Source organism: Pteropus medius, unplaced genomic scaffold (genome assembly GCF_902729225.1).
Source record: "Pteropus medius unplaced genomic scaffold, Ma_sr-lr_union100, whole genome shotgun sequence".
In the NCBI taxonomy this organism is placed as follows: Eukaryota; Metazoa; Chordata; class Mammalia; order Chiroptera; family Pteropodidae; genus Pteropus; species Pteropus medius.
The window spans coordinates 5,590,905-5,660,006 of NW_024342471.1; the positions used below are offsets into that span (position 1 = coordinate 5,590,905).

The 69,102-nt window shown below is 46.6% G+C and overlaps 3 protein-coding genes and 1 non-coding gene across 7 annotated transcripts; 1 reads left to right on the forward strand and 3 right to left on the reverse strand.

Moving 5' to 3' along the window:
• Nucleotides 1-5,032: 5,032 nt before the first annotated feature.
• TRIB3 (tribbles pseudokinase 3) lies at nt 5,033-16,579 on the reverse strand. Of its 2 annotated transcripts, none has more exons than XM_039863978.1 (4): nt 16,439-16,579; nt 11,760-12,050; nt 9,109-9,401; nt 5,033-6,339 (listed from the first exon to the last, which is right to left on the reverse strand). In XM_039863978.1, the coding sequence occupies exons 2-4, from the start codon at nt 12,048-12,050 to the stop codon at nt 5,847-5,849; spliced, it is 1,077 nt and encodes a 358-aa protein (XP_039719912.1). In that variant the 5' UTR covers nt 16,439-16,579; the 3' UTR covers nt 5,033-5,846. The 2 variants fall into 2 exon arrangements, with proteins under 2 accessions (XP_039719912.1, XP_039719911.1); XM_039863977.1 differs by having other exon boundaries at nt 16,396-16,577.
• Nucleotides 16,580-19,017: 2,438 nt separating this feature from the next.
• Nucleotides 19,018-19,121, forward strand: LOC120604273 (small nucleolar RNA U13). The gene has a single exon (XR_005653302.1). It is a non-coding gene; the product is annotated as a small nucleolar RNA U13 (small nucleolar RNA).
• A 14,305-nt stretch (nt 19,122-33,426) lies between these two features.
• On the reverse strand, nt 33,427-40,215 carry NRSN2 (neurensin 2). 3 transcript variants are annotated; one of them, XM_039863980.1, is made up of 3 exons: nt 39,502-40,215; nt 36,706-36,900; nt 33,427-35,042 (listed from the first exon to the last, which is right to left on the reverse strand). In XM_039863980.1, the coding sequence occupies exons 2-3, from the start codon at nt 36,889-36,891 to the stop codon at nt 34,617-34,619; spliced, it is 612 nt and encodes a 203-aa protein (XP_039719914.1). In that variant the 5' UTR covers nt 36,892-36,900; nt 39,502-40,215; the 3' UTR covers nt 33,427-34,616. The 3 variants fall into 3 exon arrangements, with proteins under 3 accessions (XP_039719914.1, XP_039719913.1, XP_039719915.1); XM_039863979.1 differs by lacking the exon at nt 39,502-40,215 and adding an exon at nt 37,363-38,444; XM_039863981.1 differs by lacking the exon at nt 39,502-40,215 and adding an exon at nt 37,028-37,332.
• A 12,466-nt stretch (nt 40,216-52,681) lies between these two features.
• On the reverse strand, nt 52,682-55,866 carry SOX12 (SRY-box transcription factor 12). The gene has a single exon (XM_039863994.1). It carries the CDS (start codon nt 55,513-55,515, stop codon nt 54,574-54,576), a length of 942 nt encoding a protein of 313 aa, XP_039719928.1. The 5' UTR covers nt 55,516-55,866; the 3' UTR covers nt 52,682-54,573.
• Nucleotides 55,867-69,102: the final 13,236 nt, after the last annotated feature.

Here is a 69,102-nt window from a genome sequence, read left to right on the forward strand (position 1 = left end):
TTAGGACTTTTTTTTATCACTCCTAAAAAAACCCTGTGCCCATTAACAGACATCCTTATCTCCTACTCTCTGACTCCCAGCACAAATCTGCTTTTCCTCTCTACAGATTTTCTTATTCTGGACATTTTATATTAATTAGATCTTAAAATACATGGTCCTTTGTGACTGGCTTCTTTTATTTAGCATGTGTTTGAGATTTATCCATGTTGTACTGCTGTTCTTTTGAAAGTAATCTATTTTATCCCCTCTGAGTGCTTTTAAGATTTTATCTTTGTCTTTGGTTTTTTGCACTTTCACTATGAGGTGAAAATATATGGAGTCTCTTGAACCTGTGATTGATGTCTGAGTTCTATCTCACTAATTCCCTCTTTAGCCACATTTAATTTGCTGTTTAACTCATCTTTTGATTTTTTATTTTGGTTATGATATTTTTTATTATAGACGTTCTGTTACGTTTTCAAATCTGTCGTGTCACTTGCTGATAATTTCTTACACTTTGGCGATAGTTTCAAGCTTGTTATTTATTTAAGCCCAGTAGACATTTTTGTTTTATAAACCATGTCTGATGATAATGTTGATATGAGTGTCTGTTTCTTCTGGTTTTCACTCTTGTTGCCTTGTTCTCTCCTATTGCCCCTGCCAGTTTATAATGCTCATGTTCTCTTCAGCCCTGAAGTCATCTGCACAAGTTTGTATTGGGGGCAGATAGATTCTTTCAAGTGTTCTGGTCTTAGCCTTGGCCCTTCAAGGGAAGAGCTGGCATTCACGTTGGACATCCTTCATTCCAGTGGGTAGACTGTAGTCATTGAAACCTGGGTTTACACTACCTGTGTGACCATGGCCAAGAGATTCCCATTCTCTGGGCCTCGGTTTTCCCTTCTGTACAATGGTGATCATTATGGTCCCTCCCCCATAGGGTTGCTGTGAGGATCTGTATCAGTTATTGTTTATTAATATGTAAGAAATTACCCCAAAACTTAGCAGCTTAAAATGACAGTTTCTATGGGTTAAGAATTCGGGAGAAGCTTCTTACATTATTTGGCTCAAGGTCTCTCATGAAATTGTAGTTAAAATTTCAGCTGGGTTTTCAGTCATCCAATGGCTCGATGGGGCTGAAGGATCAATTTTCAAGAAAAACCATTCATATGACCGATTAGTGCTGGTTATCTGCAACATGCCTAAGTCCCTCACCACGTGTACCTCTCCATAGGCCTACTTGAGTGTCCTAGCCACATAGCAGCTGGCATTACCCAGAGCAGACGATCCAGAGGAGCAAGACAGAAGCCACAATGTATGTTATAGCCTACTCTTAAAAGTCATACTCCATCATTTTCACACTCTCCTATTAGTTACACTGGTCAGCCTAGCTCCGAGTGGGAAGGAACCACACAAGGGCATGGATATCAAGTGTCAAGGATCATGTAAAGCACTTAAAACCATGCTCAGCATGTAGTGAGTGCTCAGTAAACATTAACCATCCCTAGTAAGTGTCCTGGCTTTGTTCTAGGCTCTGCATAACAACTATTTTTATTCAGTCATTCAACAAATCTTTATTGAGCAGCTCTGTGTGCTAGCCACTGTTCTAGGAGCTGGGGAGACAGTCGTAAATAAAACATAGTCCCTGGCCTTACGAAATTAATGCAGACAAATCTAGAATGTTATGCCAGGTAGTGCTAAGTGCTATAAAGAACCACAAAGCCAGATAAGAGGAAAGAAGATGATGAGGGATGAGGACTATATGTCTTTTCCCATGAAGTTGGTACAGCGGAAGTGGTAGCTCAGATTTCGATCTCTGATAAAGCTCTCTCACACCTGTGAGCCTATCCTAGCTTCACAGGCAAATAGAATTTATACTCATTTTACACCTGGGCTGGAGGTCAAACAGGCACAGAAAGGAGCTGAAATGAGTTCTGAGTCCCCAGGAGTCCGGATTTCTCCCAACGCAAAGGTTCTCCAACTTGGGCACACAGCAACATCACCAGGAGGCTTGTCAGGAGTCAGAACTCCAGGCATTCTCTGGGGAGAGTCCAAGGACCTGCATTTTACAGAAGCACCGTCTGGGGACTGATGCAGAGGGCCGCCCAACCACATCTGAGAAACCCTATTCTGCCCAATGTCAGTGGTGCTTGGGCAGGAGGCCTGCGCTGACAAATGTCAACCTCAAGGGATGGGCAGGGCTTAGCCACAGAGGAGGGAAACAGGCTGAGGCCCAGAGATACCAAGCAGCCTGACTCCAGAATACTGAGTTCTCAAGTACTACAATGCCACCTGCCATCTTCCTCAGGTCATGGATCTCTCTAATGTGACACCAGGGACAACAGAGCAAAGAGGGGGAGTCAGGTTCTTACTACCAGTTCTGAGAGCTGATTCAACAGCCTTGAAGCTCAGCGTACCTATTGACTTCTTGCTTTGTGTAAAATATACTTCCTCTTTTTTTTTGACTTTTTAAAAAATTTATTTATTTTAATTAGTTTCAAGTATACAGTACATTGGTTAGACATCTATATAGTTCATAAAACGATCCCCGCAGTTGCTCCCTCCCTCCCCTGACCCTCTACCTCGCCAAAGTATTAATGCTAACTGCATTCCCTATGCCGTGCTCCCCATCCCCGTGACCATCCATCAGCTACTAATTTGTACTTCTTTAACCCTTCACCCCATTCTCCCGGCCCGCTAAATCCCCTCCCCTCTGTCTGTCACCAAATTGTCCACCATATTTGTGAGTCTGTTTTTGATTAGTCCGTTCTTTTACTTACTTAGATTCCACATATAAGTGAAATAATATAGTGTTTATCTTTCTCTGTCTGACTTAAATACCTTCTAGGTCCATCAAAGCAATATCTTTTTCCATCTCCTTCTTTTAATCTGAAGTGAATCTCTTGTAGGCAGCATACATAGGGGTCTTGATTTCTTATCCATTCAGCCACTCTATCTTTTGGTTGGAGCACTTAATTCTTTTCCATTTAAGGTACTTATTGATAAAAATGTAGTTGTTACCATTCTTTATTCTTGTTTTTGATACATGTTTTTTCTTCTTAAAGATGTCCCTCCAACATTTTCCTGTAATACTGAGTTGGTGGTGATAAATTCCTTTAGCTTATTTTTGTCTGGGAAGCTCTTTATCTGTCCTTCAGCTCTAAATGATAAAGTATCCTTGATTGCAGATCCTGGGTCTTCATCACATCGAACATTTTGTGCCAAACCCTTCTGTCCTGCATAGTTTCTTTTGAGAAATCAACTGCCAGTCTTATGGGTGTTCCCTTATAGGTAACTATCTGTTTTTCTCTTCTGCTTTTAATATTCTTTCTTTATATTTAACCTTCAGCATTTTAACTGTGATGTGTCTTGGTGTGGGCCTCTTTGGATCCCTGTTTTTTGGGATTCTCTGAGCTTCCCGGGGTTTTATGTCCATTTCTTTGACCAGGTTAGGGAAGTTTTCCATCATTATTTCTTCAAACAGCTGTTCAACATCTTGATTTTCTTCAGATACGCTGATCAGACAGATATTTGGACTCTTAATAGTGTCCCATATGCTTCTTAAATTATTTTTATAGTCTTGGCATCTTTTTTCTTGCCATTCTGATTGAGCATCCTTGGCTTTCCCGTCCTCTAAATGGGTCATTTGATCCTTTTCTTTATTCACTTTGTTTATTCATTTATTCCATTTAATATGCTTCTCATCTCAGATAATGTGTTCTTCATTTCATACTGGTTCCCTTTTATAATTTCCATTTCCATTTTTATGCTTTTTCTCTCTTTGTTGAAGTTCTCTACACTTCCCAAAAGTTCATTGAGCATCTTTATAACCAGTGTTTTGAACTCTGCATCTGTTAGATTACCTGACTCCGTTATATCTGGATCTCTGTTCTGTTCTCTTATATGGCTTCTGCTTCTTTGTCTTCCCATTTTGGCTGCCTTTCTGTGTCTATGTACTAAGCAAAGCTCCTAAGTCTCCCAGTCTTACTAGTATGGATTTGTGAAGTAGGTGTCCTGTGGCACAGTCCTGAGAGGGGTTCAGTTGCAGGCCAAATTTAGCCCAAGCCTCTACCCCTCTGGGGCCACCTGTTAAAATTTAGCAAGCAATTCACAGATGCTGTGCTTATAGTTGCCTCAAAAGGCCACACCAGAAACTGAGGCCAGCTGCCTCTAGTGTGAGTCTAGGCACTGCTCAGCAAGGAGCACTTGACTCGCTGAGGATATACCTGGATGTGGCTTGGGTGGGATTGCGAGTTGGGGGAGGTGGGGTTTCAGTGAATACTCTGGGCATAGCGACCTCTGTTATCCAGTTTGATGACATCAGGGCTATGGCGGCGCTGTGTCCGTGCACTGGTGGTGGGAGGGCTCAACAGGGAACAATGGATACTGCGGGCACTTCTGTACCCAGCAAGTCTTGCCTTGGCCCTCACTCTGACAATGTCTCCCTGTAAGTCTCTGGTGCCCCGTGCACGCAGCTGAATTGGCACTGGTGCTCAGAGTGAGCAGGTCTGTCACTGCAAAATCCCCTCGCGGTCACAGCTCCTTTAAGTGGCCTCTGCCGCTGCTGCAGCCTCCATCTCACCTAAGCCTCTGGAAACTGGGCAGCCCCACGTCCTCACCGCATCCTATCTTCTGCCGTTGCAGGGTGATTTCTTGGATTTCTCCCTAGTTGTATGGCTTATTCATCAAGATCCCAGGTGATTTTCCCTTGCTGCTTGCTCCTTGTTTCTGTCACAACTTTGATTTGGTCGCCAGAGGGATGAACAGAGCCTCCATTATCTTCGCCACTTTTTTTCCCCACCTACACTTCCTTCTTTTTTAAGCCACTGGCTTGGGGTTTCCATTAATTGCAGCCAAAAATTACCCCAGTGGAAACACCATTGCCTCTAGAAGGAAGAGAGCGAGTCTAGAGGACTCACTGGACTGTAGGGAGTCTGTCCTCACAAACCACTCCAATGAGGCTGAGACATGGGCCCGCTGGCCTTTCACTCCGGGGCTGGTTTGGAAAGTGGGGGAAAAAAATGAGAGGATAGAAAAAATGTCCAGGAAAATAAAAGTATTTCGTAACTTCTTTATTAGGCACAAGGTAAAATTATATACTCATGGCATCCCAAATCTATAGTGCTGATATGGGGTCCTGGACCCCAAGTGTCCCTAGAACTGGGCTTAGGACTTTCTAGGAGGCCAGGGGGCAGACCCCACCTAATATGTCCCCCCACTTTGGTGCTCAGCTCAGGTGTGGACCCTCATTCCAAACCACTCCTGGAGTTAGATGAGGACCCATCTCACAGTTTGCATTCCTAATCTTCCAGCCCAAACCCTTGGCTCAGGCCTGACCAAGAGGTACAGAATTCCCAGCATAGCCTGGGCTCTGGAGTCCTAAGTTGAAGGGGAGAGGCCTGGAGCCTTTGGCACAAGATGCTTCCCTTTCTCTGAAAGGAACAAGGTACAAAGGCATCTGGGTTGTTTGTGAAAGGGACTGTCCTAGGACAGAGGTGCTGGGGCACTAGCACAAGTGGACAGTGACACCTGCACTAACTGTGCTCAGCCCAGAGCAGACACTGGCCTATGAGTGTGGAAAAGTACTGTCAGCTCTGTGAGCAGGAGTTTTGTCTTTTTTGTTCTCGGCTGTGTTCCCAGAACCAAGAACAGGTTGTGGCACACAATGAGCTCCCAGGAAGGACTTGTTGAATGCACAAGCCCACGTGCACAGGCGTGTAGATCCACATGAGCGTGCAAACACACTCCGCACATGCCTCCTCTTTTCTCTTTACTAAGAAGGCACTTAAGGTTTGTCAGTTCCAAGAGGCAGAAGAGAGCTTGGAGACACCCCAAACTCACTGTTTGCAACTGAGTCTGGTAGGGTAGCCTTAGCCATATAGACCCACTTCTCTTTCTCCCTCCTCTTCCTCAGCCTCCTCCAGTCCCGGTCCTTCGGGGACTACCTGGTCAGCCTCCCAGAGGTGGGATCTGGATGGGACTGAGGGGATTGGGTTCTCTCGCAGCCAGGGGTGCAGCAGGATGCCTGAAGCTGTGAGCCGTTCAGCTGGCTCTCGTCGAAGGAGGCAGCGGATTAGGCAGTGGGCAGGGGCTGAGAGGCCCTGGGGCAGGGTGAAGGCTCCACGGCGGATCTTGCCAAAGAGCAGGGCAGGCTCTGAGTCCTGGAAGGGGTAGTGGCCAGCCAGCATGGTGAAGAGCGCCACACCCAGGCTCCAGACATCTGCTGCCTTGCCCGAGTAGGATGCCCGAGAACTGAGGATCTCAGGTCCCACATAGGCCGGGCATGCATGCTTGTCCCAAAGGGAGTCATCCGGCCCAGTCAGCACACAGGCATCCTCCAAGTTCTCCAGCACCAGCTTTGTCCTGTGGCAAGGGGAGAGACAGAGAGTCAACTCCTTCTGGGAGCCCCAAGCCACCAGCCCACACTATCACCCTGAATGGCACCCACTTCTCAAGTCCTGTGAGCCTGGATGATTGAGCCCATTTTACAGATAAGGATGCCCAGGCTCAGAGAGGTTACGTCATTTCTCAAGGTCACAGAACAATTAAATTTGAACTAGGACTCTGAGAGGAATACATCTCCCACAGTCTCTTGGGGAGGGGGCTGAGGGGGGTGTGGGCATTAAGCCTCTTATAAACCTGATCCAAGTTTAGAATCCAGGCAGGTAAAAAAATGAGAGAAATAAGAAGTGGGGACTGTGCCAAACATCTCAGCACAAACTCTGTCTAAAAAAGGCACCACTAACAACAGTCAATATTTATGGATTGTCCACTGAGTACCCGGCCCTGAGCTAAGCTGCGTACCTGGCATGTCTCATTTCATCCTCATACAACTTGTGAGGAAGATACCATTTCACAGCCACAGGGTGTGGGGCTGGGATGTGAACCCCAGTTCTCACCCATCAGAGACAGCACTATGAACCACTCATGTAGTTCCCAAAGGGGCCCCACGTTCCCATTTAAGAGAAGCCAGAAATCATATTTTAATGAAAAAGTCCAAGTTTTTGAAATATTGGCAACCAATTTCAATTGAAAACAAATGAACATGTACATGGGGCCAAAAAGAAAAAAGAAAATGCATGTGTGGCCCACCGTTTGAAACTTCTGCTTTAAACAACTCCCATGGAGCACTCTAAGTTACTTTAATAATAACCATCTATTTCCACTGCTATTCATTTAATTCCTCTGGTACCACTTCCTGGGTGCCTGATAGCATTTCACAAACATTGACTAACTCAGTGAATCATAGCACAGGAGTGTGTGTGTGTTGTGTGTGCATGCGCACCCATTACTGGCCCATTTTACAGATGCAGAAGTCAAGACTCAAGCAGGTGAAGCCATTGCTCAAAGAGCAGATAAAAAGTAGAACCAGGATTCGAACCCAGCTCTGTCTAACTCCACTGTCCCTTTTCTACCAACAGTGCTTCTCAAACTATTGCCTTGAAAAGAGAAGGAAGCACTTTCTCACCTTTGGGAGGTCTGGGGATATTTTACCCACTCCTAAGCTCAAAGTTGTGCATTAGCCTAAAAAATCATTAGAAATCTTAGGCTCCACTTCTTACTGAAGGCATGTTCATCTTAGTATAAAACGTAGAAGGAAAGGAGGAAATAGAGAATCACCTTTAGATAAACATCACAGTAATAACTGCTACAGGGGAAGATGGATGGCTGCTAAAATTCGTGGGTGAAAGTTTAAGGAGAAACAGTATTTATATGCATAGCCTCAAAGTACCTCAAGGTACTTATTAATTACAAGACATTACCCAAGGTGTTTATTAATTACAAAGGGTAAATTGGGAACCTGACAGTGTAGACACTTGGCAGTACCACACTCACCAATGATTGAGGTTGACATCAGAGTAATACATATTATCGGCATGTATCCCCTGATATGAAGTGCTAAGAAGGGCCTATCACTTCTGTGATATTCTTGCCCAAGCTGCATAACCTCAGCCTAACTGTGAGAAAAACATCAGCAAAATCCAAATTGTGGAGCATTTTACAAAATAACTGACAGATACTCTTCAAAAGTCCAGAAAGGTCCAGAAAGACAAGGAAAGACTGAGGACCTGTCTCAGATTGGAGGAGACTAAGGTGACATGACGACAGAGTGTGGGGTGGGGCCCTGGATTGGACCCCAGACAGAAAAAAGACATAGTGGGAAACTAATGAAATCTGAACCAATCTGTGGTTTAGTTAACAGTACTAGACCAATTTCTTGGTTTTGGTCATTGTACTATGGTCATGTAAGATGCTAACATTAGGGGAAACTTGGTGAAGAAAATACGGGAACTCTTTGGATTATTTTTTGCAACTTTTCTTAAAGTCTAAAAGTATTTCAAAATAAACAGTTAAAAATGTTCTATGGGGTCACCCTCCTCCCCCCCCTAAAAAAAAATCTTGAAATGAAATCAGTGCTCTCAATGGATGTTCATGGGGACCTGATGCTTTGGAGAGTTCTCTGACATACCCTGCATACTCCTGGGAGTCCCTTTCTGTCCCCTCTCCAAAAATCACTGAGTTTCAGTTTCATAGGAAAGGTTCCTGTGTGGGGACTCAGGGCCCATTTTAGCTGTTGTCTGTAGCCTTGAAATCCTGGAAACATCTTGATAATCCAGCCTTTTCTCTATGAATGGGAAAACTGAGGTCCAGAGACACGGGGTCACCCAGAGTCAGGAGGTAAGCCCAGCCAGGCCTCCCACCTCTCCAGCTCAGAGGCAATTAAGACCCTGGCTCTGGAGTCACATCTGGGTTCAAACCTCAGTTTTACTATTTATTTAGCTGTGGGATCTTAGGCATTACTGACCTCTCTAGGTCTCAGTTTCCTCACCTGCCGTATGGGGACAGTAGCCAGTGGGGAAGATTCTATTTGTAAGGATCCATGCCAAGTCAGTCAGTGCAGCTATACAATTCATCCTGTGACTATTATCACAAAGGCAATGCTCCACCCCAAGGGGCTTCCAACAGGACTGAGCTAGCTTCTCCCCCGCCCCACCCAGAACCAAGCAGTAGTGCTAGTCTCGGCTTCTCCACTTTTTGCATAGGTTACTTTGCCTTCCTGAGCCTCAGTTCTCCCATTATGGCCCACTTCTTGGGTGTGTCTGTGGATGAGTTCTCTGTGGCCACACTCACCTCTCACAGTTGGTGAAGACAAAGCGACCCAGCTTGAGATCTCGCAGGACTAAACCGTGCTGGTGGCAGTGAGCCACAGCGGCAGCCATTTGGCGGAAGAGGGTGGCAGCCTCGGGCTCCGGGAGGCGGCGACGCCGGCGCACCAGACTGTGCATGTCCCCATGCGGCCGCAGGAAAAAGGTATAAAGGTGTTGTGTGCCCGCCAGGACCTCTGCAGGCCGTGCCACGTGCCTGTGGATGGGCAGCCGCGAGTAAGGCTCCAGCACAGCAAGAGCATCACGGACCTGGTATACCTGTGGGCGGAGCACGGCGTGAGCACAGGTAGAAACCGCATGGAGCCCAGGCTGACCTTGAAAACAGTCACAGCCAACCCTTTGGACACTACTGGGTGCTAGGCACTGTGCCAAATGCTTCCGCAGCAAGCCACTCAACCCTGACAAAGCTGAAAGGCCACATAGCCAGCAAGTACTCTTAAATAGCTACCTTACATGGACTTAAGATAATTGAAAAATGATAGGCAACTCAAACAAAAGAACTCTGAAAGCAGGGGAAATCCAGAAGAGCAGATGATGCAGAAGTAACTTTAAGTCCATCATCATCATCATTACCATTCTCTAGAATTCACTGCTCATTCATCTTTTCATTCATTTATACCTGTGCCAGCCACTGAGGATCTAACTTGACTGACGGCCATGGTCCCTGCCCTTCTGGTGCCCACAATTCAATGCAGGAAACAGTTAACAGGCCAAAAAATGAAATATTTACCAATTCTGATAAGCATTGCAAAGGAACTAAGAAGGATGCTGTGATGCAGCATATTTTGGAAGGAGGCACCTATTTTGAAAAGTGTGGTCCAGAAGGGACTCTGGAGAAGTGATCTGAGTGATTCAGAAGTGCCCATGGCATGAGCTTTCCAGGAGTCACAGACAGTGCAAAGTCCCTGAGACAAGAAAGAGCTTGATCAGCTCCAGAGACCCAACTAAAGATCGACATGGCTGGAACTGGGTGGGGGAAGGAAGGGGGGCACATGGTAAGAGTGGCTGAGTTTGTCAGGAAATGTGCTGGAGGCTTTATGGACATTAGATGGAAGCCTCACCACAGTCCTGAAAAGATGTTCAGAGGAGGAAGGGGACTTGTTGGATGGAAGCCACACAGCCAATCGGCAGCCAACCTGGTATACTCATTTTGGTTCATCTGACTTTGAACTCTTTGCTTGTTATTTTAGCTATGTCACACAGAAAATAAAAATAAAGCATGTACATATTTAATTCATCAGGAAAAAAAATGTAAGCCTGTGTCCTAAAAAATAAAGTTGGGTGGCATGAAGGAAATAATCCAAAAACAGACATTATTTTTACAGTTATAGCAAGCATATCCCTGCCTCTGTGCATCTGCACTTGACTTTCCTGCTGCCTGGATGCTCTTCACAGGGCTGGCTCCTCCGATTCACACAAGTCACTATTCAAATGTCACCTACTCAGAGAGGTCTTCCCGGACCTCCCCAGCTAAAATCACCTGCACCCCCTCTCCTATCTTCCTTACTCCTGTCCACCAGGAGCAAACCTGCCCTGGTTGTGTCTGAACCACCTGTTCCAGCAAGGGGCACATGGCTCTGGGTTCAGCCTGCCCAGGCCCAGTCTCAGCTCTGACACCTCCTGGCTCTATAATGTGGCAAGTAACTACATCTTTCTGAGCCTCAGTGTCCTCTATCTATAAAATGGGCCCAATAACAGTAACTACTTCATAGATTATGCAAAGATTAGAAGAATTTTGCACACTAAGCAATCAATACAGTACCCGGTATACAGTAAATACCTGTTATTATACTTTCTCAGCTCTGTCCTTTTGGGCTGTTACTTGCCGATGTCCTGTGTGGGCCTGACCCTCAGGGAGCCTTAGCCCTGTCTATGTCCCAATTTCTGCCAAGAACCCTGATTTGGGCCAGGAACACTGGACCTTGCCCTAGAAAGCCAGGCCCGATTCTATGTGGCTTCATGCATGGCCCTTCTCTTGACCTCAATCTTCCTATCTGTAAAATGGCCACATGGTAGGCACCACAACCTCCAGGGTCCCAGGATTTTCGATGCCTCCCATATCCTTCTCTTGTGCAAATATCTTCAGTGGCTCCCCACAGCCCAGTGGGAGCTCCTTCCCAATGTTTTCATGCCCGGTGGATGCCAGCCCTCATCTCCCGTCCCTGACTGCACACCCTCTCCACTTGGCCATAGTGAAGTCCTGTTGATTCTCTGAAGCGCCATGCTCTCACTCCTCTAGCCCTCTGTTTCCCTGCCTGGACCTCCCGTCCCCCACTTCTCTCTGGCTAACTCTTACTCAGCCTTTTCTAACACCACCCTTGAATACCTTGGAGGCTTCTCCTCTGTACTCCTGTCGTGGCCCCTAAGCTCCACCTCTGTGACATGTATCACACTATGAGGCCCTAAGTTGTGATTTCCCCATGGCTGAGGTCATCTGGTTTGCCTCTCTAGTCTCAGCCCAGCCAGGGGGCTTGACAGAGTATTGGGGGCTCACTGGCTGTTTCTCCAATAAACATAGGACTAAATGAATATAAAGATCCCCCAGTCTTATTAATCCTCTAAAGCGAAAACCCTTTAAAGTTCCCCTGTGATGCTGGTGACGAGCAGCCCCCATACCTTGCAGGTATATTCAGTGCCTGAGGGACAGTGCAGGGCCCGGTAGGCTCGACCACCCTCCTCAGGCTCCAGGAGGATATAGGGCCCAAGTCGGGAGGCAGTGGTCACAGCAGAGACATGGACTGGAGCAGGAGGTGGGCTCAGAGGCAGTGGGCAGTGGGGAAGCCTGGGCTGGGGTCCACTTCGAGCTTGTTTCCGTATGGGATACTCAATGTCTAGGTCATCGTCCGACTTCAACTGCTTCTTCCTGGAGGGGACACCCATAGGAGCTGCCAGAGGGGTGACTCGCATCTAGAATGAAAGGGAGAAAGGTGCTAAAGTGAAGCTGTTTGGTGGCCCCTTTCTTCCCCTGCTGGTGGGAGGGTACATTGACACAGCCTTTATGGGGGGTGATTTGGCAATGTGCATTAAACTGACGACTGCACGCATCCTTAACTGTGTGTCTCGCTTCTGGGAATTTATTCTCTAATTAAAATGCTTGCCAAATATGTGAAAAGCTGTTCATCAGAGCCTTATGTCTTATAGCAAAGGGCAAGAAACACCTAAATGTGCAGTAGTAGGAGGCTGGTTAAAACATCATGGTATAGTCATATAGTGGAATACTATACAGTTCTGAAAGAGACCAGGAAGCTCTCTACATACTGATGTAATAATGCAAGTATAAGGTCATTCCTGCAGCCCATGTGATAGAAACAATTGAACATCCATCATTAGCGGTCTGGTTAATTAAGTTTCATCCATACATGGAACAACTGTAGCCATTTAAAAGATTGAGGGAACTCTTTATATGCTAATTGAAAAGATCTCCAGAGTAAACTATTAAGTGAAAAAAAAGTAAAGGGGAGAGATGGACTGGTGGTTGGTTACAGGAAGGGAGACCTTGCACTGTATGTGTTGAGTGTTATAGTGTAGGCAGCTAGTACCTATGAAACGGAGGGAGGGATGGAAGGAGAAGGAAAGGAGGGAGGAAGGATGATGAAGGATGATAAATGAATGAGGTGTGTACATGTGAATGTATATTCTGGAACGGATATATTGTCAAATGAACAAAGTGAGCTGCTGAACAATATACTCAAGATGGTCTCATTCATGTTAAAAACCCCAGCAGCATATAATATGTTGTATCTCTCTATATATTATACATATATAATATGTATGTATATGGAAGTGCACAGGAAAGACCCAGACTAAATTGACCACAGGAGCCCCTGGCCTCCTGGAGACCTCCGGGAGAGGAAGGGATTTGGATTTGGACAGGAGGCAAGGGAATTTTCTATTTCGATATTTGAGTATTTCAAAACAGATAGAGTGGATTTCTTTTTTTCAGCTGTGAATTTTATCTACAATTGCCTGATGGCCCTAGAACTACCGGAATTACAGGGTCCATATGCAGAATTAGTCCACCAGCCAACTCAGTTTCATCCTCAGGTGAGAAGTGAGGCAGGGAGGGGAGGTCTCTCAAAGTTCCCAAGACTTATTCATTCAACGGTGGAAGAAGCCACCACCCTCGCAGCTGTGTATCCGTGTGTTGAGTGGAGGAGATGGCAATGGCATGTCAGGGCAGAACTGTTTTCTGCAGGATCCATCTGCCTACTCATTTAGACTCCAGATGAGGGACAAGGAGGCCCAAGTATGAGGTGTTAGAGGGAGACAGACTTCAGCCCAGTTAAAACCTTTCCAATACTCTGAGACAGGATTAATATCGCTCAGAGTCAATTCTTAGACTGAGGCCCAACTCGCCAATTATGCTGCTCCCAAATGCATAGACTGCCTTGGGAGCAAGGGAGGGAGCCCCCAACCTTGAGTGAAAGGCCATAATCTTGCCTTGGCAATAGCGGGTTGCTGCTGTCAGATATTCCCAGGATCTAATCCTGGCTCACACTCTTTCTGTGCCAATGTACCTGGCTCACACTCTTTCTAGCCCTGGGCAAGGTCTGCAACCTTTCTGAGTCTCAGTTCCCTCATAAGCTCATAGAATTTTTTAAAATTATTTTAAAATTTTCAATTACAGTTGACATTCAATATTATATCAGTTTCTTGTGTACAATGCAATGATTAGACATATATACATATCTCGTGAAATGATCCCCCAATAAGGCTAGTACCCACTTGGAATCATATATAGTTCTTAGAATATTATTGACTATATTACCTATGCTGTACTTTATATCTCTATGACTAATTTGTAACTGCCAATTTGTACATCTTAATCCCTTCACCTTTTTCACCCAGCCCCAATATCTCTCATCTGACAACCTCAGTTTGTTCTCTATCTATGAGTTTGTTTCTGTTTTGTTTGTTTTGAATTTTGGATTCCACATATAAGTGGTATTTGTCTTTCTCTGTCTGACTTATTTCACTTAGCATAATATCCTCTAGGTCCATTCATGTTGTAGCAAGTGGTAAGAGGTCGTTCTTTTTTACGGCTGAGTACTATTCCATTTTTCCATTTTGTGTGTGTATGTGTATGTATATACATACACACCACTTCTTCTTTATCCAATTGTCTATTGACGGGCACTTAGGTTGCCTCCATATCTTGGCTATTGTAAGTAATGCTGCAATAAACATAGGGATGCACATATCTTTTTGTATTGGTTATTTGGAATTCTTCAGATAAATACCCATAAGCGGAATTGCTAGGTCATAAGGTAGTTCTATTTTTAATTTTTTGAAGAACCTCTATACTATTTTCCATAGTGGCCGCACCAATTTGCAATCCCACCAACAGTGCATGAGGGTTCCGTTTTCTCTACATCCTCGCCAACACTTGTTGTTTATTGATTTATTGATGATAGCCATTCTCACAGGTGTGAGGTGATGTTTCATTGTGGTTTTAATTTGCATTTCTCCGATAATTAGTGATGTTGAGCATCTTTTCATATGTCTATTAAAGCCCATAGGATTTTTGCAGTAAAGAAATTAAAACACAAATAAAGTAGCATGGACCCGTTACAAGAAATGGTCATTATTGTTCATTTATATTATTATTATTATTATTATTATTATTATTATTATTCATAGCTGAAGATGTTTAAGTGCTACCCTTGGGAGTCTCAGAACTCTCCCCAGGGATGAGATTAAGCTGACACTCCTTGCCTCATGGGCTGTTCTGAGTCAAGCAAGATGATCCCTAGCTGTGTAGATGCTTTGTGCCCTGCAAAGCAGAGGCTCCCTGGAGTGGCTCTTAGGTAGTTGTATCAGCACTCCAGGCTGCTTTAGCTCTATCCATACCCCAGAGCTTGGTGGGGCCTGGGATACCTCATTCCATTGGACAGGGGGTATCCGAGTCTATAGTTGAATGAAGGACTTTGCAGGCCACACTGCTGGATCACTACTGTAGGATGGAGGAAGCTCCTATATACATACCTCTTGCTGTTCCCTGACACCCTCCTCCCGCCACTCTCACCACCCCCCCATAAGGGCAAGTCGTACCAAACATACACTCACTCAACAGGGCAGACAGGTGTACACGCCCCTCCAAAACACACTTTGTCCAAGCCAGCCAGCACTCATTCAGGCACTCATCCAGGGCAAAGAGGGGCACACACATAATTAAGCGACACACACCTCTCCTTTCGCAGGCAAGCGTGCACGCACACACACAACTCTCCCACTGTCACACGACTGCAGGACTGATACCAGCAAGGCCGCACACACAGTCTGACACGCCCCGCTCCCCGCCCCCTACACATACACCAGGCCTCCGGCAGCCAGGCTCCGCCCTTGGGAGCGGAAGCGGCGGCCGCCGGTGTTTCGGAACAGAAAGTTCAGTGGAAACCGTGGAGCAGCGAGGGGACCAGGAGTGCGTGAGGCACGGGAAGAAGGCTGGGCCCGAGGGCCAGGGGAAGGGGCGGACGTGCGCCCCCCACCCCCGCCACACCCCGGTCTTCAGGTACAGCACAAACCGTCTGCAGGCGCGAAACAAGGAGCGCACAGTGCAACGTGCAAACCCGTAGCCGCACCATTAGGTGCACACCTGCGGCCGAGATCTAGCACGTACCGGGGTCCTGCATCCGCGCTCCCACTGCACCGGTCCCCCTCCCTCAGGGCACCCAGCCCTGTCCGGACCACGTCGCCCATGCAACCAGCACTTGCCACCAGGTGCTCCCCGCAACTCGCACAGTCCACGGAGACTAAGAACCCCGAGACACATTCCCACTCACACCGCACAGGCTTACGTGGACCCCCGCAGACACACGTCCACAATGACAAAGACACTACAAAGAGTCCCCCAGTTCCCCAGTGCCTCTTACAGTCCCTCACACACAGACCTCCCCGCACCAAACCACAGGACTCCCCCGCCCCACCCAAAACACAGACAACCACACACCTCTCTTGGGGCGACACCCGGACACCTCCGTCCCCGGCTCCCTCCGCCCCCAGGACCCAGCTACCACGCCCGGGGTGTGCACCCTCGCCCCAGCCGGAATCCGCCACACTTGGGGGGAGGGGGCGCGTCACCTGAGGCCCGGCAGGAACACCTCCCAGATCGACCCCCTGACGGCGGGTCTGTTAAAAGTTGTTTTGTGTCTGTAACACGCAGCAGCTCGGAGCGGCTGCGAGACTCCCGGGCCACCCTCCGCAGGACCGCCTTTGCAACCTACCAGCCTCTGGCCCCCCGCGGGTACCTTACCCTCATGCGGCGGGGTCCTGCCGCAGCCCGAATACAGACTTGCCTGGGCACCTCTGGTGGACAGGGGCCGTCTCTGCTGCGGCTGAGATTAGGATCCCGTGGAGCTCTGGTCTCGACCCCTTGCAGCCCAACGCGTGAGAAGCCGCTGCCGCTGCCGCTGCCGCTGCCGCTGCGAGTGTCTCGTGGACGCTCGGCGCCAGGCTCTGTCTCTGGCCGGGATGATGTAAACCTGAGCTAATCAGCCGCTGCCTGGTGCGCTCGGGCCGGGGATTGCACCATCTCTCCGCGCTCCGCCCCTCGGGGTCACGCCCGAGGGCGCCCGGCCCCCGCCCCTCCCATCGGGTCCCCGCTCCGGGCCAGGGCACCCCTCACCACTCTGGCCCTCTAGAGATGTCTCGTCTCCACCTCCTTCCCTTTCCGCCCAGTGCCCGAGGTTTGAGTGTAGGCACCAAACCTCGATCATCTTGGAAAAAAGCATTTTGCTTTTCTGAGCTTCAGTTTCCCCATCTGTGAAATGGGAAGAACGTCCTCAGGATGGTACTGAAGAGAAAAAGAGCAAACGATGAGTCTCCCGGGTACTTTCCGTTTATAAAAGCACGTTTCCACGATTGCTTTATTAAACTTTAGAGAACTCTTGACAGGTAGGAAGCTCCAGTCTCCCCATTCTACTAAGGGGCAGCCCGAGAACCAGCTATGGGAAAACAGCCTAGGAGCTTTGCAAAAACCACAGATTTATAGGAGCTGACTCAGGGATCCAAAAGGGCCAGTGTGGTGCCCTGGGCAGGCTTGAGGTCGGGTGGGCTTCATAGCATTCATTTGACAAAGGCAGTGCAGCCTAGGGTAAGAGCAAGTACTCTAGAGCCAGCCTGCCTGAATGCATCCCATTTCTGCCCCGACCCACTGCGGATGTACCTCAGGAAAGCTACTTAAAACCCCGCTTCACTTTCCTCCAATATAAAATGGGCTTATAATAGTATGGCACTCACGTCATAGAGTTGTTGTTTGGATTGAAGAAGTCAGTAAAATGCTTAGAACAGTGTGTGGCACATCGTAGGTGTTCAATGAAAAGAGTGGACACAAAGGAGGCTCAGAGAGGGGAAGGCGCCTATAACAGGACTTGCATCCCAGGCCTGGCAGGCCCCGGTGGCACTTGTCATTTGGTAAAGCATCCCTACGCAGCTCCAGGGGTCCAGCACCTTTCAGTGGAAATATTCTAAGGTCTTCCTGTCAGAATTTACCAGTGCCAAAAAATAACTCCTCAGGCAGAGGTTGAATGGGAGGTGGGCGGAGTCACCTTTGTTTCTTTAGTTCCAGAACCTCAAGGACCAGCTCTCCTGTGTCTCAGAGTCTTTAGGGCACACCAAGGAATTCTGGGATCTCATTTAGCTCTGGAAATTCCCCTGCCTGGAAGGAATAAATGAACTCATTTTCTACACCAGGACACCTAGACTCAAGTCCGAAGATCCCACAGCTGTAAGGGATAAAGAAAGGCAGGGATGATTGTTTTCTGAGCACTTCTATGAAGCCAACACTGAGCTGGGTTTACTCACACATTCCTAACTTTATTTTATGCTGGGTCAGACCCATGCTTGTCACGACTCATTGACTCATTGGTGTCCTCACTGATCTATAAATCAGTGGGGAGACAGATCATTATCAATAATATAAAATCAATAAACCAAAATCATTTAAAATAGAGTATGTGTTTTCTTGAATAAAACAGAATAGATTTGTTCTCTATAGATACGACTGAAGAGTGGCTATTTTCAGTAGGGCTCATCAGGAAGGTGATGCTTAAAGTAGGATCTTTAAGAAGAAAAGGGGTGATGATGCAAAGATGTGAGGGGGAGACATAGAGAAAAGTAAGTGCAAAGACTCTGAGGCATTTAAGGCACTGTGAGATGGCAGGGCACCAGCATCTAAGTTCTACAGATGAGTCAAGGGGAGGGGCTTACCCAAGACCACCCAGCTCAGTAGATCTGGATTTGAACCTGGAGCCACTGACCCCAGAGCCCACACTGGCCAGTGACATTTCACAATCTTTGCAAACCAGCAGCCTCAGCTCGCCCTTGTGAGTATGTTCTCTGGAACCACACCCTGGGCCTAACCCCCAAGTTTGAGGCCCTTGTCACAGTTGGGGGTGTCAAATCCCAGTCCTCTAGACCAGCACTTTCCAAAAGGACATAACGTGAGCCACATATGTAGTTTCAAATTTTCTAGTACTACGTCAAAGAAGAATAAAAAGAAACAGGTGGAATTATTTTGTTAATATATTCTATTTAATCCAATATATCTAGCATGTTATAGCAACAATTACAAATTATTAATGAGATCATCTAAATTTTTTTCATACTAATGTCTTCAAAATCCAGTGTGTATTTTACATTTAGTTTGGACATAAATCAGCATGGAAGCTAAATTGTCAATGGTTAAAGTGAAATGTTGTCCTACCAAAACAATTAAGCTATATAATGGAAATTTTTTTTACCTGTTTTAAAATTTAAAATTCGATGAAATGAAAAAATTCAGTTCCCTGGTCACACTAACCACCTTTTAAATGCTTAATAGCCACATGTGACCAGATGGAGTAGCACAACCCTAGACCAAGAATTCCTGACACAGATCCTTCTGTAGTTCGTAAGAGTGATGATTGGCTGTTCATTCTGTTGTGTGAGATGTGCCTTCCTCAGACCTTGTTATGACATCAGCACATTACCCATCTGATGCAAGAAAAAGAAAAAAAAAAGAATTTCTGACACATTGTCCAGGGAGTATAGCAAAGAAATGGAGTCTGCCGGGTCTACGACACAGATGCCAAGTAGCTTTGAGCCTCAGTTTCTGCATCTATAAAATGTGATTAATTATACTCTCCTCGCATTGTGGTCCTAAGGGTTAAATACACTGAGACAGTCTTGTGTCATAATCAAACCACCTTTCCTGGGCTCAAATTTTACAATTCCAAGTGGTGAGATTTTGAGTAAATTACTAAAGCTCTCCATGCCTCTGTTTCCTTTTCTGTAAAATGGGGATAATAATAGTACTTACTTCACTGATTTGTCAATAAATGACAATATTTGTGTAGTACCTGGCAAATAAATACTATATAAGCATTTGTTAAAAAGCAAGAAAATAAATGGTGACCAACTCCCCAAAATTAAATGCAACAATGTGCACTTTCCCAGAGAGACAGTTCCACTTTCATGAATTCCCTTCTTTCTAGGCTCAGAATATCCTTACCCAGGTGTCTGAGCCAAGCAGCCTACATTTCTATTTGCTGTAGTTCTCATGAGCCCGGTATCTGACCCTCAGTGCTGGGGGGAAGAATTTGGAGGGCTGTGCTCCAAGGGTGGAGAGAAGGACGGGGGATGAGGGTGTACTGTGGACTGCTATGATAGGAGCCACACCTGATGCCGTCCATTGCACCCAGGTGACACTAGTGATTGTGGTATGCTTGAAATTTCACCCTTAGTGTCCTTAAAACTTTCATCGTTATAAGTTCTTCCCATAAAAGTGAAACGATGCCTTGGAAAGAGTTCTGGTTAGATTCTAGGTCTGGCTGAAGCCACTGACCCTGTGAGATCATGGGCAAGTCACCTTCTCTTTGGGGGCCTTAGTTTTCTTATCCGTAAAATAAGAAGAGAAAGTTGGATTAGGTCAGTGTTTTCCAAAATATGGTATGTACAGCAATGGTAGGTGCCAGATGGTTTTAGGGTCTCCAGACTGTATTACATAAATTGAATCATTTCATAATATGCATATTTCCTTTTGATTTTCTTCCTGTTCCTCCAATAACTGGGGGAGAAAATCTCATTTAACAGCTTCTGTGTCTTTAACACCTCACTTGTTAAGAAAGAGAGAGCAGGGCTCAGCTCAGAGCCTCCAGCAAGAAACAAGATTTAACTAGAATTTAAGAATCTTGTTTTGCTTTTCTGGTATTTAATTTTATAGTTACTTCACCTCTACGGCAAATGATAGTGGCTTTCCATCTGAGGTCAGTAGTTTAAATTTTCCACTTCAAATACATTTGACTAAGTTTTTAAAAATGAGCCGATTGAAAGAAAAAAGTTATAGAACTAATAATACAATTGGGTGAATGGATTTGGGCCAATTGATTTGGGAAATACAGTGGATGATTCAAGAGTTGCAGCTCAAGCCTGTGCTCCTCTTGGGGAGCACTTAATAGGAGTCTGGGCACTGCCCCCTTCTCTGGGAGCTTTGCAGAAATCCTTCATTATCTGAATCTGGCTCAGGCCCCAGAAAAGGAAGCAGGCCAGTGCCAGCGGTGGCCCAGTGGCAGCCACAGCCCTGCTGAGTGATCTGGCTCTGCCCTGTGGCCTGAGTTTTCTTCGTGAAGAATGTGATTCTCTTGCCCATGGATCGAGCATGGTCCTGTGTGGGTGCTTCCCTTACATCATCTCACTGCATCCTCCAACCTCTCCACCAAGTTGCTGATTTCATCCCTGGAGGGGGCTGAGGAAATCGGGGCTCAGAGAAGTGACATCACCAGCCAAAGGAGTGAGGGGACAGTGGGATTAGAAGTAGATAGTCTGGCTCTAATCCTAGTATTTGTCCACTTCCTTGGCCTATACTAGTTGTATGACACTGAGCAAGTCACTTAGATACTCTGAGATCCAGAGCCCTCATTTATAAAATGGAATTGATAATAGTATGCTCTTGATAGAGTTATCAAACTACTTATTATTGGGAACTGTTATTGGATTAAGTGGAGGTTAAATGAGTTAATACAAGTAAAGTGTTTATTTCTTTTTTCTTCTTGAGGTCACTCACCCCCACCACTCCTCCACCCCCCGGTTCCAAGGGATGTTGGCTGCCTCCCCTTAAGAACTGGATCTCTAAAGGCAGGGCGTCTCCTCCCACACGCTCGTGGCATGCACCCGGGGCCTGGCGCACCCTGGGTCTGGTCCGTGTCTCTACGTGGGGTGCAAACCCAGGACCTTCTACATGTAAAGCAGCCGTGCTAACCACTACACTAGGGAGCGACCCTGCAGGTAAATTGTTTAGAAGAGTTCCTGGCACAAGGTAAGCACTTGATGATAAGTAGTTAATATTATTTCCACAGAGCCCAGGATTCCACCTTGCCCCCGGGCCCCCAAACACACACCCCTTGAGAGCTGAAGGTAAAGGGAAAGAAAGGAACACATTTCCTGAGAATCCCCCATGCAGCAGGCTTGGGCTGTGTCCTTCATCTGCTTTCTCATGTAATCCTGACTGCAACCCTGTGAGCTAAGGATGAATGTATGTCTTTTTCACAAGTGAGAAAACCAGGCATCAAAGAGAAGTAACCTGCCTAGGATCACAGGGCAAACCAGAGGGGTGTGAACCCAGGTCGGTGCTGTTCCAAAGCCCACATTGGCTCACTGTTTCAGAAACTGACCTGAGATTGCTCAAAAGTTCCTGAGGAGGTCCCATGCTCTCCTCAAGGATGAGGGTCCTCTCCCCAACCTGTGATGGAAGGAGCTAGAAACCACAGGAGGAAAGCTTGCTTCTGGTTCTGACCTTGTCTCTGACAGTTGGATGACCTTGGGCAGCTGCCAGTGCCTCTCTGCCTCAGCCACATAATTACTGCTCTGTGTGTCAGGGGTGGGGCTCTCTGAACTTCCAGGGGTCCTAATGCTCTCAGTTACTTTCCAGCTGGGAAGGGGAGGGGGCCCCAGATTGATTCCCTCCTAATACAGGAGTTGGTGCTGAATTGCTGTCATCTGATCTCCCTGGGCCTTCCTGCCTGCCTGATTGCCTCCTGCAAGCATTTAGGCTAGGGAAGGAAAGAGATTTTATGTATGTTCCATCCAGGTCATTGCCCAGCCCCTCCCATTCTGAGAAAAGCTTGTGGGGTGGGGTAGGAAATAGGAGGGGTGCCAAAGTGTTCAGCCAACAGCCAGTTACATCAGAAGACCTTGCGTAAGGCTCCCTCTTGGGTCAGGCACGGAGCCCTGCCCCATAGCCCCTACTCCTATCCTGGTCCCCTGGGGTGCCAGAGTGAGAACTGTCAGGTAGGGGACATCAACCCAAGACTGGCCTTCAGGGCGTGGCCTGGGGGAAGGCCAGGGGATAGGGGGAAGGGTTTGAAGAAGGTGCTGCTCATCTGTCTGGGAGATGGGACTTAGGCTGGAAGATGCTCCTCAAAGCAGTCCAGAGCCAACTTGCCTACTCGGTCCCTCAGCGGAGAAAAAGGAGACTAGGCCAGTGCCCTGGGAACTGACTGAGCCCTGATCCTTGACTCTGGTCACAGTCTGAGTTCTATTTTCTGACTTTGGACTCCAACTGAACTCTGACCTGGAACCTTGAACATAGCCTGATCTCTGAGCTCTGATCACTGTCCCTGGCCATGGCTAAATCCTGACCCAGGCCCCAAACTGAGCACTGACTTGGTCGTTGACTGGGCACCCACTTTTCCCATGCTGACCCCTGACCAGCTCCTGACTGAGTTACAATCCTGCAGATAGTCTTAGCTCTAATTCATTACCCTTGACCCCAGCCCCCAGGTAAACCTCAACTCTAGTTTCAAGCCTCGTTAGAGATATTCTTTCGAGAATCAGGAGAGCTGTGCTTAGGCACAGGCATCAAGAGCTTGACACCCGCTGGTCACCCTTCTGGTTGTTTTATCACCTCTCAGACTGAGGATGGTTAAAGGGCTGGGTTAAACTGTGGGTCCCATGGAGCTGTCCTCTGACCAGCCCGACACTGTGAGTCAGCAGGGTCAGGGCAGGGCCACTGGGGATGGGCAAAGGCAGTGCTGAGTCAGGCCAGGGAGAGAGTGGAGAGTCTCTCTGAAATTAGAGCTGCAGGGTGCAGGCAGGTCTACAAATGAATGCTGCATGCTGCTGGCCAGGACCATTAAGGTAAAGCAGCCCAGTCTAAGTCCTACCCACTTCCATCTACCCATTTATTACCCATTTTCCATCCTTCATCTAAATGATTCTCTCTTAGAGCATCCTGTTCTTTTCCTTCATAGTATATCTTTCACATATTATAATTTGGAATTATATATGTATTAAATTATATGTAATTATTATATATTAATGCTATGTAATTACATATATTATATATCTGTTATAGTATATATTTTATATTTTATGTATATCTATCTTCTCCACTAAACTGTATGCTCCCTTAGGGCAGGTACCAGCTGGACTGGCTCATGAGTATATCTCCATTGCATGGTATAGTGCCAGGCACATAGTAAGTGCTCAGTAAATAGTAGCTGAATGGATTCAATCCCTCTACCTATTTATTCATCCCCCATCCATCCATTTACTATTCACCTATAACCCATTCCCCATTATCTATCCATTCAACTTTCTACTACTATCTTTCCATTCTTTATCTACTCTCCATTCAACCATCATCCATCCACCGCCTATATACCTTTTCAGCATCAATCAAACCATTTATATTTCATTCATTCATTCAACAAGTATTCATTCAATACCTACTACTTGCCAGGCACTGTTCTATAGGCTGGGGAGACTGCAGTGAAAATAACAGACAAAAACTGTGCCTACACCCCAGTAGAAAGAAAATATGCAGGAAATAACATAATAAATACTTAACTATAGGGCATGTTAGAAAGTGATAGGTATTAGGGGGGGAAAGTTTTTTAAAAAGTAGAAGGGTGGGTAAAGAGGATCCACAAGGGAAGGAGGGGGCAGGCAGTGGCCATAATGACTAAGGTGTTCCAGTGGATACCATGAGACTCTCTGGAAGGTAAAATGTTTAGGAAGGGGGACTGGCTTATGCAAAGGCCCAGAGGAAGCCTGACTAGTGTGCTGGCCAACGAGGTCAGTGTGGCTGGAGTGGAGCAAGCAAGGGAGGTGGTCGTGGGTGAGGTCAAAGAGGTAAAGGAAGTTCAGACCATCTGGAACTTTGGGAGCCTTTGAAAGGACTCTGGGGAGAATAGAACAGATATTGCAATAATTCTATTGAGAAATTCCAGTGGCTCGGCAGGGCAGTGGCCATGCAGGTGGCGAGATGTGAATGGATTCTGGGTATAGTTAAAAGGTGGAGATAACAGAATTGTTGATGTTTCAGATATGGAGTGTGAGGGAATGGGAGGTGTCAAGGATGCCTCTAAGGTGTCTTGGCTCAAACAGCTGTGAGTGTGAAGGTACCACCAGATGAGATGAGCAAGGTGTTTTGGGGAAAACCAGAGGCTGGGCTTTGGTGGTGTTGAGGTATCTTTTAGACATGCTAGAGGAGATGTTGAGTGGACAGCTGGATGTATGTACTGAAGTTCAGGGAAGAGGTCTTACTGAAGATACAGGACTGGAATCATGGACGTGAGACTGGATGAGAGCACCAAGGGACTGAGTCCTGGACCACTCCAACAGGAAGAGTTCCGAGAGGCAGAGGAATGACCATGATGTAGGAGGAGAGCCTGGAGAGTGTGGAGGCCTGGACGCCCAGTGAAAACAGAGGGTGTATTAGGGAGCAGGGAGTGGTCAATGGTGTCAAAACTGTTGATCAGTCAGTCTGAAGCTGAAGACTGAGAATTGAGTGTTATGCCATGGTGACTTTGACAAGAGTGCTTTCGCTAGGGGTAGGGCAGGCAGGTAGAATAGTGATTGGAATGGATTTAAGAGAGGAGAGGAATTAAAGACAATATAAACAAGACCCTTGTTGCAAAGGGAAGCAAAATAAATGGGCAGTGGCTGTGGGGAGGGCTGTAGGATCAAATGAAGGCTGTTGTATTAAAATTTATCCATCTACCATTCATCCATGAATCCGTTTAACCACCATCTACCTGTCCTTTCACCACTCACCATGCATCTACCCAAATAGCCATTCCTCATCTATAACTAAGCAATCTGTCCTGAACTCCTACAGGTCACCAATTCCCTGCCAGGTACTAGGGTGGGAGGTAGAGGACGAGAAATGGAGAAGCAAGAATCTGGCCCATACTAGATACTCAGTTTAAGTAGATTGAATGAATTAAAGAGCAAGAAGACGTGGTGCCTTTCCTCCAGATGCTTGGTCTAGCAGAAGGACGCAGAATGCCAGAGCTGGAGAATTGTCTGGGTGTTATCTAGTACTAACCAGATAAAGGGAAATGTCTTGCCTGGGTGTTATCTAGTACTAACCAGATAAAGGGAAATGTCTTCCCTGAACTTCAGTACATACATCCAGCTGTCCAATCACATGATAGGTTAGCAATGAAGCCAGGATTCATACATGGGCCTCCAGAATTGACAGACAGGTTTTTTCTCTTCCAGGATGTTCTGTCCAGTGAGATAGAATTTAGCTGGGGGCAGGGAATGCGTAGGCATATGGCAGTCTCAAGAAAACAGATTTTAAAATATTTTCATTTACTTATATTTTGGTTCAAAATTCAAAAGGTACAGGGATAGAATCTGGAAAACCTCCCTTCCAATCCTGTCTCTAGCCCCCTACTTCCTCCTTCTTTGGGCAACCAATTTTTTTATGTTGTCTTCAAGACATAAGTTATGACTATTTATTTTTCCCTTTCACACAGATGGGATCATACAAATAATCTTTCAGATCTTTTTTTTTTCTTCCTATTTAATAATTTGTCTTTGAAATTATTCCACATCAGTTCAGTAAGACCTTCCTGAGTTTTTTACAGCTCTGTAGTATTCTATTGTCGGAGGCAGTGGTTTATTGAAACCATCTCTTGTTAATGAACATTTCATTATGTCCAGTCTTTTGCTGTAACAAACAATGCTGCAGTGTTCATACATGGGGCGTAGAGAGAAGCTGTGAGCTAATTCCCTAGAAGCAGAATTACTGAGTTAAAAGTTTGTGCATTTGCCCTTTCGATGGGAATTTCTGGCTGATCCTCCACCCAGATTGTGCCAATCTACCTCCTACCAGCATAGCATGTGAGTGCCACAACTTTGACAACAGAGAGCATTATTGAGGTTTTCAATCTCTGCTAATCTGATTCAGAAAAATGAAAGTGTCTTCACACAGCTTTTATGTTTCTCTTGCTCTGACTGACGACTCTTTTCATTTTTTACAGCCACAAAGGCAGATCGAGAAGAGGAACTTCTCAAGGTCAGTGCCGCCCAGGCTACCTTAGTGAGCAGCAAGTGTCCCATCTTGGGAGGGGATCTAGTGGAGGTAAGAGGAGGACAGGTGGTTGGCCTGGCAGGGGCTATGCTTCTGAGAAGAGTCTCAATTCCCTCTGCTTCTTCTGTTCTCAGCTTGCACTCCTCTCAGATGTGCCCACAGACTGTCATCTCCCCCATCTCTGCAGCCCCACAGGCCACCCCAGAGTTCCCACCTCTTCCTCAGGAAACTATTTCCCTCTTCTTGCCATATAAAGTTTTCTTGGCCCAGAGCTTCTAGAAGGCTGGGCTAAGGTGAGATCCAGCCCTCATATCTGGCCTTTCAAGACACTAGGGCAGATGTTAGTATCTTAGGCTGTCTCCACTAGTCTGATGCTTAGTGATGGTCAAGCCTACACTCCTCCCACCCATTATAGGTCAGCATGCAGAGCGTGTATGCCGAAGTGCATATGTTGGTGTGTATCACTCAGATGTGCGTCTCTGTGGCAGCCTGGAGTGGAAAAAAAAAAAGCCTGGTTCTGGATCCAAGGCAGACCTGGGCTTGAACCTCTGCTAATTCTCTAATCAGAGGTGTGACATTAGGCCAGTCACTCACCTTCTGTGAGCATCGGTTCTCTTGTTTATAAAGTTGGAATGATAACCAAGGAGCTGAGTCATCTCCTTCCGCTTCAATCTCCCTCCCTCTCTTCCAGCTGTGCTCCCATTTTTCGAGTCCTTGAACAAGCCAAACTCTTCCTGCCTCAGGGCTTTTGCCCTTGCTGTTCCATTTGCCTGGAATTTTTCCTACACCTGTCCAGGCTCCTCTTCCTCCTCAGGTCTCAGGTCAAATGTCGCCTCCTCTAAGAGGCCCTCCCTAAAGAGTCACACCCCCTCCCCAGTTCCTGAAGTCTGTCTCTAAATCCATAACTCTGTCTTATTTTATTCACAGCTCTTGTGAATGTTTGAAATGATCTCATTTATGTACTAAATTGCTTATTGTCTGTCTCTCCTGCCCCCACTAGAAAGTAGGAACAGGGTTGCTGTATCCCTATGTCTAGCGCAGAGCCCAGCACCTATTAGGTGTTTGATTAATTGTTGAATGAATGAATGGAAAGTGCTCAGCACAATGCCCAACATGTAATAAGGCTCAAAGTTGCTGGTTATTCTTATTATATAAATGCTAGTGTCTATCATTATTCATTAGGAATGAACAACTTTGCTCAGCAACTCTTACAGCAAGTATTTATTTGAGTCCTGTGTGATGAAGTGTCATGGGAGAAACAGGGTATGAGACCCAGTGGATGCTGTTGAGAAATAGACACTCCAGCTGGGAAGACGAAGACCATGAGAAAATAAACATGACTTAGTGAGGTCATGATGCATTGAGTTGTTCTCACAACAGGACTGGAAGTGGATATTATTGCCCTGTTTTTCAGATTAGAAACTGGGGCTCAGAGAGTTTGACATGCCCAGGGTCACCCAGCTCATCAATATGGCTCCAAAGCACTTAGCATAGTGCCTATGCCAAGAGTGGGGACTCAGTGAACAAGGTGCCATTTGCACATCTGTCTGAACCTTCTTGGTGCCCTTCCAGGCCTTAGAATGCAGGGCATATATCTGGGGACACCTCACACACCTGAGCACCAGAGAGGTGCTACATGCTTTCCTCACAAGTCCAGGGCTCCCGGTAGAGACGTCTATGGCGAAGGCCACCAGGACTCTCTCTGCTGGGAGGTTTTTACCCCTGGAGTAAAACCTCTGCACCTCTTTGTACCTCTGCTGGGGTCCAGAGTCCGGGCCGATGAGACTATTGTCCTGTGACTGGATGGAGCAGCCTGATATCGGGCAGGACTGGGGCAAGTGGAGGCCTGTGACAGGAAAGAAGGAGCCTGAGCTTGAGCTCCCAGGGACACACCCATTGGCAGGCACTAGGCTGTTCAGGTGAGCGTGAACACACATTCACTTCTCTTGCACACTCTTGCTCCCCCAAGCACACTGGCGACTGCTCACTTTGAGTCACTTTGCACCCAGCCTGACTGGTGTCACTTGAGCTCTCAGCCTTGTGAAGGCAGGGTTATGTTCTGTTCACCAAGCTTCCACAGTGCCCAGGGCCAGCCCAGAGCAGACACTCAAGATTTGTGGAGAAGACAAATTCACACCCTTCCTCTTTCAATCATTATTACCCTTTCCTTTCTTCACGCACGCACTTACTCACTCACTCACTCACTCACTCACTCACTCACAGCCTCCAGGATCAGGATGGGGCAATGGTGTAATCAATCCTGCTCCCTACCGCGCCCCACCCCCCATCACACAGAATGCATCTCCCATAAGATGCCAAGTTTTGGTAGCTCTTTCCCTGCCAAACCTGGTCTGTAAACCCTGCCTGGATGCACACCCCAGTAGACATCCTGTTTTCCTCTCTTCTTCTCTCTGCCCTGATCACATGTTCTGGGCCAGATGCTTATGAAATCTTATGAGTTCTTCCATCACCAGGCTCCTGATGGCCTGGGCTTGGCTTTGAGTCATGTGCTCTGGGGCTTGGCAAGGCTGGGACAGGAAGCTCACAGGCCTCAGTGACACTAACCCAGGCTGACTTGGAACCAGGCCAGAGTCACTAGTCTTATCACCACACACCCACAGAGCACACCTGTGAACTGACGTGTGAGGATGTGGTCCAGAACAGCACGTGATGTGTTCAAGGTCACAGGGAATGCTAACATCTCATGACCGCAATTGCACAGCAGTGGAAACAGACTCCACTTTCTATCATCACAGGACGAGGATTTGAAGCCCAGCTATTTACTAGCTGTGTGACCTTGGCAAGCCGCTTCACTTCTCTGAGCCCATCTTTACTTATACGCAGTAGATGCTCAATATATGTAGCTTCTAAAAAAATCAAAAGCAGACTAAGTAAAATACACACTGAGTCAGTATGTCTACAGACATACAGCATTATGATTTACATGGCTGTTGACATGTACGTAAACGTATGTTAATATGTACCACATGTGTAACATGCTTATTCAAGGACTCGTGTATGAGTCCATCAATTTATATATGGATGCATGTGTCTGTAGGTTGTTTGTGTTAATTACTTTTTTCAATAATGCATGCCATTTTTAGGGTGGTTTTCCAGAGGATTTTCTGAGCACTCATCATGGGCAAGAATTGGCATTTATCTGGGTAGCTATGCATATGCTTGTCTGTGTCTGTGTGGGTCTGTGTGAGGGGTTATTAGTATGACCTCATACATTATCATATTGGTTAGTTGGTAGAATCTGTGGGATTTAGCTCACTTCTGCACCTATGGATGCCAGAGGTATAGGGCATTCTGGACCTAGACTGTTTGGTTTCAAATCTTATCTGTGCAACCTTGGACAGGATGCTTAAACACTCTATGCTCAATTTTCTTTTCTATAAACTGGAAGATAATGGTAACTGCCTTATGGTGTAGGAGGACTAACAGAGTTAGTTTATGTGAAGTACCGAGGACAGAGCCCAGCACAGGCAAGCGCTGCATATGTCACTCTCAGAATCTCCCTGTGTCTGTCCTCTGTGACATGACATTATCTTGTCCTTTCATGGCAGCACTCACTCTATAAGGTCGGCACTGTCTGTCTGCAGGGCTGTCCTTTCCACTAGACTGTGAGTCCCTGGAGGGCAAGACCATATCCAAGCCATTTTTAATTATAACTGGCACTCTGCTTGCTAATTCTGAACCTTAGATGTCTCCTCTTTCATAGCAATAGATAGCATTTATTGGGCACTTCTGTGTGCCAAGCACTGTGTTAGGCTCATTAGACCTTCAAACAATCTCAAGAGTTGGATATCCTTGTTGGCATTATTTTAGAGACAAAGAAAATGAGACTCAGAGAGGTTAAGAAATTGCCCAGGCTCACACACTGACAGACTGCCTCACTCTCGGCCTGCTCTCGACGTAAGATTTGGAACGATTATCTTGGGACATGAATGTTGCAGAACGTCTGTCTCTTGGATTCCTCACAGCTGGCTCTCCATCTCCCACTAATACCTGTCCCATCTATATGAGCACCCCTTTGTTTCTCTTTCTCACCCTAGGGCATCTCTGCTCCCCGCCCTGACATAGCACCCCCCAGAGGTCATGTAGTGTCCCAAGATCACCTTTCTTTGGTCCAGATGAGGGTGAGGTAGAGGAGCTACTCTGAGTCTCGGTTTGAGAAATAACCTAGGCCCTTGGATCAGCAGGGATGAGGGAGGTATGTAAGACTCAGCAGGAGGGAGGGGAAGCCTCTGGGTAGTGTGGGTGATGCTCAGGCTCTGGGATTAAAAGGGATGGACAGAAGGTGAACACTACCCTCTGTCACCCTCTCTCCCTCTCTCAGGCCTCCCCGCCTCAGAGAGGAAAGAGAATGCAGGCTAGAGGAAAAATAGCTTCCCTCTAAGACAGGGCCAAACTGTCAAACTGCTGAGCTGCCACCACTTTGAAGGAACACCAGAGGGAGCCCATGGGCTCTGTTTAGAGCTCCCATGTCCCCCTTGGGTCTCCAGGAGCAACCAAGGCCGCCCGAGGTCTTGTGCATTCTGCTGTCATTGGGTAGAGCACTCTATTAATGTCAATTAAGTCAAGTTGGGTGATAGTGTTGTTCAAATCTTCCCTACCTTTACTGATGTTCTGTCTACTTGTTTCATCATTTATTGAGAAAGAGTATTGAATTCTATGCCACGGCCCGGAAGCGCAGGGAAGTCATTTGGGGCGATTGTAGGGCTCTTCTCATTCATTTATTCTCTGGTCCGTTCTTTGGTTCTTTCAGATGGAAGAGTAAACCTGATTCCTGTTATTCCATCTTGACCAGACAAATATATTTTTTTAAACGTTTTTTCTTTTGGAAATAATTTTAGATTTATAGGAGAGTTGCAAAGACAGTACAGAGTTCCTATAAACTCTTCAGCCTTGTATCTTTACTCTCCTCCAATCGGTGACAGTTTCTTGGCCTTTTCTTGTCTTTCATGACCTTGACACTGTTGAAGAGCAGTGGTCAGATATTTTGTAGCATGTCTTTCATTGGGTCTTCCCATGGTTAGGCGGAAGTTATGGATTTGGGGGCTGGGGGAAGAACACCACGCAGGTGAAGTGCATTTCTCATCACATCATTTCAGGGGTCCATGATATCAAGCAGGCTTGTTACTACCGGCAACACTAACCTTTATCATTGGTTAAGGTAGACAGAGTTGTCCACTGTGAATTCTCTTGTTCCTGTTCTACATTCGATTTGTTGGGAACAAGTTGCTAAGTCCAGCTTACACTCAAGGAGACAGGATCCAAGCCTCACCTCCTGGAGGGCAGAGCATCCAATAACTCGTGGACGTGCGTTAAAGCCACCACAAATTAATAAATATTTGAGACTATGCAAATACCCTCTTTCACCTGAAAGTTTCACTCACTCATTTTAGCGTTCACAGGTGACTTTAACAGCAATTATTACTGTGGCGTGCTAAGGACAATTTTTCTATTTCTCTCAATCTTTCCGTATTTATTCATTGAAGTTCTTCCGTAAGGAAGAGCTGTCCCTTCTCCTCCATTTATTAAATGTATTCAATCAATTATATTATCTTTAAAATTAATTATGTTTTAAAATATAACACATTCACATGGTTCAAAATTCAAAACAGATGAAAGAACATGTGGTACAAGTCTCCCTCCCATCCCTTCCCCAGGCCCAGTCCCTAGTCCCCTTCCCCGAGGCCGCCAAAGGCAATAGACATTTTATGCACGTATAAGCAAGGTGCATAAATCTTCTTATAACATAAATGGCTTTAAAGTATTCATAGTGTTCTGCGCCTTGCACCTTTTCACCTAACAATATAACCTGGAGATTGGTCTAGCCCGCACATAAAGAGCTTTCTCATTCTCTTAACATTGTTTCCAAATGTTTTCTGTTATGAACAATGCTGCCATGTTCCAATATGTAGAATTTAACCTACAGATACACCTGAGCAAGAGAGAGGGATCAAAGGGTCTGTATGTTTTCCATTTTGATATTGCCACTTTGCCTCTCTCGTAAGTGGCACCAGTTTACAGCCTGTTTCCTCGGGCTGCTGTGCAAAGCAAATTATGTGGCTACAAACTATGTGGCTTAAAACAATAAAAATATATTCTCTCACAGTTCCAGAGGCTAGAAGTCTGGAAGATTTTGGCTTTTACTCTGAGCGAAGTGGGAGCCATGGGAGCCTTGGGAGCGGTTCTGAGCAGAAGAGAGACACAACGTAACATGTTATAACAGGATCTGTCTGACTGCTCTGTAAAGATTAGTCTTAGGGGTTGGAGGAGCCGGAAGCAAGACCAGGGAGAAGTTGGTGCAACAATACAGATGAGAAGTGATGATGGCTCAGGCCAGGGAGCTAGCCTGAGCTATCAGTGAGGTTGGCGAGAAGTGTTTGGGCACAGCATGTACTTCCAAGGTTGAATCGACAGAACTTGCTGATGGATTGGATTCAAGCTGTGAGGAAAAGAGGAGTGAGGATAATCCAAGGTTTTGACTAGAGCAACCAGGCGGCTGGAGCTGCCATTCTCTAAGATGTGGACAGCAAGACATGGGGTCTGTAAAGCAATGGGAACAGGGTCTGGGCCCTGGTGAGTGCCAGTAAGGGTTAGCTGTTCTTATCACCCTGGAAGATTCCACCTTTGGCTCCAACTCCTTCCCCAAACTGCCCCTGTCTTCTGTTCTTCTGTTTCTCTCAGGGATGTACCACATTTATGTTATAATGGTCTGCAGCAGTTTGTCAAGATGGCTGAGAAATTTCCTTCCCATGAGGCTAGCATTTAAATTCACCCCCAGGAAGCCTAGGCAAGTGGTTTCACGCCTCTGACCATTGGTGTCTCATCTGTAAAATAAAGATAATAATATCCTTTCTCATGAGGAGCAAATGAGAAATGATGGATTAAGTGCCCAGCACAAAGTAGGTACCCACAGCAGTCTCTTCCCTTCCCCTGCACTCCCAGTGGTCAGGAAAAAAAGAAGCAAAGTCAGTATCCATCCCAGCTGTTTATTGAAAGGGAAGTTGGGATGGAAGCGGTGCAGGTTAAGGAGGTGGCCTGGGGCACAAGGGTAGTAGGGCCTGCCTGGTGGGGGAAGACTGAGGACTCCCCCTCAGGATGCCCCTCAAGCTGGTGGTGAGACAGTAGGAGGGTAGGGGCAGGGTCTTAAATGTCTCTCTCCAGCTGCCTTGGAGCTCCCCCTAGTGGCAAAGAACAGAGATGCTGTGTCACCTGTGAGTGACAGTATCTAAGGTGGGGTACTTTGACAGACGAAAGACATCCCAGTTCTTAAGTGCTCTTAGAGACCACTTAAATGCATGTCCAAAGTATTTTCTGAGTAACCAGAAACCATTGCTTTCAACTACTCTCTCTGGGTCAAGCCTGTCTCCAACCCCTGGGGGTCCCCTGGAAGCCAGGAAGATACAGTGGCCCTGCTCCAGCTGTAGAACAAGAGCTGGCCTAAAAGTCTGCAAATGTGAGTCTGAGTTCCTGCAGACTGCCAGTTTCCCTCAGCCACCTCATCTGCACACTGGGGCTAGTAATAGTCTGGGATAGAGTGGATGGAGGGGCTCTGATGCCAAAATATATGTAGGAAATGAACTCTAGGGGGTAAATGTTTTCATACCATCCCGGACAGGAAGTCCAGTGAGCATCTTTGACCCATCCTGAGGTATCCTGGTGCAGATGACAGAAGGAGGGATGAGAATGACCCCGCTACCTCACCGCCCCCATCTTTGCCTATAGGGAGAAATACTTACATCCTAGAGAGAATAGGGAAGTCATGGAACTCGAGAATCTTGTCCCAATCCCTTATAGTACAGAGACAGGAACTGGTTGTCTGAAAGATAAGGGGCTGGGCCAGAGTCACACAGAGGAAAGAATGGGGGCAGGTTGAGGGAGATGCTTTCTGCCCCCGAAGGGCCTGGGGGAGGAGGGGTGGGTAGGAAGTTTTGGGCGAACTTGGAGAAGATTGGCATCTTGGATGAGCTGGGGCCCTACCCCCTGAGAATGAGCATGGGGATGTAAGCTCCAGACTGTCTGACCTGGAGTTGAGCCATCTCGGGGTTTAGACAGAAGGGTCTCTGCTGAAAGGGAGAAGTTATGGAGACAATGAGAGAGCGTGGTGTGGTGGGGAGGAGGAAATCCTGTCTGGTGACTCCTCTGGCCATGAGGGCAGCTCAAGAGTCCCGCTTGGGTTGGATGGTCTGCACAGAAGATCGCCCAAAGGGGCTGGCAGGTGGTGAGAACCAAGACTGGCCACTGGCATCACGGAAGATGGGGGACAGTTGCTGCTCTGACTCGTCCCCAAAGACCTCCAGATGACCATCAGCTTCAGTGTCCAAGCGTTTTGCCTTGGTGTCATGGCTCAGCCAGCTGGTCATGGCCCAGAACAGGCAGATGGCCAGCAGGACCCCAGCTGCCACACAGAGCGCCGTGCCTGCCAGGCGGCAGGTGCCTAGGGCCTGGTTGTAGTCGGCTGCCCGCTGATCCAACACCAGGAACTCGCCCTCTCCAATGCCCTCCAGCTTGGGGGGCACCGCATAGCCAGTGGTCAGGGCTGCCACACCCAGCAGCAGAAGCAGGGTCCCTGAGGACAGGCTGATCTGGAAAGAGGCAGACAGATTGGTAAGCAGTCAAGAGTCAGCTGGGGGCCCCAAGCCAAAGGATCACATTAGATCCAAACTGGACTCAAAGGTAACCCCTTAATCCAACTTTAAGAGATATGAATCACAGAACACACCTGCTAGGATCTGACAAGCGGCACACACTGTTTGCTGCTTAGAATCTTGAGGCCTCTTGATTAATTTTCTTCCCAGCCCCCACCTAACAGTAGGTTTCTCCTGTCAACCTCGAGTCCCCCTCCATCATTATTTGGGTCCCATCTTATCCCCTTGTGCCATCTACCCTCTACAGCAATCTCTCTGTTGAGTTAACTCCTACACATCCCTCAGATCTCATCTCAAACCTCACCTCCTCAGAGAAGCCTTCCAGGATTCCCTTGAACTGGATCAAATCCCCTGCTCTGTGCTCGTGAAAATACTGTGTCTATTCATTCTTCAGTGTACTCAACTTGGTGCACACTGGGACATGTACTTTGGTTACTATGTAACTGATGTCTGCCTATCCCACTGGACTGAGAGCAGGAAGAGCCATGAGAGCAGAGACTGTTTCAGCTCACTAGGTGTCTTCTGTGCCTAGCACAGTTCTAGTACAGAGTAGTAGCTGAGTGAAATTTTGCATAATGGCTAAATGAACCACAGCTAGAAGTTCCGTGAGGAAGGGACCATGTCTTCTTCAATTCTGGGTCCCCAAGAGCCTAGCACACTGCCTAACAATAAGAAGATGCTTAAAAGTTTAAAATACACACTGACTTCCTCCTGGAAGTCTTCCCTGATCATCCCAGGCACTGATAGCATTTCTCCTCCTGGTATCCTCTGCACACCTGGCTTGATGTTGTGCATTAACTATGCACAGGTTGGCACCTCACCTCTCCATTAGAGTCAAGCCCTTCGAAAGCAGAGGGGAGGGAATCTCTGCCTCAGCCTTCCTAGTGTTTATCAAAGATCTAGGTCCATTTAGGGACTCATTGCCACCTCAATACCTTTATCCACACGGTGTGCCCTAACTGACCACTTTCCCTGGCTAGTATAAACTTCAATTGTTTGTTTGTCTCACTTCTTCCACTGCCTTGGCAACAGTACCCCAATATATCATTGAGAAGCACAGTAAGATTTAAGTAGGATGAACCCCCTTCCTGCCAATCAGCATATACCATCCCCTTGGCCACAGTAAATTAGTACAGGACTGGGCAAGTGACCCAATCAGAGCTAATGCAATACTTTGCAGGACTTCTAGAAATAAAAAGCATTCTTTTCTGAAGGAAATGCTACAGGAAATTCTGATTTCCCTTAGATGGTGTGGAGTGAGAGACCGAGGGTCAGCATAGTAGCAGCCATTTGGGGGAACATGTGGGAAGAACCTGAAGCTAACAGGGGCTGCAAGGGGAGCCTGAAGACCAAGAAAAACTTGAGTCCTCGGTGCAATGGTCTGAACTGCTGGATTGAACTTTGCCCAAAGGCACACACCTCTGGTCTCTTCTATAAAATGAGCAATATTTTCGCTTTATCGTCTAAACCCATCTGAGTTGGATTTTCTGTTGCTCAAACATCCTAACTGCTACACCAACCCTTTTCTTTCTATCCACTGATCCCATCTCCTCCCTGAAGCCAGAGGAAATCATCCGAGTTGCTTCTCCTCCGGCCTTACCTTCCAGCACAGTGAGGGCCAGGGCCGGCGAGGGCACAAGATGGAAGGCCCCTCAGGGTCATCGCTGAGGGCAGTACCTGCACAGTCCTCGTAGAAGAGGTGCAGATAGGAGCGGACTCCATACCACTTGCCATCTTCCACGTTGGGGCCACGGCTACAGCCACAAGAATGGTCACAGCTAGGCATTGTGGATCCCTGTGGGGTAGGCAAGGCGCAGAGGGAAGGAGGTGGTCAGTGAGAGCTGTCCATGGTGACCCTCCCAGTCTCCGGAATCTTTGTTCCCCATCCACTTTTCCTCCCGTTTAAGCTACCCCTTACTCACAGCAGTCTGGCCTTCTGGAATCCTGATCTGGCGCTCCCTAGTACACTGTGAATGAGTCAATGCTCTGAAGTGCTTAGCCCAGTGCCTGGCAATTGTAGGTGTTAATAAATGTGTGCATTTATTGTAGAGGCCACCCAGTGGCTGGGAATGTGAGCCTCACTGTCTGGACTGGAATCCCAGATCCACAACTTCCTAGCTGTGTGAACTTTGATAAGTACTTTCATCTCACTAAGCCTCAGTTTCCTCATCTGTAAAACAGGGCTGATGATTATACCTGCTTTGTACAGTTATTGTGTCTGGTGCCAAGAAATAGTAGCTGTTGTGATTATTATTACTGCAATTTCTTCATTATTATTTTCATATTGAACTTTTCGAGCCCCACGTCTGGAGTGAGAGGTCCTCATCCTCATCTTCTCTCAAGATCCCCCCCACTTTCAGGGTACTCTTGGGAATAACTTGGCTGACATGTGTCCAATCAGGCAGAGCTCCCCAAACTGCAAGGCCCTAAAAGATCCCTCTCCAAGGCTGACCCTCAGAAGGCCACAACTTCTGAGTCCCAAGGAATTTTGATTTCATAGGAGGTGAAAGCCAGAAGCCCTGGGGATTAGGGGGTCTTATGCTCAAGGGCTATTCGATTTCCAGGGAAACCTATCTAAGAACCCCTCTCCTCTCAGATGGAGACACTGAGGTCCCAGGAATGGAAGGTACTTGCATATCCACACACAGGTAGGACTAGAATCAAAGTCAGGGGACCAGGCAGTGCTGGGGTAGGACTGGTTCCTGCCCTCCCCACCCCCATAATGGCCCTCCATCCCTCTGTGCAGCTTCCAACAAAATAAAGCAACGCGCTTACACTGAAGGGTCAAATTTCCAGCCCCCTCTCATTTCCAATCTGATGTGGCCCTTAAACTCACCATCACATACACACACACCCCAAACAGAGAATACATACATAGATACACACACACCACTGAGACACACACCAACACAGACACAAAAACACCACAAACATACCCATACCCAGACAGACATACATATGCCACAGAGACACATGCAGATAAACACACGCAACACAGAGAAACACACATAAACACAGAGATACACACAGCACAGAGATACACACATATAGATATACGCAGACACACACACACAGCCACACTGTGTTAGGGGTGATTCTTGGAGTCCCCCACGGATTCACACAAGCCACAGGAATGCTGTAGTTAAAAGCCTGTCTATAAATCGCGGTTCTCCCCAGCCCTCACCCACAACTCAGGGGCTGGTGGGGGGAGGGGGAGAAAAAAAAGAAAAGTATTGAAAGAATGGGAAAAGGCAGAGACCGAAAGCAAAGGCCAAGAAAGAAGAGGGTAAGAAATGTGGAGAGGGCAAGCTGGGCGGGGCTCGGAGGGGGCGTGGACAGAATGGGAACCACCCCGGCCGAGGAGCTCAGGAGCCCGGGTGTGAAAAATGAACGAGGTTCGCGAGGCAGTCCGAGTCAGCAACAACCTTTAATTAAAGACTCTTAGGGAGGAGGCGGGGAGGAGGTTTAGGGATGGTTGGCCTGGGTTAGCTCCTCCCCTGCAACTCATTGTCCTCCTCCCCCAATATACATAATCTCTCAAACCCGCAGGCACTGGAGAAGGAAGGTGACCTTGACGCTGCCCACCCCTAGGCCTGGCCCCTCCCCCTCCTAGTTAAGTGTTAAGGGGAGGCGGTCAGGCGTGTGGCGGTCTGCAGGAGGGAGGGAGAGGAGACTGAGGACCCGGCGCGGGTATCCGGGAAGAGGGTTGACACAGGAACCGCTGGGGCGGTGTCCCTAGGCGGGAAGGAGGAGGAGCCGGGTGGGTAGGGAGCGGGAAGAGGAGGGGGCTCCAGGGTCCCAGGGCGGGGGAATCTGCGTCGGAGGAGGCGCTCAGGGGAGGCGCACGGGAAGGTAACAGGCTCGAGGGTCCGAAGATGGATGGACTCTCTCGCCTCTGCGCGGCCTCACTCAGTTCTTCCCAACCCCCTTCCCCAGACCCGCCCACTCCAGCGTTCGCGGCTGCCCAGGAAGATGGGCGCCCTCTTGGGGGACGACGCCAGGGAAATCGGTCCAATTCCTCCGCCCCCGACCGCACCACTGTTTCTGACCTGACCACCCGTTTCCTGATCGAGATTAACGGCATCCTTTCCCCTAGAGGGAAACTGAGGCAGGGGGGGATGGGTTTTTAATAGAGAGATGGGTGGGGTTTTTGTCCTTTGAAGCCTCAGTCCAGCCTATCACCCCTGAGGTGTCTTGCTGATGCGATCTCCGTCCCTTGCTACTTCCCTAGGATCCCAACTCCCAAAACCAGAGGCACATCAGGGCTCGGGGACCGCCGCCCTGCCCGAGGCGGGACACGGCCGGGGCTGGGGATGCAGGCAGGTGTGGGTGCTCTCCGGAACCCCGGAGACGGTAGGGTGGGGGTCGGGCTACGCTGGATCCCGGCTTAGCTCACCTCTCTGCCTGCTGTCTTTGCCGAGCGGGAGCCGAAGCGCGAGCAGAGCAAAAGCGGGTTCGGTCGCGCGTGCGCCGCAGTTGGGGGCGGGAGGGGGGTGATACCCGGTGGGATGCGGGTCCCCCGCCCCGAAGGGGGATTAGTATTAGTCTCTATTCAAGAAATATTTATTGAGCTGCAGATTGCAGACTCCTGCAGAATCACTAGCTCCTGTCCCCAGCCAGAGTTCCCTTCTCTTTCTGAGACTCCAGATCTCTCGCGGAAACCCCACCACCTCTCTCGACCTTACTCCCTCATGCAGTCCCTCAAACTCCTTATCCGGGTTCTCCCATCACTCCCTCAATCTCCCACCCCTCTCACTGAAGATCCTTGCCCTCACTGAGCATTCGTTTCCTCACTGTATCCTCAGTTCTCTCTCTGGGTCTCTATCCCCCTAATGGAGCCCCCATACCGCTACGCAAACGTTCATCTCCCTGTAGAGCCTGCACCTCTTCACAGACTCTCATCTCTCTCTCTGAGACCCCACCCATCACTGAGACTTGCCTCTCTCACTGGGTCCCTACCAGAAGTCCCTCCTTGTTGATATCAGAGCCTCTTACTTCTTACTGAAGACCACCCTCTCACTGAGTCCCCATCCTCTCTCCATTCTCTTTTCCTCTTGCTAAGGATCAGCGTCCCCCGCCCCCTTTATCTTGAGAAGGGAGTTGGGGTTGGGGAGGAGGTGTTGAGAGAGAAGCTTCCTCTCCCCTTGGAAGGAGCCAATGAGATGGCCTCTTTTGTTCTCTCTCCCAGCCTAGTCCTAGTTCTGCCCTGGGCAGCCTGTGTCTATAGCCCATGTCCCTGGGAGAGCCATCCTTTGCCAGGCAGCTTGCCCCTGTTTCATTCCTTGTCATGTGCCCACATCCTTGGTTTTGTCCCACATTTGCTGTGTAGTCTTGAGAAATTCACCACACCTCTCTGAGCTTCATCAAGCACCATTGCACAAACATACCTTTATGTCTTGAGCATCCACACTGTCTTTCTTTGTGCTAGGGGCTGGGACACAGAGATGAATGAACTCTGTGAGATGGGGCCACAATCTTTTCATTCACTATTGTATCCTTGAGCCTCACATAGTGATTGGTACTGAGTAGGCAGCTCAATAAATATTTCTTGAATAGAAACTAATACTAATAGCAAATATATGATGCTCGTGATGTGCAAAGGCTTGTCTGAGTGCTTTATATTTACTACTTACTCATTTAACTGTGTGTGTGTAAAAGGGATGGGAGGAAGTCCTGGAGCTCAAAACTATAGGCCTCAAATGATGATGACAGGAGATAGCTGGAGAGGCAGGCATATGTGAGACCCCTCAGGGCCTCATAGGCCAAAGTAAGGAGTTTGGACTTCAACCCAAGAGAAGTGGGAAGCTATGGAAGGATTGTTAAGAGAGGAGGGATGTGATCTGATTTGCACTCTGAAAAGATCTCTTTGGCTGCCGACTGCTAAAGAGAACAGGATAGAGATCTCAAGAGTGGCAGCAGAAGGACCAGCGAGGAGGCTCCAGATCATGATGATGTCTTGCCTAGTGGGCTTGTGGATAAAGGGATAGATTCAAGAGATGTTAGGGGATAAAATGAGCTACCAGAATAGCAAAAAATTGGAAGCGACCTATGGCAGTTTTAAACATGGTTGCAAATGCTTTAGCACTTTTTCTCTTGAGAGATGGGACTTCTGTACCCTCTCCGTGTATCCTGATGACAGCTTCAACCAATAGAATATGGTGAAGTGATGTCCTGATGTCCAAGGCTAGGACATAAAAGGACGTACACTTCCCTGGGAGTTCTAGCTCTTGGAGACCTGAGATGCCATGCAAGAAGTCTGTCTACCTTGAGGCTGTTATGCTGTGAAGAAGCCAATACCACATGGAGAGCGCAGGTGAAGGCACCACAGTCCCAGCAGAACTTGGTTTTTGAGTTATCCCAGTTAAGTCATCACATAAATGAATGAAGAAGTAACCAGATGATTCCAGTCTGCTGCCATTAGAATCAGCTTGGTCTCCAGTGATATCGGAGAGGGGATGGATGAGGTTCTGGAGGTAATGGGAAGTGATAGTTCCTCGACCCAGCACAAGAAAAAAACAGCCCATCCTGGGGAGGGAAAGGAGGGTGGCCATTGAGAAGAGATATAGTGCTGGTTGTGAGTTGAACTCTACGGTCAAACAAATCCAGGTTCGAATCTTGGTTCTGCCACTCACTGTTTACATGATATAACTGCTCCAAACCTCAGTTTCCCTGACTGTAAAATAGAGATAATATTAATAGTTGCCTCTCGGGGAGTCATAAGAGTGAAATGAGATGTGCGCAAAAGACACTAAGCAAAGCATCTGGAATAGAGTAAGACTTCAACAAAATATTGTTTTTACTTCTATCGTTATTAGTTTATAGATGAGGAGGGTAGGAAGTTGAGTGACATGACACCTGATAAATTGAATGTTCTTGAGAAAAACAAAAGGCATTATCTATAAAGAAAGAGGAAGGTTTTAGTTTAACAGGACGCTTTAAAAAGGTGGTGAAACAGACACAAAAGGCCACCTATTGTATAATTCTATACACATACATATATACATATATATATGAAATATCCAGAGTCAGAAAATCCATAGAGACAGAAAACAGATTAGCATTTCCTAGGGCCTGGGCAAAGGGAGTGACTGCTTTAATGGGTTTCTTTTAGGGTGATACAAATATTCTAGAACTAGATAGTGGTGATGGTTGGCCAACAGTGTGAATATACTAAATGTCACTAATGATTAGTTTTATGTTACACATATTTTAATCACAATTTTTAAAGAACGGGTGGTGAAGTTTGGAATAATCAATCATAATAATGATAGTGGTAATAAATATCATTTATTGAGCATTTACTACATGCCAGGATAATTAATTTTCTCAATAACTTTATGAGATAGGAGCTATGATAACTCCTATTTTACAGATGGTAAACTCTGGGTCTTAGAAGGGTTAGTCACTTGTCCGAGGTCATTCAGTATGATGTGACAGAATCTGAGTTTGCTCTGGTGGCTCTGAGGTCATGATCTGTGGAGATGATGGTCTGCATGGCTGTGATTTTCTCTGGCAGTGTCAGGAGAAATGAGAATACATCAGGTGGCTTCTAACACCCCGGCTCCTGGGTTTGGGTTCTCCTGGACAGGTCGGGTAGAAGGAGGGGATAATGGGGGATGCGAAGAACAGGGGAGAGCAGATCCAATGATGAACCTCAGGAAGATCCTGACTCAGTGAGGAAGGGTGCCAAGGCAGCCCAGGAGGAGAGCACATGGATCCAGAGAAGATACAGGAATTCCAGACTGAGGAGCTCAATGCAGTCTAAAAATAGCTGGATGGGAAGGAAGGGAGTCTGAGGTCAGAGTGCAAGACCCTGTAGTTAAAGATTTTAGATGTGGAAACTTGTAGGAGATGAAAAGGTCTAAGCCAGCACTGCCCAACAGAAGTTTCTACAAAGATGACTATTCTACACCTATGCTGCCTACACAGGAACCAGTGGCCACATCTAGCTATGAAGCATTGACATGTGGCTAGTACAGCTGAGAGACTGAATTCCAAATTTTATTTAATTACTTAAAATTTAAGTTTAAATAGCTACGTGTAGCTAGTGACCACGATATTGGACAATCAAGTGTCACTGGGACAAACCTTTCTGCAAGGGCCTTACTCTGGCCACCAGGACTACTCTCTCAGACCCACATCAGCCATCCATATTCACTCAAAGTGCTTTCGCCCTGCCCCTAGTGGTCTCTTCTTTACATTGCAATCAGAACCACCCTCTGAAGTGTGTCTAGCTACAAATAACATTGAATGTCAGTGCTAATTTAAAAATAAAAAATTTAAAAACCTCTATTGACATCTCATCTTACTCAGGTAATAGAAAAAAGACTGTGGTGGATTAAAGATAGATGGACACAGACTCTTAGTCACTCTGCCTTTCAAGAGTCAAGGGAAGTTTATTTCTCCTCCCCTTGACTCTGAACTGGGCCAGCAACTGCTTTAACTAATAGAATGTGCTGAAAGCAATGATGTTGTGCCAGTTCTGGACCTAGCTTTCAAGAGGACTTGCTTCCTCTTCCCCGCCTTGGAACACTCACTTGTGGAATGCTCCCTCTTGGACCCCAGTCCCCATTCTGAAGAAGCCCAGGCCACATGGAGAGGCCACGTGTAGATGCTTCAATTGATAGCCCCAGCCAAACTTTCAGCCCATGGCTAGCACCAGCTACTGTACTGGACATGCGAGTCATTTTGGATGTTCCAGCCCATTTGACCCCCCAGATGACATCACGTGAGCTGAAGAACTATCCCACTGAATTCTATAAATCCACAGAATCCTGAGACATAAAATGGTGCTATTTTAAACTACTAAGTTGTGAGATGGTTATGCAACAATAGATATCCCAAACCAGTCTTTACAATGGCCTATAATCGCATCTCCCCCACAACCTTACTTACCTTGTTGATTTCATCTTCTTCCATTTCTTCACTCACTGTACTGCAGCCACACTGGCCTCCTTGCTGTTCCTTGAATGAACCAAGCACTCTGGGCAAACTCCCACCTCAAGGCTTCAGAGCCTTTGACTTGTTTACTTCTCTGCCTTTATTGCTCTTTCTCCAGACATCTGCATAGCTAGCTTTTGGCTTTATTCAGATCTCTGTTCACATGTCACCTTATCAAAGAAGTTTTATTTAAACATTGTGGTAGAGACATAGACTGCTCACGTGTTTCACATATGTATTTCCCAGTCCCCTTGAAGTTAGGCAAAAGCCATGTGTTTTGTTCTGCCAATGAGCTATGAGCAGAGTGAAGCATTTCACTTCTGGGCTGAAGCATTTGTTCTGGCTTCTATTGCTGTGTAACAAACTAACCCAAGATGTAGTGACTTAAAACAACAATTGCTATTTTGCTCACAAATGAGCATCCAGGAAAGAGTTGATAAGAGCTGAAAGTTTCTCAATGCCAGTCTAGAAACTGGCACAATGTCACTTCTACTTTATTCTGTTGGTGACAGAGGCCAGATTCAAGGGGAAGAGACATACTCCCCAGCTTTCAGTAGGAGAAGTGTCAAATAATTTGGGGCCATGTTTTAGAACTGCTAGAGCATTTAGGAGCTGGTGCATGACCCTACAATTATCTTTTCTCCTGCCACGATAATTGTGGAGGCTACATGTTGACATGGTAGTGTCAGAAGCTGGAAGTAGACTAGATTGCTGAATCGCTGAGGGAAGGACAGCTGCTCTGGAGTCACCATATCAGAATATGTTTCATTAAGAAATAAACTCTTATTATGTCAATCCACTGATATTTCAGAGTTAATTTGTTACTACGTCATAATCCAGCCTATTTTAATTTATGAAGGAATTATTGCCAGAAGTAGGTTTTTTAGGCTAGTTATGTAACCAAAACCAAAATATGTTTTAGTGCTTTAGTTGTTGGGACACTGGGTAGGAAAGTTGGCAATTCTTGTTATGCAAAAGGAAAACATTTGGTAAAACTTTTACTGAAGTAACTTGGGAAGCTATATGGGCTCCTTTGGCTGCATTTGTCCAAATACTCAAGAGAGAGATAAACTCAGGAAAGAACTGGCTGGTTTGTAAACAGAAATAAAAGGAAATAGAGTTCAAAAATTTAGGTCCTTGCAGAAGCGGAAAGGTCTAATGCTTCTAGACACCCCCAAAGAAAGATATGAGCTTTTTTACAGGTGCTGAGCACAGTAAAGTCTATTAATTCATTAAAATGTTCCAGGACAAAGATCAGGCTAAGGGCATGGCCTTCATACCCATCTAAAAAACTTCTCTATTGATTAAAGTATCTCAGGCAAAAGTCAATTAAAGTAAGAGATTGGATTTTAAAAGATTATGGATGAAAAATACTTTCAGATGGATAAAATGATTCAGGGCCAAGATCAATTTAGGGGGTGGCTTTACCACCTATTATTCCTGATAGATGCCATTAAATTAAGAGAGCTCTTTGGGGTAAGTAAGCAAAGAAATAAAGCAAATCTGAGCACTATGTATTGAAACATATTGTGGGTGTGTGGTTTTAGTAAGCGGAACTGGCTGGAGTCAAATGGATAAGAAGCCTAAGTTCTTAAGAGAACTGTTCTGTCAAAGAAATCACAAGCCTGGGCTAGAAAGCCCATGACTATTTGAATCTCCAAATGATCCTAAGTACCTACACTCATTAGCATGGCTACTATCAAAAATACAAAAACAAAATAACAAGTGTTGGTGAGGATGTGGAGAAATCGGCCCCCTGTGCAATGTTGGTGTAACTGCTATGGGGAACAGTATGGCAATTCCTTGAAAAATTAAAAACAGAATTACCATATGATCCAGCAATTCCACCTCCGGGTATATACTTAAAAGTACTGAAAGTAGGGTCTCTCGAAGAGGTATTTGTACATGTTTACTGCAGCATTATTCACAGTCCTAATGTGGAAGCAACCCAAGTGTTCATCAGTGGATGAATGGATAAGGAAAATGTGATACAGACATACAATGAGATATTATTTAGCTTTAAAAAGGAAGGAAATTCTGACACATGCTAGAACATGAATGAACCTTGAACACATTATGTTAACTGAAATAAGCCAGTCACAAAAAAATAAATATTATAAATTCCACTTATAAGAGGTACCTAGAGTAGTCAAAATCATAGAGACAGAAGGTAGAATGGTGTTTTCCAGGGGCTTGGGAGAGGCAGGGATGAGGAGTTATTAATTAGTGGGGACAGAGTTTCAGTTTTGTAAGATGAAAAGAGTTCTAGAGATGGATAGTGGTGGTGGTTACACTACGATGTGTATATACTTAATGCCACCAAGCTGTACACCTAAAAATGGCTAAGATGGTACATTTTATGCTATATGTCTTTACAATTTTCTAAACAGCATCAAAATTTTTTTTTTTAAAAAAAAAGGAAGAAAAAGACAATCCTAGGGTCCCTAACAGTGTATAGACAAGAAGTGGACTGAAAAAGCTGTAGGCCACCACCCAAGGATCATGAGGCAGCTCCAGGCTTTGTTGCTTTACAGTTCGTTCCTTGCTCTTTCCCTGCTGTGCAAAGCAGGCCCATGGAGGCTGTTTTTCCCAGCCACTTCTCAGCTGACCTCCAGTGGAGCTCAAGGTCAAGGGGAAGAGGCAGGATAGGAGGTTGGAAGGAGAGAGAAGTCAGTTTTTCTGCCCTTCCTCCTCTGCTTCTCTAGCCTATCCTGACTGATACAAACACCTCATCTGAAATAGTGGTCCCTCCTCACACATTTTATCCCCTTCGCCACATGACATTATTATATATTTATGTTTATTTATTGTGTGTTCCCATCCATTAGAGTGTAAGCTCCATGAAGGCAGGAACTATGTCTGTTTTGCTCACTAAATTTCCAATCCTCAAGACAGTGCCTGGAACAGAGTAGGCAATCAGTAAAGATTTGTTGAAAGAGTGAATAAATTTAGCAGTGGAATCAAACACACACGAGGGAAGAAGTAAAGCCCTAAAGAGCACCTGACAGGTATTCACCATCTACAATAAAAGTCAAAGAGGTCAAGTAACTTCTTTAAGTCACACAGCGAATCCTCCACTGACCTCAAACCTTAGGACTCTTTCCATTCTGGGTTGGTCTCCAGGTCTCCAAGGAGATTCTTGGTCTAAGAATTTTTGGGGAGGAGAAAAAGCAGAACTAGACATTCATTTAGTTAACAGGAAATCCTGAAAACAACGGAGGGTAAGAAATCTGGTTGCTAAGAAACCTCTGAGCACTGGGAAGAGGGTTTGCATCCATTGCTAGGCAACCTGGAAGAAGCTCGTCAGACAGGTTTAGCTATAAGCACCTTTCTCCCACCTTTTCATAGACTCCTACAATGCCAAGCTGGGTATGCTCTTAAAGACTCCTAGTTCAACTACCTAACTGCACAGATGGGGAAACTGAGGCCTCAAAAGGCAAGGTGATTAGAGCCCAAAGTCCCTCCACTTTCTTAACAAAAGACAAATGGCATAGGAGGCACTGTCATGGAGATTGGTCTGGCATGGCTGAGGCAGAGTTTTAGGGTAGAGTTGGTAGCTGAAGAAGAATCTATAAAATAGTAGTCAACTGCAAAAGGCCTTGAACGCCAGGACAAGAACTTTAGACTTTTTCCTGAAGGTGATGGGGAGCCACCGAAAGGTTTTCAGTGGTGGTCAGATTTCTGTTTTCAAAAGGCACTTCTGGCTGCAGTGTAGAGACTCCAGAGAAAGTCTAAATGTCTTAAAGGGCCTCAGGCTCTTGCTAATCTATCTCCTCTCTTTACCATCCCCTCCAGCCATAGCCAACTTCTTTCCATGTCAGCCTTTCTTGCTGAGTCTTCCCATTTGCTGTTTACTGGTGTCTGGAAAGCTTTTTCCTTCACCTGAACCTGCCACATCCTACTGTTCTAGTTGATTGCTGCCCTCAAACTGCCATTTCATTATGCTCATAGACACTGTGGGTCAGGAATTCAGACAGGGCAAGAGGCGATGACTTGTCTCTGCTCCATGTTGGCTGAGCCTCAACTCAGAAGACACTGCAACAGCTGGAAGTGACTTGAATGACAGAGAGCTGGAACCACCTGGAGGCTACTTCACCAACGTGTCTGGCCCTTGGGCAGGTGCCTGCATTCCTGGAGCACCTACACATGGTCTTTCCATGCGTCTTGGGCTTCTTCACCACATGATGGTCTTAGAGTTGTTGGACTTCTTACATGGTAGTTCAGGGTATCTAGCCTTGGAAACCTACGGCATCATTCTGCTGTATCCTATTGGTTACAAGGCCCGTCCAGATTCAAGGGGAGGCCATTTATGGAAGAAATGTCAAAGGACTTGTAGCCATGTTCTAAAACCACAACAAACCTACTGAAATCTCGCAGCTAAAATATCACCTCCTCCAGGAGGTGACCCAACCATACTCTGCTCTATTATTCTTGTGATTAGGTTACATTATATTAAATGCCTCCAGTGTTCCCCTAGTCCCTCTATCCATCTCTATCAGTGCATTTCTAACCTCATGTTTGTATCTTTCTCCTCCTCAGATCAATGGGCTTAGTGAGGATGGAACACATCTGTCTTTTTCACCTCTGTATGCCTAGAGCCTGATAAAAGCAAACCTTCAGTACATATTTGTTGAATGGGTAAGTGGATGAGCAATTGATTGAGCCAAGGCATGGAGTCCAATGCAGATGTCATTCCTTCCTCATGAAGCTTATATACTAATCAGAAAGACACAAATAAAAATTACATGCCAGATAGTGATAAATGCCATTAAGAAGAATAAAGCAAAGTAAGGGAAGAGCATCACAGGGATGTTGGTATTTCAAATGAATGTTTGGGTAAGACCTTTTTGAGATAGTGCCATTGGAATTGAGAGCTTAAGGAAGTGAGGAAGTAAGTCATGTGAGTATCTGGGAGAAGAGCATTTCCATCAGTGAACAGCATGTGCAAAGGGACTGAGGCCGATGTGTGCTTGGCAATTTTGAAGCAGGGAAATATGAATGGCTGTTATATGGTGAGAGAAGGAAAAAGTGGTAGCTGAGTCCCAACATCGGCCACAGGCCAGATCAAATAGGACTTTGGCGGACATGCTTAAGACTTTGACTTTTAGTCTGAATGAGATGGGGAATTTTTGATTGGAGGCAGGATATGGTCTGATTTATAATTTAACCAGATCCCTTCAGCTGCTGTGTGGACAATAAGGCTGATAAGGGCAAAGGAGAAAACAAGGAGTCTAATGAGGAGGCTGGTATAGGATCCCAGGCAAGAGATAATGGGGGCTGGGATCAGGAGGGTAGCCGTGGAAGATGTGAGAAGTGATAGGACACAGGACACATTTGGAAGGTAGAGCCAAAGAATATTAAGCTATGAGGAAAAGAGAGTCAAGATGACTGAGAGGCTTTGGCCTTTTACTAATATGTGATGTGAAGATGTGGGGTTGGGGAGCAGGCTTGGGAGTATTGTGGAAACAAGAATTCATTTTTAAACATGCCAAGTTCAATGTGCCAATTAGATATCCTGGTGATGATGAGAAGGCAATTAGACACAGAAGCCTGGCAATGTTGGGGTGGAGATATAGACCTGAGAATCCACAGCTAAGATAAGCAGAATTCTAAGATGACCCCCAACATTCACACCCCCCTCATATGCGTGCCTGACATAAGACCCTTCTTCAGTTGTAGGCAGGACCAGTGAGTATGTCACTCTTGTGATTAGGTTACATTATATGTCAAAAGTGAAAAGATTTTTCAAATGTGACTCAGGTCCCAAGTTAGTTGATTTTTAGTTAATCAAAAGGGAGATTTTTCTGGGTGGGTATGATCTACTCAAGCAAGTCCTGTTAAAGACAACCTTCCCTGAATCAAGTGACTTGAAGCTGGTCAAGATTCTCCTGCTAGCCTTGATAAAATAAGCTGTTGCATGCTGTGAAAGAGCCTGCGAAGAAACTGTGAGTGGCTCTTAGAAATCATGAATGGCACCAGCTGACAGCCAGGAAGAAAACAGGGACCTCAGTCCTTTAACCACAAGGAACTGAATTCTGCTCACCATTATGTGAATTTGGGAAAGGATGCTGAGCTCCAGAAAGGAACACATCCTGGTCAACCCCTTGACTGCAGCCTTGTTGAGATCCTGAGCAGAGAACCCAGCTAGGGCATACCTGGACTCCTGACCCAGACTGTGACATAATAAATACACATTCTTTAAAGCTAAGTTTCTGGCAATTTGTTAAGCAGCAATAACCAGCATTTCACTGTATACAATGTGTCCTTAAAGTCTTGGAACCAAGATGGCTTGCTCAAATAGCCCAGACAAGGGACCTGATGGATGAGTCAGTGACTGCACCAATGGAATGAGACTGGAGTGGAACAGACCCCCAGTCCCAACGACTTCCTACCCCTTTCGGCCACTAGGTGTCCCCAGAGTCCTCATAAGCAAATCTCCCCACCTTTCAAGAGGCCAGAATCCATTTATTTCTGAAATGGAAGCAAAATAACAATAAATGGTGTCTTTTCCATTCCTACTTCCCCTCCCCCACTTTTATATATGGAGAAACTAAAACCTGCAAAGGGTACGAGCCTAGCCCAAGGTCCCACAGCACTCCAACACCTTCTTGGGACAGGCATTTTACTCTCCCTCTCCCAGGGCATTCTGAAGGGCAAACACAGACTAATAACCTCCCCCTCTCCTGCTTTGACCAGCGGAGGGGCTGTGAATGAGAACATCAGCATAGGGCTCTGGAGTGACCTGAGGGCAGAGGCTGGAATTTCTGTGTGATGATGACCGGAAAGAGTACTGCCCCAAGTTGGCCCTGAGGTTGGGGCCAGAGGTGGCTGTGGTGTGGGCAAGAGTCTCCTCCTGACACCTACTCTTGAGGGTGGGGGCATCAGAGGTGCCTGGCCATGGTCACCCAGTGACCCAATACCTCTGTCCAGCCCTAAGCACCTTCCATTGCATTGACTGGGTTCTCCAGAAGCAGAGACTGAGACCGAGTTTGGGGTGCAAGATATTTATTAGTGATAAATACCTGTGAAAAGAAGAGGGAGGCAACAGGATTGCATACAGGAAGTCAAACTGCGCTGCAGGGCTGGCAAAGCATCCACCAACCTGGAGGGGCTCTGGGGTGAGTATGGGGTAATGGGGGCGGTGCAAGTATTATCTGCCAGTGTCTGTCTCGCACTGAACTGAAATGGCCAGGCAGTTTTACCTGATCCCACTCACACACCAAATACAGGCTGCCCTTGGTGAAGTGACTCTCTGCAGCTGGAGGAGACCCTAAAAGAGCTGACAGCTGGAGGCTCTCCACTGACCATACTTCCCAGTCAGAGAAGTCCTTCCTTGAAGGATGTTGTGGGTGACACATCTCTATGTCTTCCATACCTCAAGTCTTAGAGGATTTTTTTTTTTTTTTGCCCTCTTGCTTCCAATCAGAGGCTAAGCAAAAGCAGTCACTGTAATTCCTGCACCCCATCTCCACCCCTACCATAGGCCACATTTCTGTAGGTGCCCAGCCCCCCAAAACTTGTAGTCCCTTTTTACAGTGTCTAGGGATATTCCAGTCCCCAAATATCCTCACTGAATGAGGTCTGCATGCTCAGCCCTGGTTCTTATTGGGAAACATGTTTTTGTCCAATCTTTTAAGTTCACTGCATCTGGAGAGGAAGAATTAGAGGGAGGAGTGTTAAGAGTAACAAGAGTTTTGTTGCTTTTCTTTACTCATTCAGTAAACCTACAGTTCAAGCCAATTATATGCCAGGCACTGAGACTAACACCACTACTCCAGGCTCCTGAGGTGACAGCCAAATACCATCTGCAGATTCAAACAGGGTGGGAGTGGCAGCACTCTGAAGTTAACACTTCTCCAGGAAACAGAACCAAGATTTGGAGCCCTGTCTCTGACCTTGGTTGCTTGCAAACCCTCCTGCAAGTTGCTTCACCACTTTGACCCTATTTCCTCCTCTGGACAAGGGAGTGATACAATGTTAAACAGTTCTCACCTCAAACTTCATTTTATTCTGTGAAGCAGGTACCATTATCATCTCCACGTTACACATAAAAAAGAGTCAGGGTGTAGTGAACTTGTTGAGTCACATAGGTGCTTGGCAGTGGAGCTGGGCTTTGAGCCCAGACAATGTGGCCCAACCCTGCTTCTTAATCCTCATTAAGATCAGGGTCAAATAGCCCCCTCGGACCAGGTGTGCCTGCACACTTTACAATTGGTCCACAGGGTTTAAAAATATTTGTCAGCTTTCATTTTGAAATTGAGATGTTCAAAGAAACATCAAGATGTCCACCTTCTCTTGAAAAATCTAGTCTCCTGGCCACTGTGGACTGCGTTCCTCCAGTCACAAATGGCAAGAGGTAAGCAGTTGCCCTTCTTGAAAGTGGGTCGGTCATGAAGCCAGTGTCCACCCAGACTCTCTCATTCATGTATGTTACCTGCCTGGCCCCTGCAGGAATGAGTTTGTCATCCTTAATGAAGACCGGAGAGTCCTGAGATAGGAGAAGACAGAGGCCTGAAGGGACTGGGTACCTTGGCCTGAGACCCCCAACTCTTCCTGCATGGTACTAGATCAACAGACTTGAATCTAACAAACAGGGGAGGGTTGAGGAAAGGCACAGACATGTAGAGCCACAGGGCGAGGTCGGGGCAAATACACTTTATTCAGTCCTGGCATCAGACTGGCGGGAAGTCCTGCTGTGGGTGCCAGTGCCCCAGATGGGAGGGATCCCTCCCCTCAGCTACAAGACTAGTTCTCCAAGACCACAGACAGTGACATCTCTTCACTCACATGACGTTTTCTGGTTTTTTTTCATTGTCTTTGTTTTTTGTTGTTGTTTTTCTTAAAAAAGAGAGAAAGAAAGAAAAAGAGAAAGAAAGAGCGCGCGAGAAAGGCCCAGAGCCGGAGCACCAAGCTTAAAGGAGGCAGCTGGTGGCTTTGTCAGCGACGGGGGAACGCGTGGGGCAGAGACCTGCAGAGACCCTGGGCAGGGGTCCCGGAGGACTCTGGGACCGTTTGTTCCTGAGATTTGTGTGTGTGAATGAGTTTGTGTGTACACCTGGGAGGGTGAACACACGCCGGTGAGATACAGGTAGAGGGCAAGGGTTGGGGAGACCGGAGGGGCAGGACTTGAGTGGGGAGGAAGAGGAGTAACATCAGGGGCAGGGTCCGGAAGCCACCCCAAACTGGACACAACTTCGTCCTACAGCAGCAGCGCTAACCCCATTTTTCACATGGAAAAACCGAGATGCACAGGGCACACCTCCACTGCTCTGACCGTCCTTCAGTCTCATTGGTCCAGTCGATGGTCTCTGTCAAGCCAGCTGTTTAAAAGTGGGGCTCTTCTTGCCATTCCATCTGCTATCATGCCTCAGTCTCAACCACTTAGTAGCAACATGCCTCAGTTCCTCCCACTGAATACTGTCACTGTGGGAACAGAGGGACTTGGGTGATAGGAGGGGGCTGTGGGCTTCGGGAAGAGCCCAGGCTGGGAATATGCCCTGAGGTGACAGGACACTTCCTGGGGGGGAGGGGAGCAGCGGGGACCCTGTCCCCAAACAGACTGGTATGTATCTTGGTTCTGAGTTTTCTTGGGCAGTCTTTCTCTCTCGTAGTGGATTTCCAGAGAAAAACACTACCCCTCCCCCCAATTCCCAGGTGGGGGAATGAAAGGTAGGTTTCTGGGGACCAAGAAAGGCTGTAGAGGCATTCAAGCAGTCGGTATGGGGAGGTGTACATGGGTCTGAGCGACCCCGTGAACGAAATGGGGCTATGCCACTTGGGAGAGTTCCAAGTTCCAAACCAACCCTTCTGGGCCAGCTAGTCCCTTTCTCCCCCTTTCGAGTGCTCCTCCCATTAAGGCTGTGACACCCCGTTGGGTAGAAAGGAAGCCGCGGCTCCCGGATCAAAAGATTTCTCAGGATCGCTCTATTACCGGCCCGGTTTCTCGGTGGAGAGGGCTAGAGGCGAGCGATTCCACTGGGACCAGCCCCCTCCTCCCAAGAACCATTAAGCATGCGCGAGAAGGGGGCGGATCCCAGTGCTCCCAGGGTAAAAGGAGCGCGCCCCTCCCCCGCCCTGGGAAGGGAGGGGGCATGGGAGGAGCGCGCGGGGCCGCCAGCTGCAGCGCCCCCTGAAACAAGGGAGGCGGAGTAGGCGAAGGCGGAGGGATTCGAGAGCAAGGGCGGGGGGCGTGTCCTCCGGCCACGAGGAGGGGCATGTGCATAGTGGGGGAGGGGCACAGGTCTGTAGGGGAAGATGGGAGGTATCGGAGGCTGGCTGCTGGTGGCTGTGCAGGAGAGGCAGACGGGAGGGGCTTGCATGTCAGGGAAAGGGTGGTGGGGTTGGGCTGCCTTTCGGGTGTGTCTGCGGGGGAGGGTCGTGACTGGATTCGAGGGGGATGGGCACGTCTGGGAGGGGGGAGGCTGCGCGGAAGATGGGGTGCCAGCCTCGGCCTCCGAGGGGCACCAATACCTGATTCCTGTATGTAAACAGCTGGTTTGGGGGCGTGCGCGCCCCGCTGACGGTGGGCTCAGTAGGTGAAAACCAGGTCGGCGATGCTAGATGGGCGCCAGTCCCCCGCGATCATCTCGGTAACCTCGGGGGTGCAGTAGTCCGGGAACTCGAAGTGCGACGTGCCCGAGGGAGGCGGCAGGTCCGGGTCGCGGTCCAGGGCGCTGCAGTCCAGGCCGGCGGGGCCGGGGGGCAGTCTGGACAGAAAGCCCAGCGGCTCCTCCCCCGACGCCACCGTCTCTTCTTCGCCTTCCTCCGCCGCCGCCGCCTCGTCCTCCTCTTCCTCAGGCTCTTCGTCCTCCGACGGAGTCGGGGAGGCGGTGGTGACAGCCGCTCCCTCGCCCGACGGCCCCTGGGCGCGTTCCGCTGGTCCCCGAGCCGCCCTTCCTGCGGGGACCATCCTCCACAGCTCCCGCCCGGGGGTCTCGACCAGGCGCACTTCCAGCAGCTCCTCGTCGTCGTCCTCGTCGTCGTCTTCGGGCGCCGCCGCGCCACCTCCCAAAGGCCCTCCCGCCGCTCGGCGGCTCCCGCGGCCAGGCAGCTGCGGCCCGGGCTTGAGCCGGCTGCCACCGCTGCCGCCGGGGGGGCGGGGCCGCGCCTTGGCGGGCGCCCCCTTGCTCTTTTTGCGCGGCCGGTACTTGTAGTCCGGGTAATCCGCCATGTGCTTGAGGCGCAGCCGCTCCGCCTCCCGCACGAACGGGATTTTCTCCGAGTCCTGCAGCAGCTGCCAGCGGCGGCCCAGGCGCTTGGAGATCTCGGCGTTGTGCATGTCGGGCCACTGGTCCATGATCTTCCGCCGTTCGTGCTGCGACCACACCATGAATGCGTTCATCGGTCTCTTAATGTGGCCGCTCGGGGTCTTGCACCAGCCGGGTTCACGCGCCCCCTCCTCGGCCGTCCCGGGCCCCGGGGGCGGCGGCCCGCCGTCCCGCTTGGCCCGCGCGCCCCGCTGCTGCACCATCGCGCCTGGGCCCGGGGCCGCTAGACGCCGCCGGGGGCCGTCCGCATCCTCCGCGGCTGGGGGTGGGGGAGGAGGCAGCAGCGATGGAGGGGCGGCCCCGCCCCACAGCTCGGCCCGGCCCCCACGAGCTGAGGAGCGAGGAGCTGGGCGCTCTGGCCCAACGGACGGCGGGGGAAGAAGGTCAGCGGCGCGATCTCAGGCGGGCTCGGCGCGCCCCCGCCGCCTCCGGCAAGTTGCGCCCCACAGCACGCCACACATTGTTTTGCGGGGGCGGAAGAATCGCACACCGTCTCCCTCGGCCCCCACCGGCTCTCCTTGCAGCCTCCTGCTCCGCCGCGGCCCAAGAGCGCAGCTCCCCGCCCCGCCGCCTTCCAGTGTCTTTTTCCCCGCGCGGCCCCGCTGGCGCGCGCGCCACCCCTCCCCCTCGCCGTCTGCGGGCCGCTGCGGCGCGCGCGGGGCCGCCCCGTGTAAACACTGAGGTGCCCGCTTGGGCTGCGGCCGGGCCACGCCTCGCACTCTGGAGACGCGTCACCCGTTGCTGGGCAGAGAACTTGGTATTTGCATCTCCCAATCGCTGGCTGCCGGAGCAGGGCGGGACTCGGGCTGCAGGGCTGGGCGGTCTCCCGCCTGGGATTGGGGGTGTCGGATGAGATCGGTTTCTTTTCTTAGGCTGGGGACTGGAGGAATGGTGGAGGGGCGCTGAGCGTGCTTCCCATCTGGCTCCGAAGCCTTGTCTCCGCCCTGCATTGCCTTTGAAATTTTAGCTTATTCAGTGACACCTGCCGCCAGGTAGGACTCCGCCCCCTTTCCCAGGGGCGTCTTTTTGGACCGTCCCAGAACTGAATGTGTGTGTGGGGCGGGGGGGCACCCAGGCTTAGGAAAGACTTTTAAGGGGACAGTTATCGTGTCACAGGTGTAGCCCCTGCTAGCACACACAGGATCAGCCATATCGGGGCTCATCAAATGCTTTTAGACTCAATATACCCTTTCGAATTTTTTATCTCGTTCGAAGAGTCAGTAGAGTCCTGAGAAAAAAGGGACTATGACGCTCGCCTCCCAATTAGAAAACACTGAAGACAAGCCAACTAAGGCTCGAATACTAGGCTCGCGGTCCCGGTTCTATTCCATACACTGCGCACGGAGGGGCTGGGGCGCCTCGCCAACCAGTCGAGGGGCCTTAACAGCGCGGACTTCACGCTTTTCACAGCCCTCAGGCGATGTTCGAGGATGCATGGGTGGCCCGCGCGCAGGTCCTACCCCACACCGCGGCCTGCCTGGTGCGGGACTAGGGCGCGGCGCTCCTTGCGTTTCTAGAGATGAGTGCGCGGGCACGGGGGCGGAGCCAGGCCAAGGGGCGTGTCCGCGACGCATGCTCTAGGCGCGTGGCGGGGAGGGGCTGCGCGCTCCCAGCTCACCACGTGTGAGGCGGCTCAGGCACCACTGGGCGTGTGCTGCCCCTGGGGTAGGTCACCTTCACGGCGCCTTGGGCCTGGGAAGTGGGAGAGAGCGTTGAGGCCTACCCTCTCGGAATCAGGAGTTAGGATGGGTCGGGATTAGGGTCTCTAAAGTGGCATTCTGCTGAGGCGTGATGGGCACCATTCGGAGAGGAGGGTACATGTCTCTTTTAGTAGACCTTACCCACCACTCGGCGGGCGGGGGCGGAGAGCCCACCCGGAGGGTGTAGGGCGGGAGGAAGGGTGGAGGTGCGGCTCCGCAGATGCGTGGGGCGGGTTGATGCTCTGGGTTCCCGGAGGAAAATTGGAGCAGCACCGGCGGGAGGGGGCAGCTCTTAAAGGCACAGGGCGTTTGGAAGAAGGCCCTGCTCCTGACCAAATGGTTCACTGAGGTCTGGCGATACCTACGTTTGACCATTCACAATGGCAGCGTGACTGGTTCAATGCTTGATGGAGTCAGAATTACTGTATTCACATCCCTGTACCTCTTTTCTTATCTTAAAACGAGGAGAAAAGCAGTTTCGCATATGGTTGTATTACACATTAAGTGGGATATTAGATGCAAACACATCTCTGACGCCTAGTAAATGTTGAATAAATATTAGTTTTCTGGTACTTAGGGTACCAACAACGTAGAGATACCAACTTAATAAGAAAGGATGGTGGAGATGGCTTTAACATTTCAAAAACTTATCAGAGGAGTGATCATGGGAAAAATAAAAGCTTTTTTGAATTTTCTAACACTTTTCAAATTTTCCCATTTAATACTCATTTTATTTTAAATGACACGGACATGCCATCTTTTCAATGCTTTGGATCTCTCAAAGGTCTTATTTTGGTCCTGAAACTGCTGCTATTGTTATTATTATTATTACTTTATTTTTTATTTTTATTATTATTGTTACTACTACTACTGCTTACATACCGGCCTCCTGGATGTTCCTCAAACACAGATGGCTTGGTTCCACCGCAGAAGTTTTGTACATGCTGTCTCCTCTTGCTTGGAAAACTCTTTGCCCCGCTCCACACATGGCTGGCCCATCATTCTAGCTTCAGCTCAGGTAGACTTTCCAGAGAGTCTGCCCTGACCACTCTCTGCTCTTGCCTACCTGTCATCCTGCATCTCAGGTGGACAGAGTTGCTTGTCTGTGCCTCATTTTTCTCATTGCCCATCGTTGGCTCATGTTATGTTTGTATGTATGTATTTACATATAAAAACCAGTGAATTCAGCGACCCAGCACAAGCACGGAACATTGATAATAACCTGCTTTGCCCTATGAACTCCTTTTCTATCCCATCCCCTGCCTTTCCTTACCTGAAGTGATGTGTATCCTGAATCTTCTCTTTACATTTAAAAAAAACAGTTTTATGGAGATATAATTCATATATCATACTAGTCACTCATTTAAAGTGTACAATTAAATGGTATGTTCAGAGTTGTGGAACCATCACCACAATCCATTTTAGAATATTTTCATCATCCCCAAAAGAAACTTGTCATTAACAGTCACTCCTCCATCTCCTTTACCTCCGCTCTAACCCCCAGCTCTAGGCAACCACTAATCTACTTTCTGTCTCTATGAATTTGCTGCACCATTTTGCATTCCTAAGCAGCAGCATATGAAAGTTCCAATTTCTCCTTTCTCTTACTTTTTAAAAATATTTTCTTAAAATGTATTCCCTTGCCTTTAGCTTTATCAAAAGGGCATCATGTTGTATATAATATTCTGGTATTTACTTTCTCACTCAGTATTATAATGCTGATTCATTTGTTATTGCACCTGTGTGAGATATGTTCATATTCCACTGTGGGAATATACCACAATTTTCTTACTCATTCTCCTGTCCATGGACATTTGGATTATTGCCAGGTTTTTGCTCTTAGTAAAAGTTTACTGTTAACAATCCTAGATGTGTCTCTGGTGCTCAAGTACAGGAAAGTCTCCCTAGTATCTCATGGAAAGTGTGATGGCACATCTGAGGACATGTGACTGCTAACTTTTACAAGGTAATGCCAAACTTGAATCATTTTACTTTTACACCAGCCACATGGAAGAGATCCTTTTTGTCCATATCCTGTCCAAAGTTTGGTACTGTCAGATGTCTTAATTTTGGTTGCATTATTTTCTTCCATCATTCTTTCTATTTTCTTCATAACACCTTCCATATTTGCAATTATTTTATTTGTTCACTTGTTTTTCGCCCGTTTCCCCTATGCTAGAATGTCAGTTCCAAAAGGGTAGAGATTTTTGTTTACTGCGTTATCCCTAGGAGAGTGCTTGGCACACATAGGTGCTCAATAAGTATTTATTGAGTGAATCAAAGTCTATGTTGAGTGCACTCAAATTCCTATGGAAGCCCAGAGAAGGAAGTAAAATTTTGAAAAACAAAACCCAAAACTCAACTATGCTGCTGAGATGTGGTTATAAGTGCACACAGACTCCCCTGGGTCCTTTCAAATGGGTGCCCAAGAGTCTAACCCTTGCAGGCCACAGGAGTTCAAGGCTGGGCTCACCAGTAAGCTGTTCAGTCCAGACTGCAGTAGGCAGGCGGTGAGGTTCTTGGAAAGCTGCTGACCACCACTGCCCCACCAGTTTAGGCCACCATCATCTCTCATCCAGGCACTTGCCCACCCTCCTTTCGCACCCAGCAGCAGGTCTTTTTCCATTCCATTCTCCTCCCAGAAGCCAATCTGATGGGATTTTCCAGTCACAGATCTGATTATGTCTCTTGCCTTCTTAAAACTCTTCAGTGGTTCCCCATTACTCTCAAAAGAAACAGCAGACTTTCGCCTGGCCCACCGGCCCAAGCTTGGTCTGACCGCTGCTCACGCATCTTACCTCCTTTCCACTTTCTTTGTCTTGAGTCAGCTTCCAGTCCCACGGGCCTCTTTTCAGTTTGTGGAATGAGCCTCATTGCATCCCCACACAGTATGTTGTCAAGTCCATTCCCTCACCCTTTTCACACTCCCACCTTTCTGCTTTCTTTTTGTTCTCCTACCTCCATGTTTCTTTTTTTCAGTGCACCAGTGGACTATTTAGCTCATTTGACACTTGGAACAGATCATTTTTTAATACCCACCTCCTCTAAATGACATTAATTTCAATAACAGTCATGAAATACAGTGAATAATACTGATAATGGCCAGAAAAGAAATGCAGATGGTGAAAATACTCTTTTATTGAACTTTGTATATGTAATGTCCCTAAAAATAAATATTACAGTACAAAAAAATAATTAGATCAGTAATTTTTAATTATATTTATATGTTCCTTTGAAAAAAGGAAAATGAAAACATCTACATAGTAGTTTATTGCAATAATTACATCATTATATTATAGTTTGAAAACAAAAAACACTTTAGGAATCCATTTCAATATTAAATGTATTATTTAAATTTGGTAAAACAATTTTAGTAAATAATAATAATATAATTTGACTAATAAAATTTTTAGTTGCCACCCTGTAGTTCACTATGTTAAATTTTAAATATGAAAGCTTTAAATGGTCCCGTGGAATGACAGAATTGAAGCAACTCAAGTTCTGGTTCTTCATTTCATAATCACTGTTTTATCATTGTTTATTCTGAACCTATTGTTTCAACACAGACATATGGTGTACCAAAGGGGCTGGAGACACAAGTACTCAGGAAATGAGTTTGAACGATTCCAGGCTGTTGTGCACTTAGTCTCAAAATTAATGTGGGTAGCTATGTCTGATTTGGCCTGTGTTTGGGGCTGACTATATAACTAGGAGTGCTCTGAATTAATGTCCTTGTAGAATATAATGTTTATTAGTATGTAAGTAATTAAAATAGGCTGATTCGAAGCTTAGGAATATTAAGATTCAAATTAAATCAACAACTTTATCTTCAAGGAAGGGAATTTTATCAGTGACATGGTTCAGAATTGTGGGCACATGGTGATATTAAAATGCAGACTGACTTTCAATCAGTTTTACTATTGTTTTTAAATTCCCTGCAGACAGTACGCCTCCTCATGGCCGGCACAACTCCAGTTGGTACACCACAGCAGAGCAGGAGCTCCATGAGATCAGAGGGCCCATGGGATTGCTACTCTTACCATTGTATCTTGTATCCCAGCACCCAGCAGAGCTTGGCACAACATAGCCTTTGAATATCTGTTCAGTGAAGGGAGGAAGGAGCCAATAAGGTATGGGCGTGGCTAACTCAGGAGTGGGCGTGGGTGTTCCAGACACCATCATACAACTCCACTCACCCCAAGTGTGGGTAGCTCCAAAACATCAGTCTGCAAACTGGCATTGTCCTCAAAGACATTCATAATGAAGAGAGAGAACAATAACAGCAAGGTAATTCGTTTTTTGATTCATCAAAATATCTTATTTAAAAAATGAAGAGATTATGATCATATATGTGTGTGTGAGTGTGTGTGTGTACTACAGGGCTCTTTTACTGAATAATCTAGAACTATATATGTGGTCTTGAGCACTTAAATATGGCTAGTGAGAACCGAAATGTGCTATACTGCAAAATTCTCACCACTTTTCAAAGACAGCATAAACAGATGTAAAATATCACATTCATATTTTTTCTATTTGATTATATGTTGAGATTATAATATTTTGGATATATTGAGTTAAATAAAATATATTAAAATCAATTCCACCTGTTTTCTTTGTTACTTTTTTAAATGTGGCTTCTGGAAAATTTAAATTACATTTATGGTTTGTATTGTATTCTAATAATAGTACTAGTATAGAAGATGGCAATTTTTCTCATCTTTATTTAGCAGAATTAAAAGTTGGCAATCTTTTGGACCCTAAATTTTAAAATTTGTGCCTTTGCGGGTCTGGGTAGGGCAGTATTTTTTTAACTTGTCTGTGAAATCCCAGTCTTAAAATCCCTGATGGAATGCTGGGTTACCAATCCATGAGATGTGGTTTGAGACTCAGAAACACAAGGCAGAGGAGAGAGAATTGGGGGACCTGGTCACAGATGAGGACAGCATCAGAATTATTTTTGCAGCATCAGCACAACTGATGGAATTGGGGAATAGTCAGATTGGGAGAAGGAAGGGGACGGTGACTAGATGGGAGAGAGGATTTTGTTTGGATAGTGGGTCTCATCTGGTGACTCTGAACTCACACCCCATTTGTCCATCTCTACGTCTCCTGGAGCATAATCCTTACCCCCTACAATCTGACTCTGAAATTCACTAGACTTTTCCCTTTGGGGGTGACTATATAATTTATCATGAAAGAAGACACTATTAATAATTTTGCCGGAACAACAGAAATAAACTGAGACTGCATGAGTAAACTGGGAAATAAGTCATCTTCAACTGGGGCTTTAAACAATCGAAGCATTCAGGATATTAAATCAAACTTTGTTCAGTGTTAGGAGTTTTTAGGGAGTTACTTTAACTCCTTTGCCTCAGTTTCCTCATCTGCAAAATTGGAAGAGTATAATAGTTCAGGACATGGGACATGGTAAAGGTTCAATGAGTGGTAGCTATAATAAGAGTAACACAACAAAAATTATTTTTTAAAACAAAAAGGTAAAACTATAGAGACAGTAAAAAGATGTTTGGTTATCAGGGTTTGTCGGAGAAAGGGTCAAATAGGTAAAACAGAACGATGAAACTTCTGTATCATACTGTAATGGTGGATACAAGATATTATGCATTTATCAAAACCCATAGAACTGTACAACACAAAAAGTGAACCTTAATGCATGAAAATTAAAAAAAAAATCACTTAGGACATCTGGAGAGTCCCAAGATGGAATACAGCATGTGACAAAACAACTGTATTTACAAAGATAGGAAACAACCTCACTGCAGGGGATGGGGAAAAGGGTGCTGACTTAAGTAACTTTAGAAATGAGTGGACTCTGTAGAACTAACAGCATAAGAAAGTGTACAGAAGTACTGCACTCTAGTTGATAAACTTTCCCACGAGGGTATGGGTTAGCAATGCTGATACTGCTTTATGTGTATACTGGAATTGAATGATTAAGTAAATGGGTGATGAGAGCCAGGTTTCTCACTGTTGGAGTGAGAATTTACAGATAAGTAAGAAAAAGAGACTAGAATGATTCAGGTAGTAATGGATGAGAGTTGTAAACATAAATGTGAACTTATGTTTAGCTTAATATAGGTACAGATGGTTACATACAGAAATATTTATAGGTATGTGATAAACACAGGTTAGTATATACACATATTTCTTTGTTCTGTTAGTTGAGACTTCAAAGAAAAAACACCCCAGCAATGAGCACACTTAGTGCCCAGACCTTGGTTTCTAATATCATTCTCCAACAGAAAAAATCAGGGCTGAATTCCATTGAGAAATGGTTGATTCTAGGACTGGGGCAGGAAAGATACAAGATAAGCCTGGGGCATCATATAGTGCCAGAAAGTAAGGAAATGCTTAACAACAATGAAAAGAAAAGACACACAAAGATGGGGGTGTGTCAAAGGGACACAGGAGCCAAGTAAAAGAGCTGGCAAAGGCCAAAGCTGGAACAATGAGAACAACAAAATTAAGTAGTATCGGAATATAACCTAAAATATGAAATATCTATGAGTTCATAGTGAAATAAATAACTGAATAAATGGAAAAGAGACAAATCTTTAATGCAGAAAAATTCCAAATATCTTATGTAAATATGCCACACTCAAAGAGGTGGAACATAACTTCCCCTTCCTTAAGTGCGGGCTAAGCATAGTTACTTCCTTCCAAAGAGGACAGCATGAAAAGGGGTAAGAGAGAACTTTACAGTGCAGAAACCTGACAAATAGTACCTCAGCCAGGTCATCAAGGTCAACACCAACAGGGATAAGTCATGTTGATGTCTGAGAAACTGCCACAACAAAGAGGAACCTAAGGAGACATGAGATAAATGCGATGTGATTTCTTGATGGGATCCTGGGATAGAAAAAAAAGGATCCTAGGATAGAAGAGTTTTTCCTTGAGTAAAAACTAACGAAATCTGAATAAACTATGAACTTTAGTTAATAACAAGGTATCGATACTGGTTTACTAATTTAACAAATATGCCATATTAATGTAAGATGTTAATAGAAGAAACAGGGGGGATGGGTGATATAGGAGCTTTGTATTCTTTGCAATGTTTTTGCAAATCTAAAAATGTTCTAAAAAGTCGTTTACTTTTTAAAAAATAGCACAGGATGTTAAAAAGACATTTAGTTTATTTAGACTTTAGAGCGCCAAAGCCATTACACAGCCTGCCTTAAAAAGGGAATTTCTTCAGTGGGTTAAGAGAAATATTCACTTATCCTACTGTTTTAATACGTTTTGAATGCAAGAGTTAAATTGTCCAGTAAATGTCGCCTACCAATTACTTGAGTCAATGTCTCATGAAGTCAGCATCAAAAATTTCGTGTGTTTAATTTGTATGTATCTGAAATACAAACGAGGAAAAATGACTAGGTCCTTGATAATTTTAAATTAAATGAAAATAAAAGAAATCCACACAGAGCAGGCATCAATCCCATTGCCTAAATTTTCATTGCCTGAAATTGTTTTAGTAGAGTGACATATATTGTGTAATTGGAACAGTTTTGTTCTCCTTAAATAAAATATTAGCCAAAGATTATTCATGCTGCAACTGACAGGCGTTACTGCTAGTTCTTTCTAATTTAGAGAATTCCTTTTTCTTTTCTTTCTTTTTTTTTTTTGAAAAATTGAGTCTGTTGCTACTTTGAAGCTAGAGGGAGAGCAGGGTCGAAGCTCATTGGTGGTGTCCCTGGGCCGAGGGCAGGCTCTAAGCCAAAGGACCTGCTCATTGGTGGGCTCCCCGGCAGCTGTTCGGGGGGCGCCTGGGATGGAGCTCGGAGCCCATTGGCTGTGTCACTGGAAGATGGTGTAACGGACCGCTAAGGCCTGTGCAGCCGGTTTCTACGGCAACGGAGGCTTGAAAGAGCCACTCATATTTCGGCGTTCTCCCCCAACTCCCCCTTCCGGTGGGGGCAGGGCGGCCTGGATTTGAGGGCCGGTGCTGGAGGCGTGGGGGCTGGGAGTTAAGGGGACAGGGACTTCTTCCCACCAGCCAACCTGGCAAAGGAACATTTGAACTGGGTTTGGGGAACCTGGCCTGCGTGCTCATTGGGAAAAAAACCAGCCAAACAAAAGCACAAAGAAGAAAAAGAAAAACGACATATAATTCCACCCTCTCATGACCTCTCCATCAGTAACGTTTCGTCTGCGAACGACCACAAAGCCTGGCACAGAGTGGGAACTGAATACCTAATGGGAAGGAGAAAGAAAGGAAGGCAAGAAGAAAGAGAAGGAGAGAGGGAGGGAGACTCCAGGATGTGGACAATGTGGCGTGAGACAAAATGCCCTCCCTATTGGGCGGAAAGTCCACAGAACCTAGATCTAACCAAGTATGACAGCCTTCGCTATGGGGGCTTGAAGGAGAAAGGGGTCGCCGGTGCACAAGAAGGAGGGAGGGAGAGGGCGGCAAACAGGATCGTAACTAGGTATTTGGGAGACTTGACTCTGCTGTAGGATTCCGTGGGTTCACCTTCCCGCTGGCTCTGCCACTTACCAGCTGCCAGTGCTTCAACTCTCCAGATAGCAGTATCTTTGTTTGTTAAGTAAAAAAAAAACAAAAACAAACAGTATCTCCTTCATTGAGTTGGTGTCAGAACTGAGTTGCAATAATACATGTCGAGTTCTTAATACCATGCCCAGAACATAGTAAACGTTCAATCACCAGTAGCTATTATAACTGAAGAAGGGGTAAGATTTGACTTGGTGGAAAAAATAGAGAGGTTATCATTATTGTGGTAAGGAGAGAGTGGGGTAGTGTGGAAATCCTACAAAAGAGACCAGTTTGGTTGTCATATAGAAAAGCATGGGAGATGATAGCCAAAAGGCATAAAAGAAAAAATAGTTAACTGTTCACTGAGTGCCTGGCCCTCTGCCAAGTCCTTTACATGAATTGATTTCATTTTTTCACTAGCCCTGATGAGGCAGTTACCATTAAACCCATTTTTCTGGTTAAGGAAACAGGCCCAGAAAGGTTTTAAAGCTTGTCTGAGCTAAGAAATGACATAACCATACAGGCATTTGGGAGGCCCAGGACAAGAGTACAACTGGAGGTCCATATAACATATGTCTCTAAATAGTTAGGAATTATACAACAGTGTACAGTAATATGTTAAATATGTTCTGTTCTCCTTGATGGATGTATTGTCATAACTACCTGGATGACCAGGTTTGAATTATAGTTCTAGGACCCTTGGAATTCTGGGGCAGTATATTGGCCAGTCCAAGGAGAGCTATCCCCTGGATCCTGCATCTAGCACTTGTCCAACTACCTCCCAGCCTATCAGTGAGGGACTCGGCATGCATAAGTGGACATCTCAGCCCCCACATCCAAGCTGTCTTAAAAAGAGTTACTTTGAGACCTAAGCCTGAGGTCTGTAAGGTGTGCATCAGGCAGTGCAGTTGCCCTCAGCTGAGATGGACCCAGGAAATGAGACCCACAAAGGCTCTGTAAACAATCCTAAGGATATTTTGGAAGGGAATTCTGGGGTCTCAGAGAATGTTCTAGAAAGGGAGGGCACAGACTCTGGGTAGGCAGTTCCTCGTGTCTATAGAATCCTCACCCTGCCTCCTGAGGAGGGGTAGTGGGAGGTCAGGGCAGGGCTACTCTTGCCAGGGATAAGTGAGTGTTGAAGCCAGGCATTTGGAATCCAGCAGCCTGGTGCTCCCCTGTGCCTCATAGTGCTGGGAAATATGCAGACTAAATTTCGGTGTGATATGCCCTCAGGGAAACAGGGGAGGCTGGACCTGACTGCCCAGTCTGAAGGAAAGCCTTATCAAAGGTGAGAATACTGGAGTGAATTAGCTTTTTAAGGATGAATGGATAAGTTCTAATTCAGTTTAGAGTCAATGATGGCTTTGCTAAGGGTATCATTAAAGAAGGATGAGTCCACACGTGCTGACCTGTAACCTCGGCCAAGTAATTTCTAGATCATTCATGACATAAATATTTATTGGGCTTTTGTTATGTGCCAGGCACAGTGCTAAATGCTGGAGCTACAACCCAGAGCAAAAAAAGTCATGGTCCCTGCCCTCTTGGAGCTCCAAACTGAGAGACAGAGGCAGATATTAATCAAACTATAGCATAAATAAACATATTATTGGTACCTGCAGTAACTGCTGGAAGGAGGGAGAATATAAGAGGGCCTGGTCTAGAAGGTTAGGGAAGGTTGCAGTTAGGAAGTGGCATTAGAGCTGAGCACCAGGGAAGGTAAGGGTTAACCACATGTCAGGGAAGATAGATTTCTGGAATGACTAGCAGGAGTCAAGCCTGGGTTAGCGGGTGAGGCCCAGAGGAGGCAGGGCCTGGTGGGCCCCAGGGAGGACACAAAGTCTTTGAAGGTCTTTAAGCTGGGGAGTAATGTGATCAAATTTCATTCTTTTGCACTGAAGGAGCACAAGCTTGGAAGCAGGGAGACTAGTGAGTTGGTGGCTGTAATCTTAAACTTTCCCACTAAATTTTCTTATTTTTAAAGATAGAGGAAATGGATTCCTGTCACTGCAGAGTCTACAGTAATTTCTTTGAGGTGTTATGTTGAGTTTTGCATTGATTTTTGTTACTAATTTTTTTTTTTTGCCAAAGAATACATGAAATAGTTAAAACGAAAACAAAATCAACCTTCCCCAAAGATATACCATGGAAAATAAGTTTTCCTTCCATTCCAAACCCCAAATATTTAGTTATTTTCAGAAGCTACGACAGTTACCAATTTCATTAATATTCTTCCAGAGTTATTCTGTACATAAATCAGCATATGTACATGTTTATTCCATCATTTAAAAATGTACTATGTAACACTGAACACTTTAAATATGTTATAATTTTGTCAATTAAGCCTCAATAAAGCTGAAAAAATAATGTTAAAATGTAAACAGCAGCATACCATATCTTGCTTTTTCACTTCAAAATATGTCTTAGAGATTGTTCCATACTTAGACATCTAGAGCTGTTCTTTTTTTTTAACATATAGTGTTCCACTATTTGGGTGTGCCATAGCCTATCTAACTAGTTGCCTATTGATAGACAATCAGATTGCTTCCAGTCCATGGTGCCCTAAGTGCTGCTTCAGTGAACATCCTGATACATACATATTTGTGCACGTGTCCAAATTTAGCTATAGATTCGTTTCCTATAAATGACTGCTGAGTTTACATGAATTTTAAATTTTGATAGTGCCAAACTAACGACTTTCCAAAGATGTTAGTCCATGTTTTATTTTGGAACTCTGCAAAGTTTCCTTTCTCCTCTCCAACATATCTGTGTGTGTTCTCAGGAAACCTATCCTCCCCAAATATTTTTAGTCACATAGCTAGTGGTGCTGTATGTATGTATATTGGCTTTGCACATGTCTGGTATGCTCTTGTGAAACTCTAGTTTTAACTTGATATGATCTGACTCCTGTTCACCCTTAGCTTCCTCTTGTACTATACTCCACCATACAGAACTGCTCTGCCTGCCCTTTGTTGGCCATACCTGAGTTGACGTGAAGAGATGTAATGGACACTTTGGCTGAGCACGAGGTCTCTAAGGAGCCCAAGAGCCTCTTGTGAAAGCAGTTGGATGCTAGACTGACCTCCTAGCACATAGGGAGCCCCAGGGGGAGTAGAAGGGTCAGAGTGCTAGATTGGCATTTTAGGAAGGTTATTTGTTCCTTAGACTGCCTCCTGCCCCCATCTAAGAGGCCCTTGCCATTGACATAAACTCTATCCCCAGTGGGTGCTCTTCAGTCCTGACTTTACTTGACATCTTGCAGCACTCAATACTATTGTTAACCCCAGTTTATATGTCTCTACACTCTTGTTTTCCTTCTCCCTTTTTGGCTGTCCCTGATTAGGTTGTCATGTTATCGTTTTCCATCAGAAAAAACTCTCACATGTCAGAGGTGCTTAAAGTATGAGTCGAGTTGCTATAATCTTTCTTCCCTTTGCTTTCTCTCATGACCCATTAGAAGGCTGTAAAATTTGATGGGTCATATAAGCATTTATAAAAGAATGAAGCGAGAGAATATAAAATACCAGGTGTACTACCCACAGGATTAGGTTAATATTGTTTCTTTATATATATAAACTTTTAAA

What these genes read in the sequence shown, in the direction of transcription:
- NRSN2 (XM_039863979.1), bottom strand. Translation starts at nt 37,437, where the DNA reads ATGAGGATGAGGACCTCTCACTCCAGACGTGGGGCTCGAAAAGTTCAA. An exon ending in ATAATAATGAAGAAATTGCA is followed by an intron (nt 36,901 to 37,362) that starts GTAATAATAATC and finishes CCTACCCCACAG; the next exon opens with GGATCCACAATGCCTAGCTG. An exon ending in GGCCCTCACTGTGCTGGAAG is followed by an intron (nt 35,043 to 36,705) that starts GTAAGGCCGGAG and finishes GCCTCTTTCCAG; the next exon opens with ATCAGCCTGTCCTCAGGGAC.
- TRIB3 (XM_039863977.1), bottom strand. An exon ending in GCACTGAATATACCTGCAAG is followed by an intron (nt 9,402 to 11,759) that starts GTATGGGGGCTG and finishes CTCCGCCCACAG; the next exon opens with GTATACCAGGTCCGTGATGC. An exon ending in GTCTTCACCAACTGTGAGAG is followed by an intron (nt 6,340 to 9,108) that starts GTGAGTGTGGCC and finishes CCCTTGCCACAG; the next exon opens with GACAAAGCTGGTGCTGGAGA.
- SOX12 (XM_039863994.1), bottom strand. Translation starts at nt 55,515, where the DNA reads ATGGTGCAGCAGCGGGGCGCGCGGGCCAAGCGGGACGGCGGGCCGCCG.